Genomic DNA, 72,089 nt, shown 5'->3' on the forward strand with positions numbered 1-72,089 from the left:
GACAAGAAAGAAAAACAGTTTTGTCTTTCACAATGAGATTCACAGAAGAGACTAATTCTGAATTATACCAGCGGGTTAAGATAAAATAAACACTTAAACATTTGGTTCTGTAACTTACTTCTTTTATTCCCTTTTTCTATCCCATTATGATATAAAGTCCAGGTAGATGATAGCACTGTGAAAATAGAGCAATAAAATCCTCTAAATCTAGGAATACAGCTTTAACATCTGCTAACTCACTCATTACTTTGAGATGAATCTCATCAAGATGAATAAATGAGTATAAACAAGACCTGACTGAAAAAAAATTAAAAAAAATAAAAAAAATTGAAGGTTCCCTGAATGCACACTCTAACCAGGTTAGAGCCTAATTGGATCTTTAATTGTTTTGTTTCCTAGTGTGGTTTGAAAAATTCTGCATTTGCAAGGGCTAAGGCAAAAATTATAAATATTTAAAACTGTATTTGCCATAATAAATTGTTATTCAATCTGAAAAACCAGAAAAAAGAAAACAGAGAATGGAAAATGTAAAGACACTTCTCTGGATTATATGTTTTTATATTTTTCAAAATATCAGAATATTTTCTGAAAGAAAAAGAAAAAAAACATTTGTAAAAGACGATTGTAATTTTTCAGCAGAGAGAACAAAAGACTGCAGTTTCTCTGTTCAAACTAGAAACTTGTCCTCATATCACTTTATGAGGTTCACCATAAAAGTGTACTGACCCTTAGTTGTATTACCAAATGACCATCAGACCTTGTGATCTAGAGAATGGGAGAACAACAGTTCTGAAAGTGTTTATTCAAGGCAGTAAGTGAACTGCTGAATCAATTCAGGATGCAAACAATGAGAATAGGATGAATCACACTCGGGAGCACTGCTGCTAATTTTCTACTTATCTAGTAGGAAAAAGACCCTTAACTGCTTGAAGAGAACTGAAAAACGTAACTGAGTCACTAGCTATGTAACAGAAGAAAAGAGACATGATAAATGAAACAAAAGGCAATATTGTGGACTGTTGGCATTCTCAAGAGGCTAGAAAGGAGATAAAAGCTTTCTCCAGAAATGTAAGATATTCTTATATGGACTAATGGTCACCTCATAAGCTCATGGTTGTCTTTTTCACTGCAAAGAAGATCTATAGTAGGTTTTCTTCAGTTCTTGCTAGGGTTTTTTTTTTTTTTTTTTTTTTTTTTTTTTTGTAGATTCACTTAAAGGGCAATGAATACTGTTGTAAATCTGCCCTTCTGAAATAGGTCAGGAAAACTGCACATCTCATGGAGTAAATTTGCCTCATCACACAGGGAATTGTGAGAAACAAGCTCAAGATAAAAATTTCTAATCAGGCAAAGATCTCTGTGAAGACCAGTTTTTTCATTATTGCAATAATGGGTGCACACTCCTACTGACAAGGGAGAATTTGCACAACTAGTCAGTGAAATCCATTCTATTATATACCCTGGGTCCAACACAGTTAAAGCCTCTACTGGCACTCATTTGTTGAGCATCTCAGGTTCACAATATTCCAACACTGTTGCTACATTATAATTCCATACAATGTCTGTTACCAACCCATTGTCTTTAGGTATGTTCTGTACATTTTATTATGAGGACAATATTTTCAACATTTTGCATACTAGCTCTATCCTGTACTAGACCCTCCCCTACCCTACATAATTACCTTACCTAGTACCTGTGCCAATTCCACTTAGTTTGGAATGACCCAGTCTCAACTTACTCTGTTCAGCAGTTTTCTTTGTGGAAAACAACTTATTCTATGCTACATACAGAAATATCAGAAATTTCCACTGCAAAAACACAATCAACCTCTCACAGAATGGACATTGTAGGGGAGCATCTTCTGATAATATCAACTGTAAGGATTTATCTTTGTATAACCTTTGGTGGATGTATCTGCATTTGGCCTATTAGACTATTAGAATGACCTACTGAGGATAGTGTATAACTATTGTTCTGAAGAAAAAGCCATGGAAAATTATCATATATCTTACAATGTGAAAATTGTATTTCTGAACAGTAGAAAGGAGCTGGCAAAAGTACATAGGTTGCTGTGAAAGTAGTGCCTTCTGTAGAAACAGATACAAGGAGCATAATAACACAATTTGATGGAGTAAAATCTCAGCTATAAAACGCTCTTTTTCAACATAGTAACCACCTAATGGTTTTTGCATTAATGCATTTAATGCATTTTTGCCAGCCATGAACAAGAACATTCATGCTGATCTCATAAAAATCTGCATGGCCATCCAGAACATACTTTGTTTTTCATAATGCAGTTACCACTGCTGAAACACAGAGCCCACCACCTCACTGTGCTCGCTTCTACTGTTTGATCTCCATAAATGTTCAGCAAGTCAGAATGTCAGTGAGTGCAATTTTTTCCACATGGAGGAATTCAGTGACACATGATTGCTTCATATGCACTTCCATGTCAGGCACCGCTCTGTCAGATTGCTCTTCTGCTGCCATCTTTCACATTGCAGCAAAATATAATGGGATACTGGAAGGAAGGTTAAGCCACTACTGCTGTATCACCAACATCTACCACTCACATCGTGGCCCATCATAATAAATAAGAGCCATTACATTCCAAGCAGCCTTGTATTTTGTATGAGTGATTAGTGCTATTCCAAGGCATGCAGTGTATTTGACTCAGATACTTATCTGAAGTGCACAGTTCTGTCCTATCTGTCAGTCTCATACAAATATTTCAGACACTTTACGGTATGTCAGATGACACCACATGTTAAACAAATGAATTCAACCTCATTATACTTTTTTTTTTTTTTTTTTTTTTTTTTTCTGTTTATTGCATTTATCAATCCAAACTTAATTTAACCTTGATTGAAAAAAGTTTTCAGTGTAAGCTTTTTAATTTATTATTTTTTTAAAATAATCAATATTTTGCTTTGGAAATACTGCATATATTAATAGCACAGATAATGCAGTAATGTTTATAATATCCTTGCTCAGACTGATTAATACATTTAGCGTGTTTACAAAGAGCTGACACAAAGAAGGGAAGATAATAAATGTCTGATGAAAATGCTCCAGCACAACAATCAGTATGATTATTTCAACTTCATTAGATTATTGTTTTTCTTTGCATACTTAGTACACCAATAGCCAAATAATTTAAGTGTAGATTTTTTTCTGATTAATAAGGGAAATGTTTCTAACAGCTTTAATGATAATCTTTGCTTGCCATTTATGAGAGGAAGAAAGAGAGAAAGGGCATATAAAAAAAAGTTGTCTTTTTTTTTTTTTTTTTTTTTTTTTTTTTTTTTTTTTTTTTTCCCCTTGTTGGAAACTTATTATGTGATGAAACATACAAACTTTGAAAGAGGGAAGTGAAAACAGGTGAAACAAATAAGAAGATCACATTCTGTGCAGATTGTATAGGAAATTAATTTCCAAGCTATTTTGTCATTAAAAGTGCATCTCTAGACAAAGACAGATCTTCTGGATGGAGATTTATAAATTCTGCTGTGGTAAAAAAGTCTTCAGAAAATAGCATACATATTTGACCTGTACAGAATGTTCTTTTTTATTAGCTAAACAATCTTAAGGCCCCCAAGGTTTGCTTTGCAGCTGTAGGTACTTCTGTACTTTTATTTGTGTTCATGGTCTCATTAAAGTTAAGGCATAATTTAGCTTCAGAAAAGCCACTGAAATGGGTAATGTTGTATTCTAAATTGTTATGATTGCAGTATAATATAAACTCTCAGAAAACAACAGAGATTATAGCTTTCATTTTCTAATCAAAGACATTTAACACATCTGGTGCTGATTATTATATCAGCAAATATAATTATATTTTCTTAAAGTTAAGTGAAAAACAGCAGCAGAATTATAATACCACTGTCATAAAAACATACTTTCCCATTTTGCTAGTGAAAGTCACCTTGTACTGGATAAGAAAAAGGATAAACTACGAACTGATACTCGAATTTGTTTCTACTAAAAAAAGACTTATTATGTAAAATCTTCTTCTGGGAACTGCATATTATAGTTGTTATGCTTAATATGTTTCTCCAGAACTGAAAGGCTTTACTGTTTGGAGAAACATTTTCTCAATTCTCTCAACTCACCAAGGCCCAAATATGAAGGAAAGCTTGTAATTAAAATAAATAATAAATAAAATTAAATGAGATATGAAAGAATTGCAAGCACAAGAAACATAGGCCACTGAAAAAGACAAAGGTAATTCAGAAGAACTTCACTGTAACCCTCCAATTTTGGCTGTGGAGGTTGAGTACAGTGCTACAAATTAAACATATTTGAAATTGGAAAGTAGAACACATTAATAAAATTTAATATAATATATAGAGAGAACTATCAAAGAACCATGCTGTGGGAGCTGTGAAAATCTGACAACTAGATTTAACTTCAACAGTTTGAAAATATTGTCAAATGTCCAGGCTAGAGAGTAATTCAGGGAAGCAATTGAATGTTGAGAACCAGTGACAGCATCTGCAGCATGACTCTCATGCAAGCGGGATGCTCAGTTCTAACATACTTAGAAATGGTTAGTTTGGCAGGCATTCTCATCCTGTTCCAGTCTAATGACAAGGCACATATGCTGTTCTGCAGAGACTTGCTCATTTGTCTGGGACAAATTTTCCGCAACAGCAGTGCATCCGTTTTAGTATAAGACTGATAGGTTTCAGTTCAGACAGAACTAATAAATATAGTTTTGCTGGATTTGGGGAGACTTTGCTGTCCTTGGAATATCTATGCAGCACCAATGATCATTTAGTTTCAGAAATCTGTCACTTAAGATCAAAAATACCTTGATGGCAAAGTTTTCTGTGACACTGAAATGGTGTTAAAGGAACATGGAAATCAATTCTTTCAGTAGGAAATGAAGCATTCTTATCCATAGTTGATCACTTAATTATAGGTTAGAGGAAATTATTTTATTAAAAGGACTAAGACTCTGTAGTTATGAAAATTTGTGGTTTTGGTAGCCATTTCACTTGTTTGAAAGGAGAGTATAAAACCATGTATTCTGAGTTACTGTACTTACTGCGTGAAGCAAATGTATCCTCATGGGATGCAATAATGAAAAACTGTGAAAGAACAGAGACAGAAGAAAATTTCAACTTTGCAAGGATGAGAGATCCCAATCTGTATGTTCAACATAAGGGTCTATGTAGCCTGAAAAGCTGACTGAGGAAATAATGTGGCACAGCTGCATGAACACCTCAGATATCTTACATGAAATGTCCTACCCAGGGATTTTTACCCTGTTTTTTCTTTTTTTTGGATAGAACAAAATCTGGACTGCTGATTTTTATTTATTCATTTATTTTAATTCATAGTAGTTCTGTGGCCATAGACCTAACCTTTTTTGTAATGAGATCTGTTTGAGACAAAAAGAGTACAACAGAGCAGAACATCTTTTCAGTAGGCATAATATATACTTTTGTATATATTTAGACAAAGAGTAAATACTGGAACAGCTTGCAGTAGCTGTAATAGTTCAGTAATTCAACTCAAATCTTCCTTCATAGGTAGCCTTTTCCTGTGGTCTGGGCCTAATTTGTTGCTAATTTAACCATGAATAACATATATTTTTGCCTGTAGTATCTGAAGATTCAATTCTGGCCTTCCTGATGGAACCCGCATTGTTCCTGACTTCTGATTTTACTGCAAATGATAATGTATTTGGTGCTTATTCAGAGATGTTAGTTGTATAGACATGGGACCTTATTCTTCTAAAAAAAAAAAAAACTTCTTCAAATCTGCAAAATTTAGTATTTCTGCTGACTGAAAAATAAAAAAAAAAAAAATGAAAAAGAAATGAGGGGAAAGAGAAGGGAAGGGAAGGGAAGGGAAGGGAAGGGAAGGGAAGGGAAGGGAAGGGAAGGGAAGGGAAGGGAAGGGAAGGGAAGGGAAGGGAAGGGAAGGGAAGGGAAGGGAAGGGAAGGGAAGGGAAGGGAAGGGAAGGGAAGGGAAGGGAAGGGAAGGGAAGGGAAGGGAAGGGAAGGGAAGGGAGGAAGGGAGGAAGGGAGGAAGGGAGGAAGGGAGGAAGGAAGGTTAAATGCGTTGTCTAAATATGTGATAGCACATAAAGCCAATAACTCAGAAACCCAAAATTATGGATTTACATAATTTTGACCTGCCAATAGCAAAGTCTGTGTATAGTCACATGCACTGGTGATCAGAAGATCACCAATAAGCATGCCATAACATTGTCTCAGTGTGCCAGAGAAATTAAATTATGTAATGAAGTCATCTCCCAGAGCCTTTTCTGGATATTCATTCAATTACTTATCAGAATCTCAAGAGTAAATTCTGACTGATAATAATGAATATATGTTTCTACAGAAAAACAATCTGCACGTATTTGAGTGTAGATATATTTGTTGTTCTGCAAGAATTATCTATTTTAAAAATATTTATTGTGAGAGTTTGCATCAAATGTCAACAAAGTTGATAAGAAGCAGCTCTGGTATAATTTGTGCTACATATTCATTAGTTATTTGCTAGTCAGAGAACATTTTCAGTTATTAAACAGCAAAGAATTATAGAAGTTTGTGATACTGATGATGATGTAATTTGTTAGTGCCTTGACTCTCATGTTTATTCAATAAAGTCTTGTAATTTCTTCATGCACTAAAGACTGTTGCTCAGGTCTCCTCAGACACCTAACCATGTCACTAATGTAAAGAAAATGAGTTCCTCAAGCCCTTCATCTTCTTACAACTGCATAAAATATTTCTTCAGCTTTTTGGGTGAGAGAGTACCCCTTCACATTCTTTATCATGATTACAGTTTCATTGGATTTTTAACATAATATAAAAATACATTTTATATTGATGCATCAGTAAGAAGTCCTGACATAGCTTTTAACTTTTTTTCCCTATTTGCATAAGGACTTGAAATAAAAAAGGATGATGTCCTTATTTTCCTTTCTCCCCATCCTTCTCATCAACATAAGAACACCTCACCAAAGGAGCCAGAATAAGAAAGAGTATAGTAAAGCTTTTAGTTTTTGATGTTTTAAAGCAAGTTAAGTGAGTTTTCCCTTGCTACCTCATTATCATTACAACTGCTTTCTGACTCTGTCTGTCAGATACTTATGCTGTGCACAAGTTGTCCTACTCTGTATCTAGTCCTTATCTTCTAACATAGATTTAAGTTTAATTTTATCAGATGTTTGGGATTTCAAATCTCTCTTTGATCTCTAAAACAACCTTTTCTGAAGAGGTGATAAAAATAATGAATTGCAAATAAGCTTTGATAGTTCTGAGATTTTGTTGCAAGTATTAGGAAGGATAACGAAGTATTCCACACAAAGCAGAAGCTTTTTTGAAAATCGCTGTAAAGCTTCTTATTAAGAACAATGTTCCCAGAGTTGTCCTAATTGCCTGGGAAACTTACATTCAAGTGCTCGTGGAAGAAGTGTGAAGAGAGTTACTTCTAACATAACTATGTTTCTGTTTGAATGTATATGAATGTATATGAATGTATATGAATGTATATGAATGTATATGTCGCTGAAGTCATGGAAAGTCCTACTAGCCATGTCCTCCAAGGCTTTCTCACCCTGCCAAGACCAGCCCTTGAACTGTCAGCTCTGTCAATCTCTGTGCCTTCTCATTAACCACGCCTCAGATGGAGCTCAAAGGAACTTTGTGATGAGCTGTTTTCACCTAAGGAGTTCGTATGTGTTTGCTTTCACAATAGGAGATCGTATTGTTCACTAGCAAAGCCTTAGCTGTTGAATGACTCTGTTCAGCTCAGATATGCAAACAATTTCTCACTGAAAGCTTTATTTTTTCTTGCAGAAACATAATATAAAGTGATAAAGTGTTTTACAGACAGACCTACAGGAAAGATGTGAAATTCAAACTCACGGAGAAGCACTGACCCCTCAGAGATGTGTCTCCTCTACAGTGTTAGTAACAAATGTCAACCTACGGTCATCATCATCTATTTTTGCTGATTGCAGGGAACAGTGGTCATGATCACAATAGTGAATTATATTTATTTTGTTTCATGGCTTTCCTGTGTATGCTCTGTTTCTTAAAGAAGATCTTGGTAGGGCTGTTTTAGACAGAGGTACACATTTCTTCTCCCATGGCAGCAAACATACATGCAAAGAGAATGGAACATAACAAGTATGCTGTAGAGGTATAAAGGAGATGTGTTGTTTTTACTAAGGGACTAGAGGGATTTTATGGTTCTTGGTGCCTTCAAAAAACAATTAAGAAAACAAATTATTCCTGGAAGCAGATATTCTGTCATTATTCTGTTACTGACAGAGTGAAATCAATGAGCTCATTATAAAACATGTATATTTATTTCCATTCTATGTGACATAGTCATTTTGGACATTCATTGTTTAAAATGTGAAATGTTCCATTTATATTTCAGTCAGTTCTGTCTCTCTTTTTCTCTCTCTCTCTCTCTCTTTTTTTTTTTTTTTTTTTTTTTCCATATTTTCAAAGGTCTCTTACTCTTTTAGAATGTGGGTGGGATTTTTTTTTGTTTGTTTTTGTTTTTTTGTTTGTTTGTTTGTTTGCTTTTCTCTCTCTCTCTCTCTTTTTTTTTTTTTTCTTTACTTTTTTTCTCCTGAAAAGCCCTAGAAATATCCACCTCAAAGCTTTGACTTACTAAAGATCCTTCCAAAGCTAGCAATGCAGAAAAGAAAATATGACCTCCATGAAAAATTATTGGGAAATCACCTGGACATTTTCTCCATTCTGCTTTGAAATAGCAGGAGCTACTGCACCTGGTCAGAACCATATGATAGGTTCTAAAAACTTCTTGACACATCCTTCACAAAGAAATCTCCAGTGCACAAAGAACTTATAAAAGAGACATCCAATTTTTCACCATTTCTTTTTTCCTGCCTTTCCTATTTTGATATTATATCACTTGTTTTCTTCTAATGTAGCCTCTCTAATTCAAACTATCAGACTATAATTCTGATTATTATAAGCTCTTACTTGGGACATTATAGACCATCCACGCTGCCACAGGCTTTCTATTTTCTCAGTTAGGACATGTGGCTCTTGGTGATTGTGGTGTTTTTTTTAGACTCTTGGTCTCCAGGAGATTGAGACCATAAGTAATGCATCACACATATCTCATTACATCTCCAAAGAGCCAATGTGCATTTTTGTCTTCAAACAAAGCTGTTTATAATTACCAAACTGTAAAAGTGCCAGAAACTCTCTCTACCTCCTATGCAACTGAGACTGTCTTTGATTTGTCAGAAATGACTTATCTGCAAGAGCAGTCTCTACCTGGAGATTTTACCCATTCAGCTGGTGGTGATTATCTTTATTGGAAACAATAATATTTGGAACACCAATCCCTATTTTCACACATTTCAACTCTCTTGTTTAGTCCTTTAAAGCAAATAGTGAGAAACTTGAGAGGCCAAGTCAAGACAAACAGATAATGACTGAATATTAGTATCTGTCAATGTACACATGTGAGGTGGAAAATCAGAAAACAGCACTACCATAGACAAGTGCGACTTTTAGAATAAGGGACACTTTCACAATCTTCTGTCACCATTTTAGTAACTTACCTGATTCATTACCAGCTTGGAAATGAGGAGAAAATATAGATGATGGTGTTTTCTTATCTAATAACCAGTAAATGTGTTAGGTATGAGTTACATTGCTTTGCAGAGGCTGAAGAGGTTATGTTTCTGTTATATATTATGTTGCTTTTGAAAGTTTGAATAGATATTTTATTATATAAATATATAGAGATTTAGACAAACAGATTTGTCTCTTGATGATTTGCAGAATGAAGGGAATCTCTTATATTTCTAATTGCCAATACTTTGTGTATTCAAAGCTATTTCTTATGTACTAATCCGAATGCAAATTTATGTTGGGGTTCACTACCCTGAGAGGTGAGACAGTTACTGCTCAAAAAAGGGACAGCAGTTTTAACTGCAGATCTGAATGAACTGCTTGGTTCATAACATACAAGCTCATCGTTCATTTAGGAAAGATCAAAACCACATCTGAATTTTTGTGTGTGCATTTGTCACATTACAAATAGATGTAGCGTTTAAGTTTGTCAGTTGAGTTTTCAATATGATAGTGCAAATAGGCAGTACACATAAAAATTTCTTATAGTTTATAGTAACGTATCATACTTTTGTTGAAGTTAAAAATTTGTATTGTAAAAATAAGTTGTCACTGAGGTGATGTTGAGATCCATCAAGTCCTCAAAGATAAATTTAACCTGAGGATGCATTTGACTGTACAGGGAAAAAGAACAGATATCCTAAAATAAGCAAGACTTGTTACATTACATTTTCCATGAATATATCACCAGTAATGAAGGCTTGTCTTCCCTGTTCTCACATAATGGGAAAGGTTCACATCAACAGTGAATACCTAAATAATTTTGTGTGTGTATATATATATATATGTACTTATTTATATATATAAATGTCAAAATAATAATTTACACTGTAGCAACTTTTACTGTTAATAAAACTCTCTCTGACTCATTACTGCAGTAGAAAGAAGTTTGGGACATTATTTCAGCTAGTAGGTTTTGTCTGGGATAGAGTTTTTCAATAACTTGTATGACTTTATGTTTTCCAAAGTTTTATATACTGCTGAGTAGTACTTACACAGAAATCTTTTCTGCTTCTCATGCTGTCCTGCCAATGACCAAAAGCTGAGAGAGGGTGCAGCCAGAACTGCTGATCCAGACATAAGGGATATCCATATGGTGTCATGCACAGCGATTAAAGTTGGTGGAAAGAAGGAACATAAGGGGGATATTCAGAGTTACTTTGTTTGTCTTCCCAATATATAATAATCATAATCCTCACCTTCCTGAAAATGACTGAGCATCTATCTGTTGATGGAAAGTGGTGAAGAAATCCTTTATTTTGCTCCACTAGTCTGTGCATTTTTCTCTTTCATGATTACACATACTTAAACTACGCTTTAGTTTTATCTCAAAGTATTGTTTTAGTTTTATCCTTCTAACCCTCTCCCCATTCTCACTGAGGGATCAAGTAAGCAACTGAGTGGTGTTTAGCTGCCTACTATCTCACAAGAAAAACCTAATTTAAACATCTGATTTTAGAATAACATCTCTGAGTTTAGCTGAGATAGGGACATATAGCAAGACTTACTATGTAAGGATATTAATCCTAGTCAGTTATTCTGATTTTACACAAGTGGCATGGTGCCTTTTCTCTGTGGTCATGCACCATGCCAATAGGAGTAGCTAATCTTCAACTTCTGGCCATGAGCATAGTCCAAGGAATTGGGAGTCAAAGTTAAAGAAGATGTTATCCTGTAGCAGTTTAATAGTTTCAAGGAAGTTACAAAACAGTAGAAAGTAAATCCCCATATGAATAAATATATTTCCTTAGGTCACTTTTCTGGACTTATTATCTCAGAAATCTTTCACTTAATTTATATATATATGTGTGTGTGTGTGTGTATGTATATGTATATATACGTATACACACACATATGTATATGCATATATATGTATATGCATATACACACACACACATATGTATATATATACACATACTATTTTGGGGTTCAATTATATAGACAGTTCCTTTGTTTTAACCTAGTCAGGATGAGAAGAAAATAACCTATGTTTTGTTTTTGCAGCCTGATAATACAAATTTTAGTGAAAGAATACAGAAGAACTAAAAAAAATTGAAATTTCCAGAAAACAAAAACATTTTTATCAGTTGTCTTAGGATTTTTTTGTTTGTTTGTTTGTTTTAGTTTTCAGTGTTCTTTGTAGTGATATTCAAGTGAAGAAAGGCAGAACTGATTCTTTTAATTGACAGAAAGTGCCAGTTCTGAAGAACTCAGGTCCCCATTACTCTCTCCTCTAATAGAGACCAGGAAACTACAGAACATGAAAATATTTTCTGAGCTTGTTGCAGCATATCTGTACTAATGGTCAGCATAATGGATGATGATTTAAACCTTTACAGCTTGTGCAGATTCTGATTTACTCAATGTTTGAAGAAGTGACCTTAAATCCAAATGGAACTGATCTGTTTTACCAGTAGAAATAAAAAGGAAAAATCAGTACATAATACTTTATCATTATACAAGCCACAGATCTGTATTACTCAAGAGCAACTGTGGCCTGTGTAAATTACTGAAGTTTTGAAAGTTTTAAAGATATTCTGTGTATTTGTGTATTGGCAGACATAGCAACAACTCTTGTCATGCTCTGCTAGTGTTGTTGATGCCTCTCAGCAAAAGCTTATTTATAGAAGAGATCCGTTTATATCTCCCCAGTAGTACTCAGTATAGCAATCTACTGGATCATCTATTCCTTTTAGATGATAATGAACTTGTGGTTGTGCTGAACCCGTAATGAGATAACTGATGAAACAGAGGAAGTTACTTACTTGGAAAACAAACAAACAAACAAACAAACAAAGACTGACAGCAGGATAAAGATGAAAGCTTATATACAATAAGACACAGTTAGAGAGTCAGAAACTGTAGCTGAACAACTATTTTACAATACTTTGTGTCAGTACCATGAAAAATAAAATGTAATAGTAGAAATATCTGTAGCCATTCCAAAGACAAAGACGCACTGGTGGAGGCATTACTAGAAATGGGAATGAAGAAAAAACAAACAAACAAACAAAAAACAGTTATTTTTTAATTCTGTATTGACGAAAATTACTGATGTTACAATCAAAGCAATGGGGAACAGAGGCAAAGTGCGAAATTACAGTTTTATAGTAAAATATCACTCAAGTATGAAAAGGTTGTTAAAATATACAGATACTATGATTGTTTCAATGAAAAGAATATATATCAGAATAATTAAACTAGTGCTAATGCTACATTAAAATTAGTTACAGTAAATAAAAGCTAGTATTGCATCTGTTAACTCTGAGTTTAGTAATATGAGAAAAATAATCTGCAATGAGTTACTGGATTTAGTTGTTAATGATCACATTTTCAACAATGTCTTAATATTAGGTCAACAACAGCTTTATGATTATTTATATCATTGTTGAAGCCAGAATACTCTCTGGCCATATAGTCATTTCAATCTCTTTTTCAGTGAGAAAACTTGTAAAGACTGTGCTTTTCTTTTTTCTTGCTTGAGGGAAAATGAGAAAGAAAATCACAAATCTTAGAGATGACCTCCTGACAAGAGAATAAATTTGAAATATTTTGCTTTGTAATACATACTGGAATTCATGCTGAAACCTCAACAGTACTGTATATTGAAAATGTCTTTCTCTGGCAAGCTTTTGTAATAAACAAATAGTAGCAGAGTAGACATGCTACAATTTTAGAGACAAATGATGAAAACACTTTAGCATTTAGAAAATATAATATCTTAGATACCACATCAATAATGTGAAGGAATACTACACTGGATTAATGGGGAAGAGAAAATAGAAACATGATAAAATGAGTATTTTCTACCTGAGAGATAATTTATCTTTGGGAATATTTAGAAAAAAAAAAAAACTCAGCCGAAGGTTGCGTTTATTCTCATCCTGGTTCTGTCTCATTAAACGAAGAAAATAGTGCCGTCTTTCCATACAATTTATGACAAAATATTTTTTAAAAGCAATGACTGTCACTTTCAGTGTTTCTTCTAATTAGAGCATAAATTAGAGGACAGTTTGTACCAGAATATCCCAACAGCCGCAGGAATTAGTACCTCCAGTGACCTAAAGCTGCAGAAGGCAACCATTTTACAGTGCACTAATATCTTGCTAGCATACATAAAATTCCAAAATTATTTATCTGCCAAAAGTATTGTTTAAATTTTTGAAATATTTTTTGCATTTCTTAAAACAGGTCAAGTGGAGAGGTTGATTTACACACTTTTGTCCCTGCAATTCTACCTAACATTATAGAGCAAATAAAGAAAAACAATATCTTGTAAGACTGAAATTTAAACAAATGGATGTGGATGATTTTTGTTGGAACAGAGGTGAACAGTTTGATTCATATGAGATAGCAGGCCAGTGAAGATGATCTGCTATCATTTGACTATATTATGAATCAGAATTTTTTCTTTTCTTTTCAAACAGGTGTAGTAGAAGTTATCCTTGCATCTTCTTAGGGATTTCATAATCCTAAGGTTTGTCTAGCTAGAAATATAACAAAATAGCCTACTAGTATTTTTCTCACTACTGAAGATGAATTGCTAATTACTAAATATTACACTATCATCTTCTTTAATTGCCATATTGATTTTTTAAAGGTACTTAATAAGAAATATAAATATATAGGTGATCTGAATAAGTGTTCTCAGTCCCAAGTCAGCGTTTAGTAACAAGTTTAACTGCCAGAAAATAATTGAGACAATACAACAGTATATTCAAAATGTATTATGTATTGTACTTGAAAATGTTTTTATTTTTAGCTCTGCAAATGTATTAGCTGTTTTTGACTTTACTTTTAAAGATACACACGGGATTAGAATATATGTGAGAAGTAGGAAAACATCTGTGTTCTTCCTCAGAATTTTACTTGCTTATTATTTATGGAGCTGCGTATTTTGGCCTAAGAATCTCAGATCTCAGTATGATTTCAAATACGAAATTCAGAGGAAAAATATTTTTCAGTACTTAATCTAATTTAATAATTGAAAAACATATTCTGAAAGTACAGTTACTTTTCAGATGTGTTGATGGGTAAACATTTCAACTTAGGCTGGAATGTGATCCTTTCAAAGTCCTTTTACAAGGAGAGATAATATCTAAAGTCCTAACTTGTGATAGGATAGCACTAAGATAAATTATGGACAAAATTTATAACCATATATATCACCATCCTGAATAACTGATAGATTACAGCTTCTCTTGTATATTTATATGATCTAAAAATCTTTCTGTCACAGCCTTTTCAACAGGTACTCAGTGAAATGTGAAACAGCAAAAAGAATGTATGAGATGACCATACTCTGTCAGTATTTCTTAATTAAGGTGATTCAACACTAAACTGCTCTTCAATGTATTTCTGTTATAAGAACTTTAATGATGATGTATTTCAATCTGTATTTAATTTCTTTGTAAAAAAATATCAAAACAACAAAACAAAACCAAAAAATTATTAACTATCATATTGGAATAATGTGAATTTAACTACTTTAAAAATGGTACAGACCTTAATAGATTCAAGAACTTGAAGAACAAGAATACAGACTTGGAATACTTTTTAAAAAAATGTTAACACACAATTTGTGGCTTTAGAAACATTTTTTTGTTTTGTTTGTTTGTTTGTTTTAATGTAGACTGTCATATAATTTTGTAAGACAATTTTTTGCAAGACTAACAATTTGTGCATCCTTTATGTGATATATATGTATTTTAAAATACAGATTTAAAGAACAACTTAAGCTTCTGATCCTGGGGTATATATAAAAGCACAGATAAGTATGAAATAGCGAAAAAGTTTCCAGTAACCCCTTACAGAAAGATAAGTTGTCTAACCACATATTGTGGAATATTTATTAACATAACCTGTGTGCAGAAAAGTTAAAGAGAATGTTTTCATATCCCTTGGTTATATTAACACCAGTGGGGATATAGTCTTTTGTCAAGGATTTTTGATGCTCACTGAATCACATAAAAAACAGCAGACTGAATTTTTATTTATTTATTTATTTATTTATTTGGTAGAATAAAGCAGAAATTATTATTTCTTCAAAGTTTTCAAGTAAATACTTGTTTTTTGTTTTGTTTGTTTGTTTGTTTGTTTTTGACATTGCAATATTCAACTGGGAGCTATAGTTTAGTCTGTATGTCTTCAGGTTCAGTTCTTTCTCACAGGCCTGGTTTTACGTAAGTATATTTTCTCTGTTATACCCTAACATTTCTCTCTGTGATAAAGAGGTAATAACTTCAAAAGCTGCAGTGTGTCATGAAAAATAATGATTCAGTGAAGAGAAAAGATGTCAATATGGTCTATGTGGTTTCCATAAAGTAAGTAAACAAGTGCTAGAGAATGACTTGTCATTCAAAATACTTTACCTTATGTTCCCATCAGCTTTTTTACTTACTTTATTTTTTGTGATACCTCTGTTGGGTGTTTTCTGGTTTGAATCCATTCCAAACAGTTTGTGAGTACAGATTTCTTGAAGAGAAAATCTCCTATATTTATTTTCTGTCCTAAAGGTTGAGCAATGCCCAGACATTTTGGTGACAGTGAAAGGAAAACAGAGTATTAGAACGACCTGAAATGAAAATAAAATTATGTGGACTATGCAAGTATCTCATACATTACGAACTAAAATTACCTTTTAAAAATTCAAAGCATCAGGCAAAGTGAACACTCAAAAAAAAACTTTGCAATTATTTTTCCCACTGTGCTGAATTGTGAGACAAATGTGGGTCCTATTTAAGCACAACTGAAATGATTTAGAAACTGAACCAATAGCATCCAATTATGTTTATTTTCTAAAAGATGAATTTTAGAATTACTGGCTTCAAAAGCTTTCTAAATTTATATTCACTCATAAGCTATAGAAATGTCAATATAAAAAGCAGTATGTGTACATTCTCTCCAATATTTTGTTGAAGGTTTTAAGGTAGAAATTCAGTATTACTAGCAACATCTGTTTTGGTCATTATCTAGTTATATCTAGTTTGATATAAGTACCTTTGAATTCATTTATGGCTTTTGCTGAAAGTGAATTAATTACCTTGGTAACATTAAATTTATTTTGACATTCTGTAGAAAATGTGTTTAAAATTAATACTCCTTGAATAATTCACTAAGTAAAGTCTTATGTGATCTAGCATATCAAATGTTATAATTAGTCAGTATTTTTGCTCTTTCTTTATGATGTCTGCAAACTAGAACCGAATCAAATTATTTGCGAGAGTAAAGTTAATTTCTGTATGAGACTTCCCAAGGACACATAGGTAGTAAAATTGTCAACCTGATCTAGTGCCTGGCAATTCTCTCCATGGCAGGGGGGTTATAATTGGATTATCTTTAAGGTCCCTTCCAACATAAGCCATTCAATGATTTGATAATTATATTTGGCTTTGACATTCTACTTCCAGTAGAAAAACAAAACAAAATGGGACTAATAATATTTTAAATAAAAGGTCTGAGCACCATTTTGGTGTTAGGTGGCAACAGCAAATATCACAGTGCTTGATATCTTCACTGACATAGTAAATGAGGCTTTATTCCCAATTTTAGGTTTGAACAATCATCCATAGGAGAAGAAAAATCTAAAAAAGCAACATGTAAGTCAGAATAAAATAGTGCATACAGAGATTGTAAGAAATGTTCAGCATAGTTTGTAATCCGAGATTTATTTACATAAACAGAATTCGACAGTAAGCAGTAATGAAAATCATCCACTTCAGAGTTTTAAGGAAGAAAAGAACATGTTTTTTGGAAATGGTGTTGATGCAAAACTGAATAAGCCAGATTTTTATATTCTTCTTGCATAGTTTGGCTGCTTATTATCAATAACTAGTCCTGTTATTCATCAACTTCAGTGAAATTTTTAAATATAATTGAAATATAATTGAAATTAAGGCTAACAAATCAAGTAAAATAGGAGAGAGAGAGTGAGTCCCAAAACCGAGAGGCCTACTGTAACTCTAGGCGAAACGGCTGGAATGCTCCCACACGCTCCCCCCCTGGCTGGCAGGATTCAAGAGAGAAAGTCCAGCCCCTTCCTTTCTTCTTTTTCTTTCAGTATGTTTTACAGAGAAGCATAAGCAAGACAAGTCCTTCCAATAGCACCATTTTCAGAAAAAAATTATGTGGCTCTATATGACCTGAACTCATCTCTTTATTTCTTTATGGTTTACTGTGATTACTTCATTACTCAGCAGAATAATGACGGCATACAAATACACAGTTTCTTCCACATGGTCTTACTGCCAAATTTGGTTATAGCAATTAAGGGTGGTTTTATTTATTTGTTTGTTTGTTTTGAAAAGAGTAAGAGTGAATGTAAAAATTCCTTAGGAGAAAAAGAAATCAAGTTTTCCAGCCACTTGACTGTACCTAGCATTCTCATGTACCTATAGCAGTTCAAACATTGCTCACTTACATACCTTTTACCCTTCTGTGCTCTGAAAGGGGAAGGAATGGTGGGATAAGATTCTTTATCCTTGTCATTGGTCTAGGTGTTTCAGTCATTTGATTCCTGAGTTGAAGCAGTCTGAAATGACTGTGGTATAATAAATCATAAAGACGACTCCTGGAATAACTCCAAGCCCAGATGTTATTCTGCTCTTGTCTGATGGAATGATTTTGGTTTGGATAAAATGGGAATATTCCATTCCTTAAAGGACAAATGTGAACAGTGAATTCAGCCTAATGACTACAGTGAAGAGCAGAGCTGTTCTAAAATGCATATATATAGTGCAGAATTTTATGTTTAAGGACTTAAAATGTACTTTTTTTTATTACGCATATCTAGTGTAACATGAGTAAGAAGCAAAAGCATACAGTTGGGTTGTGGCTTTTTGGTTTTTTGCTGTTGTGGTTGTTTTAAGACAAAAGGGATTTGATGACAGAACATTTGGGCAGATATTCAAATCTTGTCACAAGCTGTCTTGGCTGCACAGTGGTAACAGGCTTACAGATGCAAAAGGATGGTCTTAAGTTGCCAGTTGGTAGAAGGTTACCTCCCTTTTTTTTTTTTTCATAGCACCATTTTCTTTCACAGTGTTCAGCAATGACAATGTGATACTGTCACCCCACCTGAGAGAGATGGCAATTTTCCAGACACTGAAGTTATTAACAAAGAAATACATCCACAACTAATGATGGGAAGTTATATCTGTTACTAGTTACTTTCATTAAGAACTCTCAAAGACATCTGTTCTCACAATGGCTCTGCCAGCATCATCATTTGTTGATTCAAGAAATTGGTGATACTACATGGATCCTGGTGTGATATGGTAGAAATCACCTGTTCTGTGTATTACTGCCGAAATGATTGATTGCTCAGGCAAGACTGGTTCTGATGAATAGTATTGAGCTTGATATTAGGTTAAAACAGAGTCCAAGAAGGATAAAATTCATAAAAATTAAGAAGTTTTTCAAGGAGTCTTCAGGGGCTACTTTGAATGATGGTGAGGTGAACAAGTAAAAGAACTGATATTCACAAAAGAAATTCTAGGCTCTATGGAAAGCACACAGTTTTATTTCTTTTCCTCTAAACCTATGGTAACAATTTCTGTTTCTCTGTATTCCTGTGTGTATCTATTTAAAAAAACAGATGACATCAACAACAAAAACAGTAAAGCAAGGAAATTCAGAGAATGAGAGATACTCACTTATGACTTATTAGTCAGATCATTTAGTAAATATCTTAAGAATGTTAGTATACTGCAGAAAAGAATCAGAACAACTATCCAAATGGAACAGATATATGCTAATAAATTATTTTGAAAAGACTTGATAAGCATATTTATGCAAAGTCAGCCAAACAAAATATTTATCCAGCAAAGATAACAGGTAAAATCTCCATTAGTTGCATTTCAGTTTTGTATATGGTTCCTTCATTATCTAAATGTTCTTGTATTTTTTAATTATTATTATTTTTCATACATTCTTATTATCTAGTTTATTTGGCATTTAATACAAATGAAGTGAGGTCAAAATAAAAATAGAATATCTGCACATGTGTACTTCACAAGTCACTTTACCATTTAATTGAATCAGAAAATAAAAGGGAAGGTACTCCAGGAGAGAGAGAGAGAACAAGAATCCCTTAAGTAAGTTTAATTCCATAAAGATTACTGGCAGTATATGTCCACTGGCAGAAGGCAACAGGTGTCCAGTTTTCTTGTTCAGTGTAAAAGAGTGAATATAGAAGAATTCAAATAAAGGTTGTCTTTCATTGGAGTTTATATTCACTGGGAGATCCAGTAATCTAGTTCAAAATTACTGGAGTGATGCAAGTTATTTAAGAAGTAGTAAACTACTATTCACAGTACTCACTGTCATTCATCCAACTGAATATGCAAAAATGTTCTTGGATAACTGTACTTCCTCTTGTCTGGGGTTCCTTTCCACTGGCTGCAAAGCTGCAGTTCTGTGAATATAATGGATCTTACTGGAGACAGACACATTAAATCTTATAAAAATTTCTTATATCTTATATAATCTGACATAACTTTGAAAATAGTCCACTAATATTATGAAGATCTTTGAAAATAACAAAATAATTGCTGAACATTTGCTGCTTCCTTCTTTGGATTAACTGATACAAATATTCAATGTTGTTATCAGTGTTCACTTCACTTTACACAAAGTTAAAAAACTGATAATCAGAAAACATCACAAAATATGTATTTTAATCACTAGACCACATTGTTTTCATTTCATGGTGCTTGTAATTATGCTGTGGTAGCAAGAGTCCTGCCTGAAGTCCATAAGGCTTGAATGGTGCAAATTGCATATTTTGTTAGTGAAATAATTTCTTGAAAAGGCTTTCATAATTAGGTCTCGTCTGGCTAACGATGACCACTGTGCCTGAGAAGATTCTAATCAATGAAGCAGCTGACCCTTGCAATTACTCTGTGAGATAAGGAAGAACCATGACAAGAATTCATAGATAAATATCCTTACTTTTCTCGAAACACCATGATTCAAATTATTTCAAAATTAACAGATCCTATTTTGAAATCAGAAAAAAGTAAATTTCTGCACCACTAACTTATTCACAAAGCATCTGATATCCTAAACTGGATTAATGTTTTACACCTGAATTTCTCCAAACATTTTAAAGCGGAAATCTTATGAAGCATTGTTTTCCAGGAAAGTACTTCTCATAACAGACTCAAAAATATGTTGAGGACTACTCTTTGAAGTTTAAAGATTTGTAAAATCTACAGAATCATTTTTCAAATAAAGTATGTCCTGATCTTAGCTGATATTAGGTGATTACTGGACATCTTCTTTCTTGTGCATTATTTTTGTCATCAATTTCCAGAGTGAATTTCAAAGTGAATTTGAATGCTGAATGCATTTGGCTGGAGAATGAACCTATGATACTTTTTCAAGCCTTCAATTTCTTTAAATAAAAGATGACATTCAGTAGATATGAGGACACCAAGACTTCCAGTGACTTATCTTCCTGAATAAATTAAATATCATGTATTTAATGACTTTCTTGCTATGGTCTTCTTCTTGATGATTTTTATTAAGAAATGAGAAAACAGTTGAAGAACACAATCCAGTAAAAGCCTAAATCTGTACAACCTAAACACATGTACAGATAACTTGTATAACTTGACACTTGTCCACTCACAGCTCAAAGGTGACTTTAAAACAAACACAAAGAAGAATATTTAGTAACAGGACGGAAGAAACGGCTGACAATTCCTCAGAAATTTATGAAGCCCTGTTTTTAATTATCCATCACACCCATAGGTTGTGATCTCCTGATATGACATTTTCAGTATCTTGACTTAGAAAGTGCATTTTTTTTTTTTTTTATTTGTGTGTGTGTGTTATGTTTACACCATACCAATCAGTCTTTGTCTATTTCTGCTGTCTGTCTACAGAGGCCAGACAAATGCTTTTTGACTCTTAGCCTAACTTAATCTGCAGATGAATTTTACTATCATCAGAAAATAGGCAAACACTTGGTCCGGTCCTACTTACAAGGCTATCCTGATCCCTGATTCTGTCAGACTCATTTAAATCACCTGAGAGCTGGTTGAATTTTTTCATTAATTCAGCAGCTTGGGAACTGATTGCCTGTGTCATGTGACAAAAACCAACAGCTTGTTGATTTTTATTTTTTTTTTTTGAGCAACCATGTCATATTTTCAATTTTAGCAGCTTAGTTCTAAACTTCTGTGCATTTGAAAATTGTCAGCCTTCTTTACACCCTTGCAAAAGAAAACGTAATGACGAAGAGACATTGAAAACAGGTGCCATAAATGAATATTTAAACAAGCCAACACATTTATTCATTCAATATATAGAAGAATTTTCATCAATACAAATGCTCTTGAAAAGAAAGTCTAATTGCTTTACTAGTCTATTCATGAGAGGCTGTTATTTTCATACATTTTTGTTCATTTTGAATTATTTTTTTGTTCAATTTGGTATGTGACTGCAAGAGTTGATATTCACTGTGCATCTTGTCTTTAGAGATCCCCTACTGACAAATGCACAGGAGAAACTCTTTTGAAACCCAGTGTTGGGAACACACCATTACCCTTATTAAACAGTACCCTTTTGAAATGCTGGACTTTGCCAGCTACCTGCATGATATCCAGCATCTAGTCCCTCAACACAAAATAACAGCTTTCCCTCCCTGCTATGATGCAGCTGGCAAACTGATTTAGATAGAGTCAGCAAGCTTCAGCAGTGTTTTCATGGAGAACCCTTACAGAACATTAATCATTAGGCAATAAGTACAAGACAGTGACTCATGAGAAATTAATGAAGTTCAGTCTGTTTGCTAATGATCAAGTCAAGTGCAATGAAGATAGCTGGCGATAAAACAGATGAGTCACAAATACCTTTGAAATAATATTCAGATATAGGCTACAAACTGGACAACAGTGCAGAAAAGATCCTTGGCTTTTCTGTAGCCTACCAAATGAGCCTTAACACACATAAAAACCCCACCCACCCTACCGCTTCTTCCAAGATAAAGAGCTTTAGATTTAAAGACTACCAACCATAAGTGTCACTGAATGCCTCTCAGCCCAACTGTCAATTGGCAAGTAGTGCTGAAAGAACAATGACAATGTTAACACAAATGTAGCCTATCAGAAACTCGCTATCAGTATATGTGGTAGATATTTTAAAATAGAATAACCTCGTAAAAACAAATGAAGGTTTCAGTAGCTTCAGTCATGTCTGGTTCCAGACCTCAAGCTAAGTGCTGAAGTGCAGTTTATGGCAAGAACTTATTCTTGTGAGAAGCTAAGTGACACCAGTTTTTTGTATGCGTGTTTTTTTTCCAATTGTTTTTCATATTCTAAGCTTCAAATTTTGCTAACTCTCATGTTCATATGGAACCTGACTTGAGAAATTATTTGGTATGCGTGGAAAGTCAAATCTTCAACACTGAGCCTAAGTTCCATCAGAAATATAATTGTTATAATGTGAAAATGCAAGTTACTTGAGCTTCATTTAAGTTAAAGAATGAGTTAAATGATTAAAATTAAGTCATATGCCAGTATTTGGGGTTATGGATTGTGTGCCAGTAGCAGCTACTTAGAAAACATCAGACATGTAAAGTAATCCTTTCTCTGGCTATATAACCCCAGTTTTTGACAGTCAGTGATTATGGGGACTTTCTGAGCCAGAGATTACATACAGGCCAGAAAGTGTAATAGCTGTGAATGGGCCTGTTTTCCATGCAGTTTTCTAATCCTTTTTAATCTCATTTATACTTTCAGCTCCCACAGTCTGGTGATGCAGTGAGTGCTATCTTTAGTGTATTATAAAAAGCTCTTCATTTATGTCTGTTGTCTGTTAATTTCAGTGGCTTCTCACAACAACTGGTACAAGAAGGCAGAGTAAATATTCATTCTCTGTGTGGTGGTTATTTACTCTATGACCTATAAGCAGTGCATTATTTTGAGGACCCAACTTGTTTTCTTTTTTAAGCTAAAAGTGTCACTTTAGTATATATGTTAATAAAAGTTGTTTCATGTAGCTTAATACCCTCTCTTTCTTTGGTTAATTTCTTCTTTTCTTATGAGCAGGAGGGATAGTGTTGTTTTCGCTCCATTGGACTACACCACACCATTTTCTCACTACACCTCCTCAAAAGAAGAGGAAAAAAGGTCAAGCATTAAGATAAAGTCAGAAACATCATTCACCAGTTTACTCTTCACCCCTGCCTCTCCTTTATGTTCGTTCTCTGCCACTGCTCCAAATACTGCAGAGACAACTTTTCAGGCACTGTTCCCCACAGATCCCCAGGGGTTGTAGCTCTGACCCTGGATGCACCATGGTATCCATGGTTTGTGCCTTTTTTCTCTGCTGTCCTACAGACTTCTCCATGGCTGCATGTGGAGATCTGCTCTGCATGCTGCCTGTGGGCTGAAGTATGACATTCTGCTCCTCCATGCACCTCTCCTGGGCTGCTAAATAGCTTTTAAAATCTTCTCAGTATAGTCAAATGTTATCTATTTGCTATGAATATTATTTCAGTGTATATCCAGTTCAGGCACAGTAACATTATTTTAGATAGAAGTCCACTTGAGGGGACTTTATTACACAGAGGGAGAGTTAATAATACATTGTGAATGCAGGAATTTGTCCGATAATTTTGTAGTTCTTGAAAAGTCTGTAATAACTCACTTTCAGTAAAATGTAGTGCAACAAACTAACATTTCTTTTGAAAAAAAAAAAAAAAAAAAAAAGAAAAAAAAAAAGAAAGAAAAAAAGAGAGAGAAAAAAGAAAAAAAAAAGAAAAAAAAAAAAGAGGAGTAGGAAGAGGAAGAACAGCTGAGGTGGCACTAATAGACTGTCCATGAAAGGACCATAATTAAAGCTGAAATCCTTATCTTACTGAAACATGCCATTTGTGTATAAACTCTGGAAAATCACAGTCTTATTAGTTGGAATTGCAACTGAATATGTTTTGAAATATGTTTGTTGCTTTAAGAGTAATGTGCTGTTTTAGTCTGGAATGAATACACTGAAGAGATTCAGTAAGCTTCTCTGAATGTGTCAGTTCATCCAATTAGCTTTGCTATGCAACTCAGTCATGTATGAGCAGACCCATATTTCCATTTCTGTGTTTTAATCTGTAGATGGTTTAAAACAGAATTCAGAAATCAACAGTTCAAACTTTTCTAACATTGAGTTTAAAAAGGTTAACACAGTGTTAATTCAAGGTACTTTGATGTACCAATGTGTTTAAGTCTCCTTATTTTCTTTCCGCTTGATTCCATTAAAAATATTTACGTTCCTGCTGAGAAAATAACTTCATGTTCTGTAATCAAGTTGTTACACTGAAAAGTCAGGTACTTTCTCTGAAATATAAAGTAATGAAAAGAAAAATAATTATTTTGATATGAAGGTAAATCACTAATTCTTTTAACACAGTTAAGTATTTTTTGTAGCCCCATTCCTAATATTGTTCTATAAAATAAGTCAGTGTAAGAAAATCAAATAAACCAAGAAAACAATCCATTGCCCTTCCAAAGTGGTGGAAACTTCCCCAAAATCTTATTATGAATATACTGAAGACCATGGGTGGCTGCATAGCTCACCAACTGAAAGGATGGCAAAAACCTCAGATGAGCATAAAAGATTTACACACGAAAGACTTGTTTGGAATCCTGTGGAAGGAAAGAGCAGTGCTTTTACAACAAACAGATGGTACTGATTTGGGAGAGACAGATCTGCAGAATGTTTTGGAAGAGTTAGGGCTGTAGGAACTGCTCTTGTGGAAAGAAACACAGTAAATTGTCTCTTCCCTGCTTATTGCATTCAATAGAATGAGAGATTAACTGGTAGGTGAGGCTTAGTTGCAGGTGGGATATCTTTCCTTAGACAACCTGTAATACTTCTGTAGCCTGCTTGGTATCTTACATTGTTGTAGTATAAAATGATGTCAAAAATCCCCTGCCACAATATTGATTTCCTAGATTAGGCCACTGTAAGGAAATAAAATAGTAGGATGTGCTTTGACAAATTTACTAGTAAAGAGTGTTCTGCAGCAGAAAGGCCTATGAGTTTAAGCAGGTAAATAGGTGCAGTTTTAGGCCTGTTGATAAGTTCTCTTCCTTGCAAATGCAAATATCAACTAACTTTGAATGAAGCCAGATGTCTCTGGAAATAAAGGTAATTCAAAGCTGTTACCTTATTGAAATAATGACTGAAATAATGATAACTTTTTTTTTTTTTTTTTTTTTTTTTTTTTTTTAAATTAAGTACTGTTACTGCAATATTGACAATAGCATCTCTCCCCATAAAATTTAATCATATGTACTCTGCACTTCTATGGTCAATTTTGTGTACTTCACTAGGATATCATTTCCTACATGAGCACTTTGGCTGGCAGAGAAAAGTGGAAGAACAGAGTCAAGATGTGCTTTCTCTCATCCATTTCAATGGTGTAACTTATCCTTCCAAATGGTATTACATTACAGTTAAATTACCGTTGGGGTTGCTCACCTGGGACAGAAATATCTAAAATATGTAAATATGGTTTATTATGACTGAATAACTTCTGTCATGTAGTATTTAATATGGAACTGTAAAAACTTGGAATGATATCAGTGACCCCATGGCTGTTGTAGATGATGAAAGTGTTATTCCTTTGATGACAATGGAAGAGATAAAGTGACCTTTTTAGCTTCTCTTTCCCTTGCTTATTTTTTCTGTTATTTTATATTTTTTGGTTCCCAATTTTGCCCCCACCCCCCCAACAAGATTATTGAGTAAACAATGTGTTTATAATAAACACACATCTTCTGTGGATTTTCATTACTGTGATCAGTTTAAGACATGACAATATCAGATGCTAGACAAAAAAATCACTGGCCAAGTGTTCTCCTTTCCTTCTTCTTTTTATTTTTAATTTTATTTTTTCCTGTTGTTTGCTTCTTGAATAAAAGCAATGAAAACATTACTGAGACTGTCTTTTAGTTGGTAAAATTGATTTAAAACCAAAATGTGCAATGCCTTGCTTCCTGACAAGGAAAGATTCATTCTGTACAATTAGGATTTACTACTACTTAGATTACTTCTGCAGCATTAAGTTAAATTATATGTTCATGTTAATTCTAATAGGGAAAAAATAAATAAATAAATAAATAAATAAATAAATAAATAAAATCACATTAATTGCCAACTGTTCTTCATGTTTTGTGGCATTTTTTTTCCAGTCTGGCTTTGAATTAAAAAAGACAGTCATTTTTAAATCTGTCCATGCAATACACACTGAGAGATCATGTTTTTAGCTTTGGCATTTCCCTTTAAGTGGAAGGGAAAGTATAGTTCAGTGCAGTTGATGCTACTTATTTTTTAAATCTTCTGGGCAATATGAAGGCTTTTGTAGAATAACTGACAGGCACAATAAATCTCTGCATATGTTTGTTTTTGCAAGGCTTTGTAACATGTCAGCAGTCATCTTGATAACTTAGTTCACAGTTGTCCAAATTTTTGGCTTCCCTGGGCCAAGAAGGAACAAGAATTATCATGGGCCAAATATAAAATATGTAATAAAGAATATAAGTAACAAAACTTATTTTTGTTATTTTTTATTAAAGCATAACAGTTAGTGAGCAACAAAAACATAAAACTAGTGGGATGTTTGACCTTGTTTTTGAGAAATTAATGTATCAGTCTGGATTGATGCCAGTGGTTGCCATTCCTAGTGAGTTATCAAGGTGTTTGTCAGAGATTTTTGATGAAATATTACTTTCCCTGTTCCTTGACAATAATTGCTCATAAATGTATGTACTGCTAAGAAAATGATGACATAAATAAGGTGTGACTGTGAAGCAGGGGATATTTTTCTCTGGAAAGATAGGGCTTATTAAAGTCTGGTAAAGAGACATGACCAATTTTTTCTTTGAGTTCAATGTCTGATTGCAACTCTATATATTCCACGTGCAAGTGATATATTAATGCAGACTGAAAATAGAGTTCTAAATATACAAAGTTGTTTTTGTTTTGTTTTGTTTTGTTTTGTTTTTTAATCTTGTGAGCTATTCTCTATTTTCTTTATCAAAATGGAATGCATGACTGCATATTTTTCACTGCTCTCAGGACTGTGTTTAGCCAGTATATCAAAGTGCATGAAATTATTTGTTGCATCTTGAGTTTGCCATAATTTAAGTACAGGTTATGGGATGACTTTCTGGAGAGGAGCTCTGAGGAGAAGGACCTGGGTGTTATGGTAGACAACTGGTTGCCCACGAGGCAGCAGTGTGCCCTTGTAGCCAAGATGGCCAATGGTGTCTTGGGGTACATTGAAATGAGCGTGGCCAAGCATTCCAAGGTAAGCGATCCTCCCCCTCTACTCTGCCCCAGTGAGGCCACATTTAGACTACTGTGCACAGTTCTGGACTCCCCAGTACAAAAAAGACAGGGAGGAGTCCAGTCCTAGGAGTCCAGTAGATAGCCACAAAGATGATAATGGACCTGCAGAACCTCTCATATGAGGAAAGGCTAAGGAACCTGGATCTGTTCAGACTGGGGAAAAGAAGAAGGGGTTGGGGGGATCTATTAATATCCAAATGGAGGTGGGAGGCAGATGGATGAGGCCAGGCTCTTCTCAGTGGTGCATAGTGGTAGGACAAGGAACAGTGGTCTACAGTTCAAATATAGGAAGTTCAATGAAAACATGTGGAAGAACTTCTTTACAGTAAGGGTGCTGAAGCACTGGAACAGGTTGTTCAGTGAGGTTGTGGAGTTTCCTTCTGTGGAGATAGTCAAGACCTCTCTGGATGTCTATGTGTGTGACCTATTGTAGGGAACCTGTTTCATCAGATTGGATGGACTTTATGATCTTTATGATTTAGGACTAGAGGGAATGGTTTCAAGCTGCAGCAGGAGAGATTCAGACTGGACATTACTAAAAGGAAATATTTCTTCTCAGAAAGGGTGGTGAGGCACTGCAATGGACTGCCCAGGGAGGTGGTGGAGTCACCGACCCTCGGGGTGTTCAAGGAACGATTGGATATTGGGAGCTATTGGTAATAGGTGAACGGTTGGACTGGATGATCTTTTAGGTCTTTTCCAACCTTGGTGATTCTATGATTCTATGATTCTATCTCTTGAGGTCCCTTACATCTCCTGTGACTTTTATGATTCTATGAAAGTCATTTTGCAGCTCGCCTATTTTTTGGGTTTTTGTTTTTTTTTTTTATTTTTTTTTCCTCAGTGTTTACCTCTTCCAAGACATAAAGAGGAAAATTCAAAAACATTAAACATGAAGAAAATATCTTTTTCACAAAGCAGACATTTCAAACATGCCATTCTATCTTGTACTCTATACCCTTAGATTGCTATAATGGGTTTATATTTTTTCTTGAACTACATTGTTAGAGCACATTTTCTCTGTTGTTGGATGTGCTCTGGCTGGTAACATTGCCATTTGTTGCTATGGAAATTGATGTCAGAGGTTGTAGGGCTAGTGAATGCTGGGTAAATAACTTAAGGGAATATGACATAGTTAGACATCCATTATCATTCATTTATAGCAGATTAATCTTCTCTCTTCCTTTTCTGTTGCTATTATGTAGTGTTTAGCAGCTGTGGTACTTTTTATGTAATGTGGCTTTACTACAAACCTTTGCCCCCATGTTGTCCACATGTTTCTTACTCAGATGTAACGCAGGTGGACGTTAAAAGAACTGCATAAGCTTCGGGTCAACTTATTTCTTCTTAAAAATCTGTAAGAAAATTATGGTAGCTACTCTGCTCCATAAGAATAGATATGTACTGCCTGTTATTTACATCATGTAAATTAAGTTAAGCCATGGCAGTGATTATATTAATAGAGGCATTTAATTTAAATTTTTAATTGTCCTTCAGTTCTACATACAATTGAACAAAAGATTTGGGGTTAGTGACAATGGTGTATGTTACCAGGAAATAACCCCAGAGTTTCAAGTTCAATGAATAAAATCACAGTATTTGAAGTTATAGTCTGTTTATAAGAAAACTCTGATATGTAGAAAAAAAAATAAATAAATCAAAACAAAACAACAGCAAAAAAGAGAAGTTTTAATAATATTTGCACATCTATTACTGAGAGAAGAATTAAGCGTTCTTTTTTTTACCTGGTGGAAGATAAGCTACCCTTAAATATATAAAAGATCTGAGAAGTGTCTTTAATGAATAAGGTGCTCTTCTTTTTGCTTCTTTCCCTGTTTGTGCTTCCATCTTCAAGGCTGTTTTCTCTGTGGGGAAAATTGCTGGAGTGACACTAAAATAAGATCTTTTGATTTGCTTCACAGATGAGGATGTGACTGCTATTAATCTTCTGACTTCAAAGCAAGAAACAACTACACCTGCTGTCAACCCTGCAAGTACAAGTATAGAATTAACAGTAGTACAACATTTTCTGGACTTATAAAAATATAGAGAAAATACTTGCACTGAGAAAAGAAAACACTGATAAATACTTATGTACATTGGAAAGCATTTATACATTGTCAGTGCATACTCATGAAATAGAACCTGAAGTCCTATAATTTTGCTGCATAAATATGTCCGTTATTTGAACTGGAATAGATTTCTTTATATTTTTTCTTATTACTTTGCATTATAATTCACAATCAGTCTTTCTTTAACGTACACATCACTTTAGATTAGCCTCCTAATATAATTATTAATTACAAGTCCTTTTAAATAGAAAATAAATAGAAATACTGGTTCAGACCTAAGGTCCATCCAGTTCAACAACCTGCCTTAAACATCAAGATTTGAAAGTATTAAGGATGCAATGGGAGCTAAATTATACCTTTCATCATATTCCAACAATAAAAGAGATGGGCTTAGGCTTTCAACACTATTTATTATTGTATTATTATATTATTATTAGATTTAGTATGTATAATATACAAAATACAACATACAATTTATAATATGGAAGAGATATAAAATCCACCAATCTAGAAGAGGCATAGAGAAGGAGGTCAAGGACAAAAAGTAGGACTAATTTAAATATATCAGTAACAAAAGGAAGAATTGGGAAAATATGGGTCCACTGCTGGATGTATGCCCTAGTAATGCCAGACACTGAGAAGGCAGATTTACTGAAAGCCTTTGTTGCTTCAGTCTTTGTTTCTAAGACTGGCACTTATGAATCCCAGACCCTGAAGGTAAGAGGGTTTGAAGAAAGGAGTACTTCTCAGTCAAGGAGGACCAAGGAGGACCTCAATGTAGTCAGAATTCATCTAGGCAAACCTGACACATGCAGATCCATGGGGCTCAACAGGATGCACCTGTAAGTACTGAGGAAACTGGCAGAAGTGGTTGCCACACACTCTCTGTCAATAATTCTGTGTCAATAATTCCAAAAAGGACATACTTTCTCTTTTCAGAAAGTAGTTTATTCAAATAGAGTCCTTTTTGTTCTATGAATCTTATCACTTTAGTGTGGGTTATTGAAATGATCATATTCAGGCATTAAGTAATTTTTGATTGCTTCTAAAACAAGCAATACAGGAATAAAATAACTCTTCATGCTGCAACTTTACAACTTGTTGTATAAGAACATGTGTACACTTTCTTGAAGTTATTTGCCCATTATATGAAATTATATGTCCATTATTGTTGTAGTGTTGGTGTATATTTTTAGGCACATAAAAAAAATAAACCCTAGAATAAATAATGGTAGCTGTTCTCCCTTAGAATGAAAATGATCAAGGGGCTAGGAAAACTGACTTGAGAGGAAGCACTGAAATAGCTAAATATGAATGAGGGATTCACTAGGGGATGACTAATGTAGAATATCAGGACCAGAAATATCCGAGTAATGTAAAAGCTATGTGTAGAAAGAAATTATATACTGTGATTTTTTTCTCCCTCAGAGTCATAACTAAAAAGAATGAGATAAAATTGAGAAAACATAGAAAACTTCCAGTGAGTTGTGTTAAATGGCAAATATTCTCTCAAGAAAAATGATGGAAATTCTTTGTATACAGTTTCTGTGGTGTAACCTGGTAGAGAGCTAAGCATCATGCAGTGATTTGCTCACTCCACTCCACAGTAGGGTGAAGACAAGAAATGGAAAAAAGGTAATACTTGTGGATTATGACAAAGAGGGTTTAAAAGAACAAGAAAGGGAGGATAAATAATAATAATGATATAAAAATAAAGTAAGCGATTGTGAACAGTTTATGGGCTGGTTTGGCCCAGTTCCGTGACGAGTTGGGCAGAGGGATTTCGCAAAATCTGCGCCTCCAAAAAAGGGAAACAGGGGACCCCAAAATAATTAAAAACAGTGGCAATGATCTGAGGAGAAACAAACTAATTTTACTAAATATGGTATCAGAATGCAAGATAACACACTATAATATGATATAATTAGAATTGAAGCAAATAAATCAAATGGAGAAGAGTGCGAAGAGGAACCCAAGAGCCCGATCAGGTGACCTTGCCAGGAATTATATATCTCCTCTCTGATCACAAAGCCCCCAGGGGAATGTAGTTCTTCTTTTCCAGGCAGGTACTCGGAACTGCAGCATTAACACTTCAACTCCCGATGCACTACATGATGATATGATGTGGAATACCAGTAACCAAAATTCGTAAATCTATGACAGTGATGTACAACATAATCACCCACCACCCTCTGACCAGTACCTACTTAGTTCCTGTGCAGCAGTAGGTAGCCTTTTCCACCCAGTCTCCCCAGCTTTATTGCTTAGCATGATGCCATATGATATGGGATATCCCTTTGACCAGTTTGGATCAATTGTCAGAATTCTGTCTCAGCGCCTTGTGCAACACCAGAAATACCTCTAAACAGTTTTCTATACAACATGAAACAGATTTTCTAGTAATGTCTTCTATTGTTTTTGTTGCTGTTGACCCCAGTTATGGTTAAAAATATATGGGAGATACATTGGAGTGCTAACAAACAAATATTTAGAAACATAAAAACACTTAATGACTGCAAGGACTGTTATCTGTGTATCTGAAAGGTACATTTTACTCAGTAATTTTACTTAATTCATTTTAATTAACAAAGTCTCAATTAATAAATTGGTTAGAGTCTTATCTCAAAAAACACCTCAGGAAGCAAGCTTTGAACCAGGAAACAAAGAGGGGTTCTCACAACCATCTACTTCAGTAAGACACCAACTACTACTTCAGTTGTTTCCTGTTTTTCTCACTGCATTCCATGCTGTTCTTCCAAAGCCAAATATATATATATATATATGTGTGTGTGTGTGTGTAATATCTTTTAATTCATATTTTCACTTATATTTCCATCATTTCACAGACATTTCCATCAATGTCTGACAATCTGTTTAACCTTTTCTGTGTAGTTAGCATGGCAATGATTCCTTCACCATATTCCAGATCACATAACAAGGCAAGATCATCAGCCAGGTACTCCATTATTCCAACTCACTCTCATTTTTGGCCTGATCTTCCATTTCTGCTTATATCTCAAGTATTTGGTATCATGGGGTCAAGATAAGCAATTCCAAATTGGCCAGTTTATGAGATTATTTTGATAGTGTCAGTTGCCTTGGGCAACTCCTGCAGTGAGGCTTCTTACAGAACCACCGAGCTGCATGGCATTGAAGAGAACTGATAGATTATTTCTGATCCCTTTTGTTCTGACTATCAGTAACTACTTCTCTGTACAGAAGCAAAGGAGTAAAGACACACTGAAAAGAATGCACACTTATTAACTCATTAGAGAGTAGATCTTAAAAATAAAGTCAAAATTTAATTTTCTTTTATGCTCTACTGAAATCGATATCGTTGTGCTCAGTTTATTACAGAATACCATTTGAACTATAATGGCTTGGCTTTTCCATGAACATTTTAACCATAACACATCAAAACATAATGATGGTAGGTATTTTGTTTTGTTTTATTTTTTCCTTCTCTCATCTACTAGTACTATATCAATAACTTCTGTACTATATGTAAAAGGTCTTTGGTAGCATTTGTTTGTTATCTTAGGATCCAAACACTTTTACAGCTATACAGACTTGAAAATGTAATCTGCTTAAATAAGCTGCATGGAGCTTCTGTCATTTTCTTCTGTATTTACTCACTGCATTATCAACCTGTAGTAATATAGTAGCAGTGCAAAATTTGTTATTCTATAGACAACTTGACTACTATTTTAAAATTTTTTATGATGTATTCCATTAACAATTTCTTGTTACTGTTCAGCAGCAGTTTTTTACAGGGGATAAGTTCTTTAAATATTACTTAAATTTAACTACAGATTAATTCTATAATCTGTAGTTAATCTGTGAGCTTCATTGGGTCTTATGTGATCCTCATGACTTCCAGTACATGGACAGTCACAAAGACAGTCCGCTATTCTCTAAATTATGAACATGAGTCTTCTACTTCATAGCTGATCTTTGCAATAATTTCTCATTTCTTTTTGGAACAAGTGCCATTATGCCCCATAGTCACAGACTTCTTTGTTTATTTTTTAACAGTTTATTGAATATCTGGATAGCAGATATCCACTAGAACTCATTCCATATTTTGGTCAAAATTCCAAGTAATAAAGCAAATAATCCTATTTTACTGAAACAATTTAAAAGAGTCAGTAAATAAGACACTATGATTTTATCTCATAGAAATAAGTATGTTGAAATGCATTCTTCTTTTAGAACTTCAGTAACACGTTGCTTGAGGTGTACTTGAATGAAAATCATGGCTGGAATTGTAGGATAAAAAGCAACCATTCAATTCATTTTTTCTTTTCTTTTCTTTTTTTTTTTTTTTTTCATTCTGAAAAAGGTAAATTCCCACTTTCAGAGGAAGAATATGTTTTTCTTGCCACATTAATTATGGGAAAACATAATGTAGTTTTTAATATCACTTCATAAAAAATGAAATGTCTTTAAACTTTACTTTCAAATAATTCAGAACATGCTTACTTCTATTCCAGAACATTTTCTGTCTTTTTTCTTATTACAAGAAATTGAGGTCTCATAACTGTCAGGAAATAAAAGCTGTAATTATGACAAATACTAATTTATAAAATGATTTGCCCGTTCTTATAAGGACAAGTAATTTTAAACCAAGATAATCATAGTGTTTTCTGCTTTCCTTCCCTTCAAGTAATGCTTGAGTCACCTTTTCTTTGTAAGCACCTAGAAAAACAATAAAAAAGTAACCTTACAAGATGTTAATTTTGTGTAAATTGTTTCAATGACTGTTCACTTCTTACTGGTGATGTAGACAGATTTCTGTTATGCTTCCCCTCCTTTCTTCTTTCTTTACCTACAAAGAAATATAGGCAGTATAAATATTCAGTTGGGAATAATCAGGATAGAAGTAGATTCAGAAACTCTTCACATTAGCAGCTTATCACATTATCATTTAATATTCATACTTCTTTTTATGCTACCTGTTCTTGAATGTCTTTCATAATAAAATCAACCACATTTTAGTAGTATGTAATTACTACAATGAATTGAAAATGCATTATTTTAACTTGACAAAAACATGTAGAGGTATTAGATCTGTGTAAAAGAACGTTACAAATAGACAAAAAATACTGAAGATCTTCTCTGTCTTGTCACAAGAATAACTCATGTAATAATTGTTATGCACATGATCAGGGATAAAATACACATAAACATCACAGGTCCCCCTTCAAGTAAAAGACTTCCATGCTGAAATTAGAGGCACAAAGCAGTCTTGTAGATAAAATGGTTCTAATTAAAGGTTATGTATTATAAAAGTAAAATATTAGCATTAGGCTATGATTAGTTTACTCTCAATATTTCTTATAAATCAGTTTGGTGTATCAATGTGCTAATTAGCACAAGAGTTACTTAAATACAACATACAGTGATTATATGTTATATTCTTCTTGCATAGAAAATGTCAAATAAATAAATATCTAAAGATAATTGCTGACAGAGAAATGCCTGAGAATGCCTCCTTTGCTTCAGTCTTTGCTGCTAAGACTGGCACTCATGAATCCCAGACCCTGAAGGTAAGAGGGTTTGAAGAAAGGAATACTTCTGAGTCAAAGAAGACCAAGGAGGACCTTAATAAGGTCAGAATTCATCTAGACAAATGACGCATGTAAATCTTTGGGGCTCAACTGGATGCACCTGCAAATACTGAGGAAACTGGCAGAAGTGGTTACCACGGCACTCTGTCATCTATGAAAGATTATGGGAAAGGTGGCTGAGAAAAGGAGGAAAGCAAGTGTCACTCCAGTCTTCAAAAAGGCCAAGAAGTAGGAGCCAGGAAACTACAGGCCAGCTTCAGCAGGTTGGATGGACTTTATGATCTCTTGAGGACTCTTCCAACCCCTGCAATTTTTATGATTCTGTGAAAGGCAGATAGACCTGGCACTGCTTAGCCTGGAGAAGAACAGACTGAGAAGTGATCTTATCGATGTTTGTAAATATGTACATGAAAGGTATCAAGTGGGTGAGGCCAGGCTCTCTTCATTGGTGTTTAGTAAGACTACAGGGGGCAATGGGGACACAGTAGACAACAGCAGGTTCCAAATGAACATGGGTACAAAAATATGTTACTTTGAGTGTGAAGTAGCAGAGGAACAAGCTGCCCAGAAGATTTGTGGATTCTTCTTGTCTGGACATAATAGAAAACCCACCTGGACACTTCACAATTTTGTAAAATCCCAGCATTTATTTATTTCATTTATTTGTTGTTTTAGCTTTGATATAGGATGTGCTTCTATTTATCTATTACAAAGTTTTATCTTTTTTTTTTTTTTTTTTTTTTTTTTTTTTTTTTTTTTTTATCTCTACATGTTCTGCTGTGGTTTTCAGCTCTTTATGGATGACTTGTCAGTTTCATGTATGAATAAGTAATAACTTGTCAACATATATACTTAGAGATGGAATTTTGTAAGTACTTATATTAATTATGATCTCCATATAGCCTTTAGGATAACCTTAGTGCAACTAACTACAAGTTTCAAAATATTTTAAATGAAATGAAGGCTTATGGAAGAATAACAGAGATTATAAAAGAATTTTAATTATATATCCATCCATTGCAAATAGATCCTCTAATGCGAGACTAAGACTTCTACATGCCAGTTGATATACAAAGAGCAAAAGTACTTTCTAGTTAGGATACCAATGCAACAAATAATGGGTAGACTAAATAGAAATTGATATCTTCTCAAAGACACTTTAGTAGATTAATTATGTCACTCTTCCTTTCTATCTTTGGGCACAGCTAGTCCCAGCAGGTACCATGACAGTTATACTGCTCATCTTCACATAAAGAGTGTAGCATACTTCAGGACATAACTTTATCCCTTTCTGTTTTGCCATGCCTGGTGAATCATATCCTTATTTAATGAATTTTGAAAATAAGACTATCAAAATTCTTTTTTTATTTTTTTTATTTTTTTTATTTTAACGACAGTGATAGTAATAACCATTTTTCAAACCCTAGCTCTGTGATTCTGAATTCCAGTAACATGAAGGATCAAATTTATGCTAAGAGTATATCTGTGAATGTATGGACTTGATTGTATCTGTCAGATACACACATTTCAAGCCACTCCTCTCACTAATTAATACTGTAGGCAAATAAATAATACATATTTATAAGCCATAGTGCAGACAATTTCCTAATACTATTTCCACTACAGAATGACAAAAAGTTTTCAAGCATGCATGAAAAATCCAAAATAAGCCCCCAAAAATGCAAATATACAGAAAGGAGTTTTATAGATGTTAAATTGATCAGTGAAGACAAGTTAGAATAGGCATTAAATGAAAATAGACATTAAAGGTGGAGGGAAGCAGTGGAATGCATTAGAAGATACATTTGGGTTTTAGAGAATCATTTTGTCCATGTAATAGTTCAGCAAGAAGGCTTACTGAAGCAAACACAGTGCATTATTAAGAAACATTTAGGTGGTATTAAGTAGATAAATATTCCAGACACAAAATGAATAATAGCTAGAGCACATGATCCTTGATAAACCTTAAAAACAATTCCTAAGATACATTTATAAAGCTGGACAAGACTAGTTGAAAAAAAATATATGAATAATTCCTAACATAATTTCTGCTTCCCTTCAGTCACACCTACAACACTGTAAAATGTGGTAATTTTTTGTTTGTTTGTTTGAAGTTTGTTGTAAGAGGAATTTAACTATTTATTGATATTTTTTTACAGATGATATTCCTCAATGTAAATTACTGGTGAAAACTCTATAACATAAGGAGTGAATGGAGTGTATAAACTGTCTTTGAAATTTTTTACTATGTTTAGCTTCGTAACTAATGTTACTCTGTCACAATTAGAAAGCTTGCATAACAAATGTCTGAATAGTGGAGTCTTTAATCTGTAGATACTTGCTTGGGGCAAGACCTTGCCTGCTTACCTGATCATGTGTTTAGCAACTGAGAACCTAATTTTTCTTTTTCTTTTTCTTTGTTGTTGTTGTTGTTGCTGTTTGTTGTTTGTTTATCTGTTTTCAAAACAAAACAAAACAAAACAAAACAAAAAAAAAAAACTTAAACAGATTCTAAAGTAACCAGTTTTTTTTTACTGGGCTAAAAAAGAAGATAACAAACTACTTTCCAACTCAAACATTTCAAGGAAAATCTAAATCTAAAAAGCAACCCTGAACATTTCTATGTAGTTTTAAAAAGGACCATTAATTCTTTAATGGAATAATTTTCTTCCTGCAGTATTTTCTTCCTGCAGAATTTTCTTCCTGCAGAATTTTAGAGTAAAACACATTTTAAATAAAGCAAATTATTATATTATAATTATAATTAGATATTTGAACTAATGCATCTTCTGTGTCTCTGTATACATATGTATGCATATATATATATGTACACATATAGAAAATCCTATATACATAATAGTTTTATGTCATGTATTTAAGACAATGCTGCTATTTCAGCAAATCAGGGGAGGACTCAGTGGCATTGAATTCCATCAAATAATTAATGGCAGTTGAAGTCAAATGTCTCCCTAAGTTGTCCCATCTGAATTTCTAAGTATTAGCTTGTTTGTGCAGTAGATTATTGATGCAGGAAACTGGAGCTGGAAGAGATTAGCAGTCTCACAGGATGAAGTTCTACTCCCTGTAAAACTGAGAACAAAAAGTGAACAAGCCTGAGAAGACTAATAGACAAAAACAGAACAATGCTGCTTTGTAGAAACTGTTTTTCAGAATAAAAAAACATGTTTATTTATTAATGTATTTATTTATTGAAAATTAAATATAAGGAAAAAAAAAAGTTTAAAAGAGCCTACTTCTGTGATGGATATGCAGACATATACTGGCTTATGAACCTATGAAAATTTATTGCATTTCTCAGTTTCATATATCATTAATTGTCAGTGGATACCACATAACAGGATTCTGAAAGGTAGATGTAAGACAGTATCTACTGTATTATTAAGACACAAGATGCAATAACAGAGAAAGAAGGGAAGAGTTCACCCACGTCTAAATTCATTTCCATACCTGGCATTTGATATCTCAATTGTAACAGTTTAAGTAACAAAAATAGCAATGATGTGTGTGCAGTTCTACCTGCCTCAAATTGTGTTTTAGTTTCAGCTGGGATAGAATAGTTTTCTGCACTGTCTGATATGAAGCAATGTTTTGGTTCTATGAGAAAAACAATGTTGATAACACACCAGTATTTCTAGTTTTTGCTAAGCAGTATTGCACAGAGCTAAGGCAATTTCAGTTTCTCAGCAAATGGCTGGGAGAAACAGTATTAGGACAGCTGGCTTAAACTGGACAAAGAGCTATTCCATACCACATGACATCTGGCAGAAGGAGTTCTGAAGGAGCGGGAGTTCATCTGGCTTTTCTACTCCTGGGAGCCTTGCTGAATGTTGCTTGGTGAATGGTAAGCAATTACTTGTGCATCACTTGTTACATACATGTATAGATACAGTCATAATTACTTTTCCTTCACTCTATCTTCATAAATAGCTTTATCTGGACTCAGGAATTCTCCTTTGTTTTTGTCCACTGGGAAGTGGAGGAGTGAGCAAATAACTGTGTGGTGCTTAGCCACCTGCTGAGTTAAACCACAACACATTGCAGTTCAAGACATAAAACAAACTTTAGTTAAGTATGATATAAGTTTGGTAGTGTAGTTGCCTGAACTGTAAGAATGCAAGCTGTTGAAATGAGTAAATAAATAAGTCATATTTGTGCATGTTCCCTATATTCCCAGGTTCTGAAAAGAAAGTCTTAAAAGATAGGCCTGTCCATGGTGAATACAAAACATAATATTCAAACTAAATAAAATTAAGTATGATGATAACTACATCTAACTTGAATGTATGAAAGACTGAATGATCAACAACACAATGAATAAAATGAAACATTTTTATGTTCTAGAAGTTTCCCCTCATCAAGTGCCCATTATAACATCTGCATCATTTTTAGCATGATCTGAGGTGAAGTAGGACCTTAAAATAGCTATCATCAAAATCAATTTCTACTGAAGAGATACATACTTACACCTAGCTTTTAAAGCACACATGGCTCTAAATTTAAAACATCTATACGTAACAAAAATATTATTTGTCATGAGCATAAAAAAAAGTGTTCTTTACTTACTATCTGATTGTAGATAAATAAATGTGTGTGAGCAAGGAAAATGTTCTACAAAATTCACAACCTTCCTATTTTCTGTCTGATAACTATTGAAGATTTTATTTAATTTTAAAGTCCTAGTGCAGTTTTATTTTTCATGGTAAGCTCATCTGGAGAATTATCCATATGTTTATAATAGAATTTTCCATAAAAGCACATGTAATAATAATTAATAATTATAATAATTAAATATTTATAATATAAATATAATAATAATTAAAATATAATAACAATATAATCCCACAGACCATGCCCTTTGTCATCTAATTCTGTTTTATTCTTCCTCTTTAAAAAAAAAAAAAAAAAAAAAAAAAAAAAAAAAAAAAGTTTAAATGCATTGACTCTATTAAAGAAATCTCAAGAAAATTTGTGTTCATACACATTTTCTGAAAGATGGACAAAGATGAGACTAATGAGACACTACTGAGATCCATTTATAAAATATTTTATTTAGCAGTGTCTGAGTGACAAGTATATATATTCACTCTTGTAGGAAAGATATAACATCTACTGTCATTTTCCAGGAAAGAAGACAAAAAGATGTGAAGGAGGGAACATGGGAATCATGTTTTGATAGGCTTAGTGACTCCAGAAAATATAGCTGAAATCTGTAGAGGAAGCACTATTGCATTTAGTAGTACTGAGCTCATCTATCAGAACTTTTAAGGCATTTGAATGAGATAAAATAATCGGGAATTTATCACTTCTTAAATACCTCTATTCTACAGGTGACAAGTTCATGAAATTCTAAGGCATTTGATTTTTTAGTACAACTGTTACACTCAAACTGCATGCATTATATTTTCTGGCATTAACTTGCATACAAGCTTAATCTATCCAAACCAAATGATATGTTTCTGACCAGCTCACAGAAGGAAGACTCCTTTTATTTTACTCTTCCTGTCCCCTCCTAACTCATTGAACTTGTTTTTATTGAACAGCTACCAAAATAAGGTAATGGTGGGAGTATATTCCTGCAAGTTTAGAGTAGTTAGTTTACATGTATTCAGACCAGAACTGAACTAAGTTTCTTATTGGAAGAGTTCTTCAGCTGTTTAAGAAATGAACAAAAGAAATCCATTACTATATTTACTTCCTTTGATTGCTGTTTTTAGATCTGTATTAGATTCTGGTGTTTGTGAAATCAACAGAACTTCTGACATAATTCTAATGCATGGGAACTGGGCTCACTGAACATAAACAGGTGAGAAAAACTGATTTTTAGAGAACTTTTATGAAAAACACATGGCGATGCTAGAACTTTAATTTCACTGACATAGTAGAATGTACTTTTACCCATCTCCTCTAACAAGAGTTTGAGACCTTTTCACACCCTCTGCAGCTTTGCAGACTGAACTTCTCTTAAAATTAAGCAGCTTCACTGAGACTATTTTATAATTATGTCTAGGAAACTCAATACTTAGAAAAATATTGCCTCTCATTTTCAAAAAGCAATAAACCTTCTGTGATTCTCCCAAGACACCAAGCACAGGCTTTGTTTAATATCTGGTTGTTAGTATTCATCAGGTTTTGAAGGTGACAGTTAGAATTCTTTGCACTAGACTACAGAACTCTCTCTGATCATGATTAGAGGAAATAATAAAATTTAAAATTCATACTGATAAAAAGAAAGAAAAAGTTCAAACAGAACTGGATAAAGCTGATTCAGTACAGATTTGTAGTTCATCTGTCTGTCTTTCAGGTATAAGCTACAGTGCCTTTACCAGTTAAATGACTATGTATTTATTTGGAAGTGTGCCTGTGAAACTGGTACATTTTATCTTGGCTGCTTTTCTTAGTATTTTTTATTTTATTTTATTTTATTTTTTTCCATTTACTTAGCAGTTTTACATTTACTTAGCAGTTTTACATCAGAACAATAATTCAATGTGGATAACATATGCTTCTACTGAAGAGAAATCCTAGAGAAATACTAAGAACATCTTTTCAAATGTGCTGTATCTAGGAATGAAACTCCTTTCAAAGAGGAATATGTGGTGACCTTTAGGAAGCATCACTAGTGGATCCAGAAAAACTTATCTTCCTTAGCAGATATCATCACAGGTTGGGACCAAAGCTTTTCCTTGAACATCCTTTCAGATCTGAATTATTTTATTTTGCTTTAAATGTTACTATGTTAAGCTACTAGATCCATATGTTGGATGACATTCAACTGACATACATAATTGTTTATGTGACTTTGAATGCCAGTAGCACAGGAGAGTCCCAGTGGCAAGCTTCTCTACACACTGTTTTTGCTACATTGCAGAATTAACTCTTTATTCAAGTCTCAGCTCTCACATAGTGAACTCTTAATACCACAAAGCTCTCTTTACCTTTTTTGTTTTATTTTTTTTAAAGAGGAGCAAACTACTCACTGAATTCCAGCTAGATGCTCTAATGCCTTATTGGCAATAAGCCTAAGAAAACAGCATACTTATCTGTAGGTCTTATTCTACTTGTTCAGTCCTTTTTAGTGTTATATATATGAGACAATATTCATGACATGGAATTATAATAAGCATAACAATTCCAACATAAGCAAAAATAGAGAAGATGTAATATGAAATTTAAATGATATTACAAAAAAGCACCAACACAAAAACCAGGCCTTGCCCTGGCTGCTGTGAATACCTATAGAGAGCTAATATCTCTAGAGCTTAATTTTTTTTGCTGTATTACATATGCTGCCTGTAAATAACAACAACAATATAGATTTTTTCATTAAGTAGCTTTTTTTTTTCTTTCTTAAGTTTAACCTTTTCCAAAAGAATGAAGTTCTTATTTGCAATATAGTATTTTGCATAAATTGTCAAAACTTAAGTGCAGAAGACTTTTTATTAGTGTGGAAGATTTCCTATAGGCTTTTATGGATTTCCAAACTCATTAAAACATCCTTTTTCAAAGCAGCAGTATGTCATTCCTTTGTGTTTACACTGGAGCATTTACTGAGATCTTATTTATTCTTATGCTTCAGCAGGAAGACTTTAAGCTTTTTATTAGCAGAAAACACTAGATATTCAACAGGAACAGGGAAAATTTGGCCAAACCTATAGATTTCTCTGGGATTGGATTATGTACATTTTTGAGGTTGTTGCATGCTAATTAGTAGTTCTATCATTGCTAAAGAGGATACTCTGGTTTTTGAATTTCTTGGAGAATGCAGGCCTGGGAAAAAGCAGAGCTAGGACCCTGTGCGACAGGAGAGCAAACTTCCAGCTGCTCCAGGAGCTGCTGAGTGGGATCCCTTAAAGGTACAGGTACAGAACAGAGCTGGCAACTCTTTAAGGACACCCTTCTTAGCATGCAACAGCTCTCCATCTACCAGCAGAAGAAGCTGAACAGGGAAAACAGGCAACCAAGGCGACCATCATGGCTGTGCAAAGATCTGACACTTAAACTAAGGGAAAAGAGGTTCAGGAAGTGGAAGCAGGGTTGTGTAGCCTGGGAGGAATACAGGGCTGTTGTCTATGTGTGTAGAGATAGGATTAGGAAAGCCAAGGAGCATATGGAGCTGAACTTGGTGAGGGATATGAAAGATAACAAGAAGGGATTCTACAGGTACGTAGGCAGGAGGAGGCAGGCCAAGGAGAGTGTTCCCTCTCTGCTGAAAGGTAATGGGGAGCTGGCTTCCTTAGACATAGAAAAAGCTGAGGTACTCAATAAATGCTTTGCCTCAGTCTTCACAGGTGGTCAGGCTTCCCATGTCTGCCAGACCATAAGCCTCTAGGTGAGGGGAGTGTTTTCTGTTCAACTGTAATGGTGGAACAAGTCTGAGTCCTCCTCCTTGAACATGTATAAGTCTATGGGGTTGGATGATATCCATCCTAGTGTTCTGAAAGAGATGGCTGATGTGGTTGCCAAGCCACTCTCCATCATATTTGGAAAATCAGGCTGTCTGGTGAAGTCCACAGTGACTAGGAAAAGGGAAACATTACTCCCATTTTTAAGAAAAGGAGAAAGGAAGACCCAGGGAACCACAGGCTGGTGAGTCTCACCTCTGTGCCTGGGATGAACATGAAGCAGATCCTCCTAGAAGCTACGTTAAGGCACAAACAAGGTAAAATGGTGATTTGAGACAGACAGCATGGCTTCACCAAGGGCAGATCTTACCTGACAGATCTGGTGGCCTTCTATGATAGAGTGATGGAGTAAGTGGATGGGGGAAGGGTGATCTACTTGGACTTCTGCAAAGCCTTTGACAAGGTCCCCTACCACATCCTTCTCTCTAAATTGGAGAGGAGTGTATTTGAAGGATGAACTGTTTGATGGATGATTGGCTTGCTGGATGCAGCTGTAGGGTTGTGATTAATGATTCTGTATCAGGGTGGAGGCTGGTCACAATATTTTTGTTTTATTATTGTGGGTTTGTGTGTGTGTGTGTTACTTGTGCATTTATTTATTTGTAAGCCCCCTCCCCCCAACAATTACTCAAAAAACTATTCAGTTTAGTTGGAGTTTTCATTAAACAGGAAAATTAATAATCCTCAGCCGCAAAATTAATGGAAACCAGACCTGACCATTTTGACTTAGAAGAATCAACAATATTTTTGAAGTTAATTTATGGTGTGCTTTTTGGTTGGTTATTTGGTTTTCGATATGATCTATTGACATTATGTATTCTTAAGCCAACTTGCTTACACTCTGTAGAATACCTGTCAAATCTTTACAAATGCTCGCCAGGTTACTTCAATAGTGTTTCAGTTGGCCCATTTATTTGCAGAAGAATCACATGAATTATACCACCAGCCAGCAACAGATTTAATTCCAAAATATTTTTAATTTGTAAAGACAGGTTTTGTAGAATTATAACTTGGAAGTTCCCTGGGGAAAATAAAAAATAAATAAATAAATAAATAAATAAAGTAAAAAAAAAAAAGTAAAAATTAGAGAAATACTATACAAATGAAAGAAGTTTTAAAACAGAAATTCACAGTATCACTCTAAAAGGTAGAATGTGATAAAATCCAAAACATTTTGAGACCAGAAGCAATTTTTGGGGGGTGTTTTAGTTGTTATTTGTTTTGTTTGTTTGTTTTGTTTGTTTGTTTTCTTCCTGTTAAGAGGAAACACAAAGGATGACAAAATAAACAAACCAGTTGTCCAAGTGGTGGTAATTTCTATTTGGGGAATTCTTTTTGGGGAATTCTATCTGGGGATTCTTTGGGGAATGAACATGAAAATGGACATTTTTTTGTTTTCTAATCACTATGCAGTGGCCACTTCTAGCTGAAAACAACTGATATATCTGTGCTTTTATGTTGTATGGATTTTATTATTAGTTGGCATTCTGGTCTGCAATGTAATATAAAGTAATTTGCTGAGTGTCTAATGGAGGAGATAAAATAATCTACTGTGGTAGACATGACACCAATATACAATTCTGACTTTCTTGTTTTTCTGTGTATTTTGAGGGTACTTATAGAATCTCTTTTGTATTGTTTCCCAATATAGCTCTTGCATGCTTATTCAGTATGATCTGCCCAGAGGGTAGAAGTCCCTCATTAGTCAAACCTTTATTCTATTATTTTGTTGATATAAATAGGTTTGGAGACCTCTAGACTAATTAGCCTACCAGTCTTTTAGGCTGCAATGCCTATCAGACATCTGGCATCTGAATGTATGAAGGATACACAATTTTATGTAAATGTTCAACTCTGACTATTTAGCCTATTTACTGTGTGCATTGTAATGTATGTGATATGCTTCCCAGTACTTTACTGTTTAGTGTCTTCTTGTCTATCTTGATGGCACCAGTCTTCTTTGCACTGATATAATACACAGCTATTATTTTCCTTTATTAATCTATATTTATATACTTATATATTTAATTTATCTGTACTTAACACATAGGTATACATTTCCTTTAATAAGATTCTAATTTGCTAATTGTAATACAAAATGTGTTAAAAGTGCTAGCTCTGTGACAAAATACTGTTAATGATTCTCTTATGTATTTGATCTTATTTAAATGTGCACTGGATGTGTATACACATGCATAAATAAATAAATAAATAAATAAATAAAGTAATTAAACATTTTTCTAGCATCAGAGGAAGAAGGTAGTGTTTTTCCATGAGTGAAATATTGTAATACTTTTAACCATCAGTTTCCATAAACAGTCTGTAAGCTATTGAAACAGTAAAAAAGAGAATAAATATTGCTCATTAGTCAGTTCCCTTGTACCAAAGAATTCATCATTTCAACTGAGCATTAATGTAATTACTTTTTTTTCTTACAAATCCAAGATATCAATCTTTTTTTGAAATTTGCATTAGTTCCTACAAATTTACTTCTTGTATATTTGTTAGCACTGACCATTATATCAGATGGGAATATCTTCTGGTATTTTAGAGAATTACAAAGATAAAATCATTCAAACTATGTATTTATTTATTTATTCAAATATACCTTTTTAAAATATGGAACTTTTAGAATGTTAAGAACAATTGACATTTTATTTATTTATTTATTTGCTTGCTTGTTTGTTTTCTAAGGATACACATCACCTACCATTACTTAATTTGACTTTTGTGATTCCTAGAGATACAAAACATCACTTACTTCTGATAAGTTCCAGATACTTTACAGTACTTCAGTGTCACAGAGCTTCTATCAGGCTGCTTTTGAAGTGCTGAGGATAATGAAAGCTGTTGTCCTCCTTTATGCACGATACTTGAGTGGATGTCTTCAAAATAATCTGTTGTCCTCATTGACATCTTCATTGAATCCTGTATTTCAAGCTAATCTCTGCGTGTTCTAGCAAGACATTGCAAAACTATATGTCTCTGACAATTTGTATGTATGAGTATGTTTATAGTAGTCCTGAAGCATATCTAATGCTTTCTTTGCTCTTATATGCTTTTCTCTTTAACAGTGACATTTGACCAAATAGCTTAGGCAAATCCTATTTGATAATCTGTAGATAAACTGTTGTTGACAGTTTTTCCATCTGTCTAAAAACAATACTTTATTCTGATTCCTGAACTGCCATTTGGTTTGTTAAAAAGCTAGAGTTGCTCAAATAAATAAATAAATAAATAATGTTTTAGATATTTTCTCATACCAGTCTATCTTGTCAATAGTTTTGTATCTGCATTTGTTCAATACCGAATAGTTAGCAATATTTGAAATATTTACAGAACTTTGTAACTTGGCTGGTACAGGATTCTCCTACCAATAATACAAAGTCTAGCTTATAACACTGTATACAAACATATCTACTCCACAGTTTAAGTTAATTATCCAAAGCTGAAAATCACATATATGCTCTACTTACTGGGCCCAATTTCTATACCCATGCCTTTGAGGTGTAACTAGAAAAATACAGAATTCTCATCCAACAAATCAGGAACTCAATTACTCAAGAGTAGTCAAAACTGCACTTCAAAAATGCTGTAAAACTTAATTCATTTCTCTAAAGGAAACTGTTGCAGAGGGATGGTGGAATATATGTACCCTTCTAGAATAACATCTGGAGATCATGATGTTTGCATGGGAAGTATCTAGAATACCTGAAAACATAGGGGGTGCTTGAGCAATAGACTCAAGTTCTTATTCTCCTCTAGACATTACCTTTCAATAGATTCACTGAAGTTTCCTCACGTTTTATTCATCTTCTATTAATACTCTTCTCTTCTGAGGAGTGAAGTAAACTAAAATTTTCTTTTGATGTATACTTGTCCATTCATTTCCCTTAATTCACCATCTGAAATAATAAAATCTTAAATTTACACTTAATCAAATACATCAAGCACTATTAACTGTGAGAGTGACTAGGATTTTCAAAGGAGTTACAAAGTATAAAGTGTCCTAATCCAATTGGTGTTTAATGGGTGTTAAGCATCAAAAAAAATCTCTCCTGAAACAGGATCTAAACAATCTTGTTTGAGTCTGTGTTTGAAGTCAATGAGTTGCTATTAGCATTTCACCATCTTCAGTTAAATTTCTGCTATGATCAGAAGTGATGATTCTCTCTAACTTTTGTTGTCAAGTAAATATTGTCATCAGCTGCAACACAGGAGCAATGCCAAAATAAGATTTTTCCAATATTTATGATCGCTCAAGAAACTGACATTTTTGATTACAGTTCTGCTCTTCTTTTGTCCATGACCAATGTGTTTCTAAACTTATATAAGTGCATTAAATGTAGTAAGTGGAAGTACACCACATTTTTATGGAGATGAACGTTAGAAATAGTCTGTGTTTATAATGCTACATACTTGGAGATGGAAACTGACATTGGATTTTTTTTTTTTTCCTTAAATTTAATATCATTTAATGACTTAAAGTGATACATGATCAATTGCTCCTTCAGGATTTCTTCCAGTTTGTTCCATCTATGTGCCACATCATATGTCAACTGTGACCAATTTCTACTTTTTTAAGTGTCCAGAAGAAAATGTATTTAATGAGTACAGATTGTATTAGTGAAAGCAAAATAAATTAAACTAAGATACTTAGATAAAACACAGTGAAAATAAAAACAGGATGTACAATATGAATTAGAATGAATTATACACTAACTTCATCAGAAAAATAACTCCTGTGTACAATGAACCAATGACATATTAATGGAAAGTGAATGTAATTATCCTTCATATTTAATTAAAAATAATAGCAATTAAAAGATCTCTATTAGTATTGACATAATTACTCAAGGGAATAAACTTTCCTCTATTTACTATTAGTGCTGTTGTGTATGATGTGATATTATCTTCAAAATAAATCTGTTATAATAATAAGATTTTATTTATTATACTTTATGAACCTTCTCAATGAGTGTAAAGTGCATTCATGCACCTTCCTCAGAGTTTAATTTAATAACCTCAAGTCTCCTTAGTTAGCTAAACATACAGGTAATTTAGAGAGAAAATTAGTTTGCAACATAAGATTTTTGTTTTGGTTGATAGGACTGTCATGTTGATTTCTTCAGTTCATTTCATTAACATTTATTTTGTCATATCATTAAAAAAAAATAATAAAAAAAAAAAGTAAAAAGCTATAAATCCAGACCAATTAGATAACATTTTTTTTACTAGTCTTTGTAAAAAATAACTTTTAATTCAGTACCTGTTCTATTATCTCTCTGTTTTATTTTGTAATTTACTTAGATCTTCTCAATTTTCATCCATAGCAGTAACATTTCTTCTTCAGCTCCTTGATATACTTTGTTATGTTTTCTGTAATTCTATTTAAAGAAAATCATAAAAGAAGGAAATGAAAAATATGAGAAAATTACTTCCTTCATCTTATATTCCTATCATGGCTGCTTTCTATTGTGATTTATGCTCTTCCCTGAGAAATTCCCCCCATTCTATTTTTCCTCTTCATTTTGTTGCTCATCAGTCAACAACATCCAAATAATCAAAACAGATATTTTTATCTTATTTTAAATAACATGGGATAGTAGAGGTAGTTCTAGTATAAGATTTTGACAGGGCTTCATATTATGAGAGTATTACTGTAGCCTTGACCTCTCAATAAACCCAAGATAGTATTATCTTCTGCAGATAAGGTCATTATCTTGTTTTGTAAACAAAATAGCTTCATCTCCTATTTCTTCTCAATAAAACAGTTCTGGATATTCTGCAGAAAACATCCTTAAATGAGTAACGGTGAGAACAGTCAGAAATGGAGGCTTTAGTAGATTAGGAATTAATTTTACTTCTGATAAGCTGCAACAGCTTCAGAAGTAAACTGTAGGTTATGCTTTCTTTGACAAGCAGAATACTCAGTAAGTAATATATATGGTGAAAATCCAAATTCACCATAACATAGGTTTTGCCACAAAATGTTTAAAGTCAACTTTTTGGCATGCATTTAATTTTTGAATGACACTTCACGGATCTCTGTGCTTGTATAGGAATTAAGAATTCTGAGCGGTACTTTACTCTCTTTACTACATTAAAGATTTATTGCATTATCAGTTAGCTATCAAATTATTCTCACATGGTCAAATTATATTGGTGTTAATTTGTGCCAGTTTGTATCTGCCTACATGATATAGACTCTCCTCTTGCCCTCCCATCAAATTGTTTGTATCAAGCTCTTTTTCTAACTGCATAATAATTCCTTGATTACCCTCCTTTGAAGTTAAGAACAAATTAAGTTAGTCTTTCACTACTGAGTGTTTCCATACCTACTTAGCATTCTCCTTGCATTTTTGAATGTTATTATTATTATTTTTAATCATGTTCGTACAGAACTCATGAGAAAGAAGGTTCATAGTACTGTTTCTTAGAATAAAACACAGTCAGGTAAATAGTATGGACTTTGAAATATGAAGGGGAGTCTCTATTCTTTGTTGGTGGGTGAGTAAGCTGTTACCTTTTCAACATAGTGTTTCAACATGTGTGGTTTTGTTTACTGTGTAAATGAATTTATTAGTTACATGAGTAATTTTGTGTCTGCCTTTGGAACTCATAAGAAAATACAATCTGGATGTAAATGGTTTATAGTTCATTTCTTTTTATGGTTGTAATATTAAAGACTGCATCATACTACTTAAAAAGCCAGAAAATGCAGTTAAATATTTGAAGAACAGTACTCTCACCTAGCAGCAATCACTGAGTGACAAGCATATATGCTTCTGAAGAATGATCTCTAGCTGAATTGAATCTCTCAGGCTTGAACTTTTCTTAAAAATATATACTCCTTTGTCTTAATCTTGTTGTTCTTTCACTTTTCTTTGAACATAAGTGCTGTGCAGAAGATACTGCATACAGTTATAGCCTTAGTTGAACGGATTGCTATGTATGGTAACATGATGTTACCTATTGACCATCATATATATATATATACATATATATATATATATGTATAAAAGTTACCTTCAAGGGAAGGGAGGGGAGGGGAAGGGAAGAAGTCTTCTGTCACTTTTGAATAACATATGAGCAACAGTATGGTCCCACATTATTGGACTTAGGGAAACCTTAGTACTGCACTATCAAGTACAATCTGGAAGCAACTCTTACAACAGAACTCTAACCAGTGTCTGATGATCCAATAGATGATAAAGCTCCTCCTGTCTTGTAATCTGAAGATGTAATGCAATGTGTACACAGACTGCCTTTCATCATTTAGCTTCATCTGCAACTCAAGAGCTTAATTTACAGAAGAGAAGTACACCTTATGTGCTCTGGATGAACTGAACACTGACATTATTTTCAGTGCTATCTGTACCTGAGAGGGAACACTTAAAGATAGATTGTGTCTACATGATGAAATTATGCTCCCAATTAAAAAATAAATAATCTAAAATAAATAATTATTAAAAAAGAAAATATTATATTCTCTGGAGAAAGAAGACATTCAGCTGGATGTCATACACTGGTTTGTTTGACCAGGATACATGTAGAAAAGCTGAGATGCTAAAGAATCACTTGTCTCATTATGTGGGGGTCATTCAATTTTCTACAAAAGCACAGAACATAATAAAATTTTGGTGCTTCCAATAAAGCTCAACATAATGCAGTGTAAGACAAGCATAGTCTCTGACCTTAATTTTCAAAAACAATTATTTTTTTTTTTAACCTCAATAATAAATCATAAGCAACTGAAGATCACTGATTTGGCAGAATTCAATTCCCTTATCTGTAGTCATATTCTCGTATCAATGACAATATTAGAAAATTGGAGGAAGTGTTGTTGTCTATTGTAAGATTAAAGTAAAGTGATTGAGGGTCAAATTATTTTCATATTTACATTAAATTTCAACTGCCACAGTACCAAGTAGATGTACCATAATCTCTTTTTCCAGAGAGCTAGAGTTGAAAAAAGATCTCTAAACAAAGTCCAAATAATTCAATTTAATTTGTTGGACCAAAACGTCTTTTGCACACATTTTGTTCTGAAGTTAATTACTATTGATGTTTCAGTCTGTCACTCATCAATCCTTTGTGTTTGAATGAAGTACTGATTTTTAACTGACCTCAAAAAATGACAGCATCTGCAGAGTAACAGTAAATTAATCAGGCATTGAAACCGCATATTTTCCTTCTTTCATGTTTTTTCAGGTTGAAATTTGTTCTATTTACAGACCTCATTCAGCAAAGAAAATAGGTATCTAAATTCCCTTCTGTAACAAAATGACTGCACTGTTATTTTGGTCCACATCCTGAGTAGTTTTTGACTGTGGAAGTCTAGGTGCAGTAATATGGTGAAGTAGTCTAAGCAAAAGAAGGAAGAAAAGCTCAGCAAACTTTGACATCAGCCTTCCTTTCATTCCTATCAAAATCCGATTGGAGACTACATCACAGTTCAGATCTCCAAAACTATCTGTACAAAATAAGAATGTGGTGTTACAGAAGCTTCTGCAAAAGCTTCTTCCAAACCAGTTTGATTTGGAAGAACATTCAGTATTGCTTGAAAACAGTAATAGAAATAACACAACAGTATCATTAACAACTTAGTTCTGATTCTGTCTTGTTATATAAGGTGATTAAGAGGGGCTCTATTAGTCTGGAAGAAAATTAATTTTGCATTAAAGACTTATGTTGGAGTCAGATTTATGTGAATTTATTGGTATTGTGCTTTTCAACTTATGATAAATAATTTTTTCCGGCAATGCTTCCTGATATTTGCCTTCATTATAGGATGTACTGTTATATTAAAACATCAGCTCCTGCTGAGAGAAATTTTCAGTGCCTTAGAATGATGTAAGCAATAGGTATTTTTAAAAGCTATTTTGAGTCAGTTATTTACTAAGTAAGAATATATTTAGGTGTCAATGGCAATTAATCACTGAAGTTTTTCTCTTTAATTAAAGCTCAGATTTAAAATACTAAATCAAGACAAGTTGTTCTGAAGAGGAACACTTTGTCCCTCACATTTCCTACCAGGCACAGATATTTTCAAGTATCTCCAAACAGCAGGAAGTCTTTTTTCTAATCTGTGACTTTTATGCTTTTCAACATCAAGGCACCAAATGTGAGCTATGGACAAAATTGATGTCATGATTCTACAATTACCAGGCTTTTACACATTTTAAGTTAGACCCAATTTTAAATACATATATATTTTTTAAATGTTTATTTCCCATTTTATGATAGGAAAAGTAAACAGAATATTTGTCAAGAAATGACTGCATAACTGTAAATTGGAAAAATTCTTTTAAGCATTTGTTATCTGCAGTTTACTTATTTGAACATTCATGAAATTCCTCTGTTTTCCCAATTGAACATAAAGGGGTTGGAAAGAGCCTTTTGTGATGCAAGTACATGTATAAAGATAATTTTATACTCCTGTTTTTAAAACAACTGATGACTGTCTTTATTCATGTATAAGAGCAACTTAGTCCATGGAGTTTTTTTGCTTTTTAATGTTTACTAGCATACGATTCTCTCTTATTACTGCTGCAGAAAGAACCAAGCCATTCAGCTATGTCTTATGTGGAAGGGAGGATGGCTGGAAGCAAAAAAACAAAACAAAACAACGAAAAACCCTAAAAATAAAAAAGAAAATAAATTGTAGCCATATTAAATTTGTTTTTGTTATTATTTTTATCATTGTGCTGACACTGTATTTAAAAGTTAACTATTGTTGACTTGTGGACAATCAATAAAACACATAATCTTGACCAATATTGAAGGAACACCCTTCAGTATTAAAGTTATCTAAATTTTATTCATCCTACCTTGCTGTCACTGGAAATAATTTTTCATAAGATGCATTAAAAATTAGTGGGTCTTACCCTAGCTCATAGGCTGTCATTTCTCCAGTTTTTCTAGTAATTCAAACACCTTCTTCATTCCTCTGTAGTAAACAATATCTTTCAACATCACACTAGTCCCACACAGACTGTTTATTTGTTTTACCATTTAGATTCTCATTTTTAAAACATATCTATTTATTAATGACTTTTTGGACTTCCAGGTTATAATAACCTCTTATCCATTCAAAGAATTTTTGAGGACAATGGCAGCATGTTCAGTAGCTTATTGGAACATATAAACCATCATGTATTTGTTTATCTTAGGTTGCAGCACCAAAAATGTCATTTTTTCCCTTATCCTCCACAGCAATGTGGTTCAATTTCATTAACAGAATGATACAACAATGTCTGAGCAGACATTACAAAAAAGAAAAAAGAAAAAAGAAAAAAAGAAGAAAAAAGAAAAGACAATATTATTTAACAGTCTCTCAATTACATTTTGAGTTTATAAATTACAATGTCGTTCACTGCATAGACTTGTACGACATTGTATAGCAGCACAATAGATTACCACTTGGGCACTCGTCCTCAACAGACTGATGTTCAGCAACTGAGATTAGGAAGTGAGGGCAAAAATACAAATAACTGGTTCTCTTTAATCAATATTTGTCCTCTCTTATTAATACTTGTAAGTAATCATAAAGTACTTTAAAATGAGGTTAATAAAAATGTTGAAATTGTGATTAAGGGAAGAATGAAGAAAGAAAAAATTATAATGGAAATCTAAAAATAAAAGAAAAAATTACTAAGAAATGCTTTCTTAGCATGTTACCACGTGGCTGAAGAGATGCCAAACATTTGCAAATAACAGAGAACCTGAACCTTAATCACTGACTTGCACTATCTTGAGGAATTTATAATCTTTCACTGAAGAGGGACAGAAAGTTCAATGGAGAAATGCAATTAATCGTCTGAAGTTTTTCATTTGGAAAGCTAGAAGTTTCAGAAATCAGTGAACTTATCCACAAGAGAGAACGAAACATCTTTCTGGCATGGGACAAAGACAATTTGCTGTTTTCCTCTGGCAGAAGAGGTTCCTCAATCACAAGAATAACAAATTTTTAAAATCTATTTTGATTTAAATAAAATATTAGATTAAAAAGTGTTTTTAAACCTTTTGAATTGCATTTCATCAGTTTGCTTTTAATATCAGGAAAAAAAAATCCAAAAGATATATATATATATATATATTCTTTTTAGTAGAAAATAGATATTTCTATTTCTGATTTTACTTTCTACCTAAAGGCAAGTGGAAATCAATAAAAATAAATAAATACATCAAAAATAAAGCTGACAGAAAACAATTGCAAGTAGTGAGGAAAAAAAGATGTAAGAAGATTAAGTAACCTGAGTAAGAAGGCACAAAAGTAAAAAGGAATTCATTCTTTTTCATTTTTATAAAAGATGTATTTGTCAAGAAATAATATTCAGTGAATTACGCTGAGAATAATTCTCCTTCATTGAACACCTTATCCATTATTCAATTGCCATATTTGGTTTGAGCTTGTGATCATTGCCCAACATTTTTTCCTGAGGCATATATTCTCAAAGTGTAAGAAATTACTGAAGGGAAGATCAAAAAGAGAAAAATTGCATGAAAGCTATGGAGCTGAAACTGGCCTTGTATTAGGAATAAACTCAATATTATAACCATTGTATAGCTGAGGAATGCAAAGGAAATAAAGACAGTTTGAAGAAAAAGAAAAAACATATATGCACTGTTTTAATCTAGTTGACTGTTCAAAGCTGAGATTAAGTAATTCTAAATGAAAGCATCATTTATGGATGTGCTCAATATACATCTAAATTGCAACATCAATATTTATTCTACAGGAAATAAACAAATATTTCATGTCATTCCTAAAAACAGTAAACTTTTCTAATTTCTAGAGTATTTAAGGTTGGTTACTATTGTTTCTGCAAAACAACAACAACAACAACAACAACAAAACAAAAACATCAGCTGTATAGAATTCTTCATAGTCTCACAAATATCTTGAGAAAATCTGCCAAAAATTGTGGAAAAAAAAGCAACACATTTTATAATATCCCTGAGAACATAAGAATTTCCATATATTTTGTTTATTTAGTAAAGGTAGTATCAACTGTACGTATTTTTTATCTTAATTAAAATTCATTTTGTTGACATAATGCAAAGTCATTGGTACAATCCAGACGTCAAACCATGAAGCCAGTTAAAACGGACTGTGTTTTCACAGTCGTGTCTAAAGTAATATTCCCTCTCGTACAAAAAACTAAAATGATTCTATAGTATAATCAACAAAGTGGGTTTTTTTTTGTTTGTTTGCTAGTTTTTTTTTTGTTTTTTTTTTTTTTTTTTTTTTTTATTACAGAGGAGGAAGTGGTATAGTTTTGATTAATTTAGGAAATATACTAGATCAAGGAGGTTCACCTTCCTTAGATATCTGGCAAAGATTTGATAATATGTAAGAATGAGAGTTACTTATAGGATATGTTAATACAGAATCACATTTTTCTTAAGCCTGAAATAAAAAATAAATAATAATAATAATGATTTAAAAAAATCAGAGGTCTGTGATCTTCCAAATAATGAGGATGTGGAATAGTCTGCCAAATAAAAACTTAGAACAAGCAACCTTAATTACTTTAGGGGAGAGACTGGAATGTTTACAGACAAGACTGTAGAAATAGAAATACATGCTTATATTGCAAGTCCTTATGAGTTGATATCTCCTTAAGTAATCAAAAACGTTGAAAATACTTTTGTTTTCACCACCTGTGTATAAAACTTATGCTTTAGGGCTTTTATTAGTCACTAACAGGCGCTAGAAAAAGATATTTTTGTCTCTTCATGCTTGGTTTACTTTAAAAGAATGTGCATTTTGCAACAGTCAGTACTGCCTAGATATTTGACAAAAGGATCAGCTTATGATCAGAGTGATATTGAATATTTCAGGCATCTGATATATTCTATAAAATAGGTTCAAAACACCATTTTAGGATTTGTGGTGCATTGTTTTGGAAATACTGTAACGAAAATAACAAAGATAACTGATTCTATAATGCTAGAGTTTATAAACAATGATCAATTGTACTAGTAGAGTCTTCTGGTTTTGCACTGACAAATCAGGTGCAATACTGAATGGCTACAGTGTTTTTGGATCTGAAGTTGTTACTTTTGCAGATAAACTGAATACTGAGATAACCTTATTTTAATATGCCAACAAGGAAAGAGCTGACAAAGTCAGACCAGCCTTTCTTGAAGTGGAAGTTCAGTTGCTACAAGTCAGAAAGATGGCCTCTTTGTGAAGAGCTGCTAGCAGTGTGCCATTGCCACAAAAGCTAATGGTATCCTAGGTTGACTTATGGGAAGTATTGCCAGTGGGTCAAAGAAGAGATTTCTTCTCAACACTGCTGAGGCCACAGGATATACAGTTCTGAGCTCCCCAGAACAAGAGGTATGGAACTACTGGTCAGAGCCCAGAAAATGGCCAAGAAAATGATTAAGGAGCCAGAGTTTCTTCTTATGAGGGAGGATTCGGAGAGCTTGAAGAAGAGAGGGCTCAAGGGATCAATGTATAGGAATACTTGCAGGGAGGATGCAAAGAAGATGGAACCCACTGAATGCCCAGTGATAGGACAAGAAACGTTGTGCACAACCTGAAAGACAGGAAGTCCCTACTGCACTTCATTCTCTCTGTTTAATTATTGCTTAGGATTCAGAGCTCTTAACGTGTTTGATCCCTAGCAAGGAAAGAGTGCAGGAAAAGTGGATCAGAGTCATTTGAGCTGAAATGAGTAATACTCTATTACACCTTCCTGTACCACTCAAAAACATCAAATAATTAATTCTAATCTTTAAGGCTTAAATTTAAACAGGAAATCATTATTTCAATAAAACATCAAATTGTTATTTTTAACATATCCTTTTTTTCTCATAGATGATTAAATTTTGAAAAAAGTCTTGCAGAAGTGCCATCTTTAATTCAGAGTAAAAAATATTCTCAATCATGATCACTTTGTGGTATAAATCTGACTAGTCCTTGCCTATTCCTACTAGACAGATAAGTGACCAAAACTTGCCAACGTTAAACCCTCATCTTCTTAGTTTAATACATGCTCATTCACTTCATTTTGAAGAAGAGTTGATTAAAACCAAGGCTTTCTATGCACAAAAAATATTTTATTAAAGTTTCGGGTTTCAGCACTGTCTACTTCTTAGAAGGATGACTTCACAAGATTTTTCAGCATTCAAAAAGTAGATGGGTTGATTTATACAGAAATGTGTTATTTGAATATAGAATAATAATAATTAAAAAAAAAAAAAGATTATCCTTTGATTGAATCTCAGTTTATTGTGGATTCATTTCTTCATCTGTTTCATGGGATAGTTACCTTTCAGAGATGTTATAAATATTTTAATTAAAGTCATTAAAAATACTTGAATCATAATTGGTGGAAATGGAATATCAATTTTCTTGGTGTTGTTTGTTTTCTTGTTTTAATGGATAATCCATAGATGCTTAGTAAATGAAAGAACAAAATACAAACAAAAAAACACCAAAAACAAACAAACAAACAAAAAACACTTCAAGTATCTTCCAAAAACAAACAGCTTTGAAAGACAAAGCAAGCTGTCAACTCTTTACAGTGATTTTAGGTAGGATTTACATTTTCATAGATGTCACAGGTTAACTTATAAAACAATGACAATAGAATATTGAAAAACTTGAATTTTCCATGCTAACAAGTTCTTTTCTGTTAACATAGTATTTTATGATGAGAGCATGAATTTAGAGTACTGTTTTCAGCTGTGAAAGCTGATTGTCTTTGTATTGTCCACTATGATGTTATGTTGTAGCTTTAGGAGAAAAAACATGCTGATAACACACTGATAGTTTGGTTGCTGAGCAGTGGTGTACAGTGGCAAAGACATTTAAATTTCTCAGCTTTTCATACTGTCCTGCCAACAAGGATGCTGGAATGGGTACAAGTTGCTGGGAGGGTACAGAACTAGGACAGATGACCAATACTGGACAAACAGATATTCCATACCATATGACATCATGGGAAAACACAGACAAACTTAAGGGGAGTTGTCCGAGGAAGAGCTGCTACTGCCTGGGGACTGTCTGGGCATTGCTTGGCAGGTAGTGAGCAATAGCTTTGTGCATTTTCATCATTTATCGTTACTGTTATTTCTCTCTGCCTTCTCTGTCCTAGTGAAGAATTTTTATCTCAACCTATGAATTCTGTTTTTCTTTTCCAATTTTCTCCCTCATTCCACTGAGAGGCAAGAGAGTAAGCAAAAGACTGAGTAGTGTTCAGCTGCTTCCTGGGTTAAATTACCACATTTAGGCTCTTTTGCTGAGTTGGTTTTTGTTGTTGTTCTTCGTGTTGTTTGTTTGTTTGTTTTTTTCCCTGTGATAGTGCTCAGTGCCTCCAGATATTAATCCAACATCATTAAAGTAACATCTAGTAACAGAAAGATTAGTTAGATTTAAAGTGACTGGTCTGTGGGGGTGGGTAGTAGCTTTGTGTTCAACTGTAGTTTAACAAAGGATTTATTGCACAAAATAATTAATCACAGTTTAGACACATTTCTTGCAGTTCTATTTTAAGAAGTAGAGGAGAACAAATTTTTATTCTACTGCCATTGATTCCTTCTATTTATTTGCTTATTTTGCCCACTTTATAAACTGCCTTAGTCCAAGTTCAGAACTGGCTGTTAAAGAGTGCAATTACAATAAATCCCTGAAGATCAGGATTAGAAAGCCACTTGTGTTTAAGACTCACTTGATTTCAGTGCAAGATTTCTTGTTCTTTCTACTTCTCCGTTAAAGCTGCTCTCTAAAGTTTATTTTCTACTGACATAATTGTTTATATTGCATCTATTCACATTTAAACAGATCCTACTGTGCAACTGCCAAAGTCAAGAAATAGAAAGACAGAACAGGACAGGAGCACTGTGATCTACAATAACTTGAAAGATAAATATTAGATGTAGCACCTCTTTCTAGTTTATAGAATCCACAGAAAACTGGATATGTTGCCGAGAAACATCTAGGTGTTGGCCAGAAGGCACTTGGTACAACACAGGGAACCCCTGATTCCTCGTGAAGTAATTTAAGTCTACTCAGGCGATTGGCCATAAAAGGTCTCTTACAGTGGTCACACCTGCTGGATCTGAGAATTGTCAAAAGATGTCTTTGTTTTTTTATCAGAAACTGAGAAATAACTTTTTCTAACAGGGGCCAATGACTACAGAATGAATATTCAGGTATAGACTGTATGTATGTTCAGAACAATCCTTGTGAAGATATATCTGACCTCAACAGGAGCTTGGATTTTACCTTCAAATGGAACCAGATAATGGAAAGAAGTAGAAAGTCATTCTGGTTGCAAACTGAGTTGTAAGAGAAATGGATTGAAAACTCTGTATTTAGAAAGCGTAATAGAAAAATACAAGGAATTGGTAAAAATTTATGCCCCCAAAAACCTGAAAGCAAATGGAAGAATCTGAAGTAGAAAATGAAAACTGCAACTGAAAACTAGCTATGTTTGGCTCCAGGACACAGTTTTGCCCATGTACTTTAGCAGAACTGCATTCAGGAGGAAAGTTTCTAATAGGTAGGTTAACAGATGATCTTCTCTGAACATGAGACATTTCTTTACAATATCTCAGACTATCTTAGAACACTGTTGGTAATGTTGGTAATATACATTACCATACAGGTCTCTCTAAAAGTAATGCCTCTTATTTATTTCCATGGAAACTACAACAGATACAAAGAACATAATAACACTGTTCCATAGAGCAAATTCCAAGATACTAAACACAATACTTCAACTCAGTCACCACCATTCACTATGCATTTTCATAAGCCATTAAAAAGAACCTGTATGTCTGCCCCAGTAGAGATGTGACACTATTGCTGCCTCCATTGCTGAAACACACCACCCGCTGCCCCACTGTTAACACACACTTTTTGGTCTCCATAAATGTTCAGCAAGAAATTCAAAGGGTGCAATTTTTCCTCTCCGGAGGAGTTCAATGTTGCACTTTTCCTTCATCTACAGTTCCATGTTGGATGCCATTTTGTCAGACTTCCCCACTGCTTTCATCTGTAGCAAATCAATGAAATCTAATGGAATATTGGCTGGAAGGCTCAGTCTCTACTGCCATATCATCAACATCTGCCTCTGACACCATAGGCCAACATAGCAAAATAGAAGGCAATACTTTTGGGACAGTTCTTATAAACAGACAAGTTAAAGGAAATATATAAATAAATAAACATCAAGTAAACAAAACCAACTGGGCAGCAACCTATATTAGTAAGAAAATCAGGGCAAGTCCAGGTAATTTTTGCCATAGCTAGATTAGTCACATCCCAAATCTGAGCTATTGACATTTTTACAGGTTAAATAGTAAATAAATATTTGACACATGATTTAGAATATTGTTAAGAAAATCTTAAATAATTAACTGAGCACTTAAGTGAAGTGATCATGACAATTCTTGTTTGCTTACCAGTCACCAGTGCTGGTGAACTCATTAGTAGCATCAGGATTGGAGGCTGCCTGGACTCCATGTAGTGACCATGGAACGGTGAAGTTCACATTTCCAAGGGATATGAGACAGAGAGAAAATAAAATCAGGACATTAAATTTTAGGAAAGACAAATTCCATTTCTTCAGGGAGTTAGTCAACAACTCCCTGGGACACTGACCTCAAGGACAATGCAGTCGAGCAGAGCTGGTAAATATTTAAGGAAGCTTCCCCTAGGAGACAAGAACTCTGTCTCCATGTGTAGGAACTCAGGAAAGGAAGAACTTTTTCTTTATTTATTTTTAATTATTTATTAAGTGGAACTGTTAAAAGTGTCCACTATGCAGCCTCACAGTGTATAAGTATTGCTTCACTACATTTATTCTAAACAGGGAATGGCACCTAGCAAAAACTATGTGGCATAAATATCACCTGCAGTGATAAAGAAACTAGAATCAACAAATAATCCAAGTTCTGTATCCTAACTGAGAGGCTTCCAAGCAAACAAGCAAGCTGAAAGTTAGCTGCAAGTTTGAGGTGTTTATACAACTGACGTTTTGATTAACTCTTATTTGAATGTGTACATCCAAGGAGAGGGTACAGAAGCTTGAGGAGAGCACAGCTACGCCTAAGATTCTTAGAGTAAGCAGCTTAGAATTTCAAAGAGAAAGTTTGGAGGAGCTAGGTTCTGATAATCCCCTCCCACAGTTCTCCTTCAGACAAGTGCACTGAGAATAAAACTTATAACTCAACCTTAACTCTTCTAAAGTTAGTTTTCTTTCCTCTATCCTGCAGCTCATTCTAGGCTTTCTTTAAAGGCAGTTTTAAGCCAAGAGAACATGCTCTTTATAAGAAAGAGGTAATTGCAACAATGAATTTAATAATATGTAGTACAAATCAATGGGCAAACATGAAGGATGTTTTTGGAACACTAGAGGTTTGATTGTTAACAGATACCATCAGTGAATCTATTTTTCTTTTTCTTAGTGTTGAATTCTGGGTAATAAAGTTTAACATCTTGTCATTTAACCTTCACATAAATCTTTTCTTTACAATTTTGCTGACATAGGTAAATCAAGTCTAACATAATATTTTTAATGTTTATCAGTATACAGTAATGCTACCTAATAGACACATTTAAATTATGGTTGGAAAATGAGGGTTTGGTCATCTCACTGAAATGAGAAAGGTTTTTGGATGGAAGACACAATGGTATTATTGCCATCAGGATGCAGAATATCTCTGTAAACACAGACAGATAAAGCTTTTACATTGACTCCCATATTTAAATGCTATATTAGAGTGTTTCTCAAGTGATTTCATGAGAAGAAAAATTAAATTGCAGAAAAGACTTATTAGTTAAAAAAATATATTATTCCAAGTCTTATGAAGAAATTTATTCAAGTGCATTTTTATTTGGCAAAACTGGCTTATTTCCAAGGGCCAGTTATCGCTGTGGGAAAGGCTATGATATAGCCATAATAATTTCTCTATGGGCATGACAAATGTATCTGTGATTGGACCAATTGAGATTTCATGGTCTGTTCTGTTCAATTTGTCAGTTCTGTTCAATTGTTTCCAGCAAAGTGACTCCACCATACTCCACTATATTATTTATGCTATTTGGAGGAAAAAAAATGAAAAAAAAAAATAAAATAATAATAATAATAGAGAGAGAGAGAGAGAGCGAAAGAAAAATTTCAAAATGAAATTGTTTGAAATTACATTGTATACTGACTCCAGACAATTGGTTCTTGTCCAGAATCATTTCCTATCTGTTGACAGATTCTTGCTGTAATATTCACAACTCATTTGTGGCTGGTCACAGCCCATTAGCCATCTGTTCCTCTATTAAGCAACTTTCTTTTCATAATGTAAGTATTTAATTTTAATAAACATTATCTGCTAAACATTTATCTTATAGATAATAAGGAACTGTTTCCAACATAGTCATTGGGCTGTATAAAAGTAATAACTTTTTTGAGGGAACCTCTTGGATGTGAAAGGAAAAGTCATTATCAGAATAGTTTAAAAAGTGAAAAGTATTGAAAATATAGATTATTGTAAATAAGACCTATTTCTTTAAAGTTATAAATGGGCAAAAATCTCTACATGCTGAAGTACCTGCCTGATTCAACTACACATGAACAGAAAGTGAGCTGTGAAGTTTAGCTTGGTTTTGTACATAACATCCTACAGCAGAATTAAGATGTACTAACAGCAATATTTATAAAACACTTCAAAGATAGAGAATAGAAGTCTGGTGTGCTTTTACAAATCCATTTACCTCCCTTATTTACTTAAGATTACTTGGTGAATGTAATGTAAAAGACTTCAGTCAACAGGAATGAAATGATAACCATGAAGTCTAAAAAGCATAACAAGCTCAAGAGGCAGAAAATAACTGAATTAAGATTACCAGAGTGACAATCAGTTTGAAAACATACCCATGCACATTATAATGATCTCTTTTAATTATCTAACCATAATTTACTTCTGATACATTTCTAAATAAGACAGAACTCCCACAGAAATTTGTGCATGTGCCTACTTCTGAGAAATACTTGTCAATTTTTTATCTGTTAAAAAACAAACAAACAAACAAACAAAGATTTAATTTCTTCAGTGGCACACTATATTTTTACATTTTCTCATATAAAACCATAAGAAAACTTGCATGGAGTATGAAAATTGGAGACATTATTTGTAGTCTGCAATTTCAGTACCAAAAGTTAACCAGCTCCAATTAGATTGTAGAGAGCTCTGTCCTGTTTCACTGTCACCTTTACACAGCCATTTTTTTTAAATTTCACGTTCTTTTGTATTTAAAGATATTTCACTGCAACTTCCACTGCAGTTGATTTGACAAATCTGGGCATTATTTTCACTCCAGAAAAATGTTTGTGTATTTATTTATAATTCTACAGGCAATGGTAAGGATATGGAGACCAAAAAAACCATCACACACTTTATTACATTACTTATAAAATAACAAAAACCAGGTAGATTATATCTGCTTCAGAAGGAAGCAATTTAACTTGACTAAGACAATGCATAAAATAACTACTGTAGTAACACTGAAAAATTAAGACTTAGAGTAAGAGGCCATGGTTTTGTACTATTGCCTCAAAGTCTGCTGAGGATTGGCAAGTCCAAGCAAGTCCTGGGCAAGGGTTGAGAAATCCTTTGTCTGAGTGACACAGATGGACAAGGCCAGGGGCAATGAGAGAGAGAGAAGCTGCAGATGAATGGCTGTGAAGTGGTCTTTTGTGTGGGCTTATGTCCAGGAAGATGGCCACCTCAGGGGGTACTGCACATGACTCTTACCCAAGCACCCAGGAATGTTTGATAGGCAGGAGAAAGGAGGGTAAAAGAGGGATCAGCAACTATGAAGTTAGGTTTTTTTTTTTTTTTTTTTTTGACATCAGATTCCTCACAACATGAACAAGAAGGTTTTCTGACATCAGATTCCTCACGACCTGACACCTGCATGCTGAAGAACAAGACAGGTATCTGGCTTCAGATCCCTTGCTGCTGCTCTGCTGCTGCCAACAGACTTTCCTGGGTCTGCTATGTGAGACTCTGCTGCTTTCTCCACCACCTGCTCTGTGCTGCACCGGCTTGCTGCTTGCAGCCAGCCACTCTTCTGCTTCTCCCTTCTGCTGCTGCTCTCCCCTGCCTTGGACCAACCGAACAACATGTTACAAGACACTGCTGCATCCAGGTGGTGACTATCCCCACTTTACACAATTCTTGTTTTCTTCCTACCTTACCTATTGCTTGCTTTACTTTCCTCATCACCCTAATTTTCGGTAGTCACTGCTCTCCCTTCCTCATCTTCTCGGTTGATTATTATTTCTAATTAACTGGTTGGATCAACATTTGAACCGTTGTTTCTTAATCTCATGCTGTATATAATATATCAAAGAACCTTGCCTCCCTCCTATAAACTGGAGCAAGACACTTGCAAAAAGGACTGTAAAAATTATGGCATTTACATTATCATGGGAATTCTATAAATAAATAAATAAATAAATACTTGTGAAACAGGGGAAAAAAAAAAAAAAACACAACAAAACAAAACAAACTTTCCATGAGAGCAAATTGCATAAGCTTAAATATAGCATAAAAAAGCAAGAATTTCTTAGTCTTGTGTGTTTAGGCATTTGGACACATCTAGAAAGAGAAAAAGAAAAGTTCTTGTACAGAAGTTTTCAGAACAAATGAATCTTGTTCTATTTCCCTTGCATCACTGACGTGGTCCTGTAAATTTTCAATTCTTGAAGTCATTGTGGAAGAAACTGAATGAAGTATAAAGATCTCAAATACTAAGTTCTAACATATTTAATGCAAATAAAAGCATGGAAAAGAAGAGAGACTTCTACAAATATGTAGCTAATGTAGCTTAGTGCTTCTTAAAAATTAAGTGATATGGATGTTCAGCCTTATGACACTGAGGAACCTAGCCTTCATTTGTTTTTGAATCATGGAATAACTAGATTGACCCAGCTCAATTTTCCATTACTGACAATTGTAGGACCTTCAAAAAGTCTCAGCACAGAAATCAAATGGATTTGGAAGAAGCTCTGCTGAAATACCCTTTGATGGTTTAGAGTCTTGATCTTCTTAAATTTAATCTGGGGTACAATTGAACTTTCAGAGCAAAATCCCACTAGGGTCATGCTGAATTTTCATTTTTCTTTTTTAAATTCTTAAATAGTTCATGCAGTAAGTCGCACAGTGTTGTAGCCTGATACTGAAGGTTCGATGGCACCTAAAAAGTGTTAGCAACAATACTAGAAGATGGTAATGCATGGGGAAAAGTACCATACCTGTCTAACTATCAAAAACCATTCTCACATTCCATTGTTTCTGAACTTGAGGAGTGAGCTCCATCATGTTGTGCTTTTCAGTTTATTAGCTGAAATTATTACCTGAACTGGAGGTTCAGGCTGGACATGGAGGTTCAGGCTGGACATTAGGAAGTATTACTTCTCGGAAAGGGTAGTCAGGCATTGGAATGCACTGCCCAGGGAGGTGGTAGAGTCACCGACCATGGGAGTGTTCAAGAAACGTTTGGATGTTGCGTTGAGGAATATGATTTAGCTGGGAAGTATTGGTAATGGTTGGACTAGATGATCTTATAGGTCTTTTCCAACCTTGAAAAATTCGGTGATTCTGTGATAACAGTCCTCTTTCTGCACATATGTAGGTTTATGAACATTAAAAATTCTTTTCCCTACTGCTCTGGTAACCTTCAGCCTTCTGTTTTGATGACTTCTAATTTGACACCAGTTTCTCACTAAAGGAGAATCACTATTATTACTAAAGCTTTAAAGCTCTTATGCTAATTCTGATTTCATCTTTATTTGTCTTCAATACTATATTTATTTAAAGGATAAATAAAGAAATTTACAACCTCTGGTGTAGTTAGCAAAGATCATGAAAATGCACTGAGAAGGAACATGATAAAAATGGAGATAAATATTGTAAACAATTTCCAGCAGAAGAATGATGTTGGGTGAACTTCTCAGCACCCTCCCAGCTCTCTTTTTTTTTATCACTTCTGACTTCATTACACCAATCCTATGAGAAAAATAACAAAAAGAAAATAAGAGAGCACTAACACATAAGGATTCTGACTTGATTGCTGTCATTTTCTATATATGTATCTGTTCTTCTGTTTTCCTAGGGCAGTGAATGTTGTCTTGGAAAACTGTGCTTTGGAAGTGGGCTGCACAAGTAGTTTGCACATTGCAAATGTATTGAATTACTCTGTATATAGGTGATAGTAAAGCCCATTTCCTAGCTACCTATTTGGTTGAGAATGAAGAGGTTCTATCAGACAGACCAAAAAATACACCATGGTACATGTTAGAAAGTGTATTTGTTCCAAGCTTAATATATTCAAGTCAAAGTAGAACATTAAAGATAAAAGTCTACTTTTTTAATTAAAATAATAATAATAATAATTGAAAAATGTATACAGTAGTAGGCATTAGCAGCAACTGTTAGCATTTCAGATCACAATGAAAACTGAGTGCATGCACTTACCAATCTTAGGGCAGGGTTCTCAGCATTCATAGTATAAAGAGTATCACAGAATCACAGAATTATAGGGGTTGGAAGGGACCTCTAGAGATCATCGAGTCCAACCCCCCTGCCAAAGCAGGCTCCCTACACCACGTTGCACAGGTAGGCGTCCAGGTGGGTCTTGAATATCTCCAGAGGAGACTCCACCACTTCCCTAATTCATTAAAATACTTGCCATCTTTCTTTCAGAGTTGCCCATTCACTTTTGTGAGTATTACCAACAAGTATTCTAATCTTGGAAAAAAATAAAAAATAAAAAAAAATACAAAGAATATTTTCAAATGTAAATTGGCTTTTCTCCATTGAGAACTTGGTGGTTTTAGTTTAAAAATTAGATAAGGCTCAAAGAGAACTTCTATCACAAGTTCTAATGAAGAATTAGTCTTCCATCTGAATGTTGCTCATACTCCAAATTTGGCCATTCTTCTAAGCTCTACAGGCAGTATCAGTCTTGTGATACAAACAGACAACTTTATTTGCTTTACATAGTCATCAAAGTTAGGTAGTTAAAATTTAAAGATAATTTTCTTTCATTTATAGACTGCTTATAAATTAGAGTGGGTTTTCTGCAGTTGTTGAATGTTGCTTAATGTACCTTCCCTGTGAGTTGCTATAGTAACACAGTGCAATAATTGAATTTTAAATGCAATATCTCACTCTTGTTGAAAGATTATGTGTGCTAAAGGTGAGAATGCACAAGTCCTTTTACTAAATCATTCAAGGTATACTGAATGGTTATTGGCAAAATTTTGATTTTTATTTTTTCCAACTAAAAAAACAAAAACATGCTTGATAAATTCTGTTCAACTTTTATTCTCTCTTCCTTTCAAGTACAAATGAACAAAAATATTCCTTGATTCCGACATTTAAAATTTAAATTTAAGCTCCAATTGCAGTCCACATTTGACTTCCTGAGAATGATTTTTGTTTTCCCTGGCAGTGCTGCCACTACAATGCACTCCAACTCTCTTTCTCAGCCAAACCAGTAATCTTTCTCAGACAAGAGCCTGGAGTGGCAGCACTTCCATGCAGATTTGTAGTCTCTCACTTGGACACAAGATCATGAAATAAATAGCTTTGCTGTACACTGCTTGACTTTAGCATAGCTGATTAGAGGATCAGTTGTGTCTTGGCTAGAGTGGGGATGAACTGGAAAGTACGTGTTTTTCAGTCTTGAATTCTAAAGGCTGAACTACATATTACAATCAGAATCACAACTTGGTAGCAGGGATAGTGGCATACTGCACCATCATTTATTTCACATATATTATGTACTGTTGTCTGTACCTCTAGGCAAATTTCTTTCATATTAAGAAATTCTGGGGAGGTTTAGGTTAGATATTTGGAGGAAGTTTTTCACACAGAGGGTGGTGACGCACTGGAACAGGTTGCCCAAGGAGGTTGTGGATGCCCCATCCCTGGAGGCATTCAAAGCCAGGCTGGTTGTGGCTCTGGGCAGCCTGGTCTGGTGCTTGGTGACCCTGCACACAGCAGGGGGTTGAAACGGGATGATCACTGTGGTCCTTTTCAACACAGGCCATTTTATGATTCTATGATATTTCCATATTCTTCAGTATATAGCAATACCCAAAAAACTAAACCATGCTAAAGGAAAGGATGTCCTTCTGTTTTCTGGTGTTTGCCAAGAACTGTTGCTCTTGTCACACTGTTCTATATTTGTACATCAGTTTCACTGTTGTCATAGTCCAATACTTCCTACTGATAGTAACACTTCAGAATGCTTAACTTTTTTCTGTTGCATGTTCAGTTTTGCATGTGATATCTTCAGATTTATAGGGTGAATTGATTTAGTTATGTCAGTAATTCATGTCATTAAATCTGTCTTGCTTTAGGTGAAGTTCTTGTTGAAAATATTCCTGCAAAATTAATAGAATTAACATTAAAACAAACAATGAATAAATATATAAATAAGCTTGTAATAAAAACTCTGACTTTGTAGATTATATGCTCAAAGGGTTAATTAAGATCAATAAATATTTCAGTGTATAATCCAGGGATTAGAGACACATTAAACAAAAAAGAGGGGTTTACATATTAAATTTCTCCAGATATGCACCTAGAAGACATGAATGGAAGACTCTGAAAGTTTTCCTGTTTCTTTCCAAGTTCAGATTTTAGTAACAAATTTATTTATTTTTTATAATTCATATTATTATCTGACAAAAGGTTTTGGTGGGGGGGGGGGGGGAGGGGCAGAGTTTAGCAAATTCATCTTTTCTGAGTGAATCAATTTGCTAGGGAGTAGTTTACTTGAAATGTGTGCTGTAAGAAGTTGTAAGATTTATTGAACCTCCTCCATTAGTAGCTGTGCTAACTAAGCAGTTTTATTCCAATCTCTTAATAAAACCTGGGTAAAAAGGGGAAGAGGTTTCTTGACTTTGACTCCCTTGAATCCTGTACTGTCTTCTTTTCTCTGAACAGCTCACTTCATTGACTTAATTCCACAGTATTTTATCCTGTAGTTTGAAATGGAGAGTGTTTGCAAAGTGTTTTGCTTTGATTCAAGTCACAGTGACTATGTTTATGACCTATCTTTACAGAACATACTGTTTGTCAAGATCATTCTAAAAATAACATCAGAGGCAATTTCCAAAGTATCAGTTACTGTATTCTTTCGAGGAATTATGCTGTGCTATACTGGTGAACAAATTCTCATAATAATTTTAGGAATTTAGTCTATCTCAATCAAACAATTTCAACATTTCCTTAGCTGGAGCCAGCATTGTCTCCAGTGTTGCCAGCTCCCTATCATATCTTCTTATCCCTATCATAGAATCACAAGGTTGGAAAGGAACTACAAGATCATCTAGTCCAACTATCCTCCTATTACCATTACTACCACAAGCTACTGAACTCTCATAGCTCCTCATCCAGATGCCACTTGAACACTGCCAGGGACAGCAAATCCACCACCTCCCTGGGCAGGCCATTCCAGTGTCTGTTCCTTATGTCTAATCTGAATCTCCTCTGCTGCAACTTGTGGCTGTTTCCTCAGGTCCTGTTTGTTGCCTGGGAGAAGACGCCAAACCCCACCTCATCACAGCCTCTCTTCAGGAAGTTGTAGAGTGCAATGAGGTCTTTCCTGAGCCTCCTCTTCTCCAGACTGAACAGTCCCAGCGCCCTCAGCCACTCCTCATAAGACTTGTGCTCCAGACCTCTCACTAAAGCCATTGCTTCAGCTACTATGCTTGAATACACTTTTCCAAAACAATAGAGTTTTATCTGGACTTTGTTCTATTATGCCGACTTTCTTTCTAGTCTTCTATATTAATGTAGAGTACTAACTCACTGCCTTTACCTTTTAACTAGATTCCCAGAGCTGAGAGCAATATTATTCAGTAGCTCCATTGTATCACAATTGTTTCTTAACTAGGAAAGGTGAGAAAAGCTTCAGCATTTCTAGTTCATTGGACAGACTTCCTATATCCTCCCAGAAAAAATTATAATTCTTGTTCCTATTCTTTGAAGAGGAATGATAATAGTGTGATTTGTCATGAAAAGTTATCTGTAATTCATAAAGAACATTTTGCCTCATACACTTGACTCATAATTTCCCAAACATAATGCTCTTAGTTACATTACTTAAATTTTACAATATGTGCCATTATTCTGTCAAACAGTGTTAATGTAGAAAGAGCAAGAGTGTTTTAAGACTCTTTTACTTCTGCAAAAAAAACTCTTCTACTTTGTGTAGGTGACTTTAAAATGTGTAATATATACTGGAAGTGTTTTCTAAAATGTTGTACAAGTTTCAAGTTTAAAACTGGAACTCACAGATTATGAAATTAATGAGAAATATTAACACTATTGTACTGGTAACTAATTTCGCTGAAGACAACTGTACAAAGGTTTGGTTCAAGCAGTAGACATGAATATTATTTTGGTAATCAAGCAAATGTTTCATATCGTATTGAAATTACCAAACGGCTTAAACTGAGTTTCATTGCTTATCATGAGAAGACCCAAAATGTTGTTAAACTTCTTAGAAAAAAAACAAACAGCCTCATGTTTTGGTATCGTAATGCTTTTTGTGCTGTTTGTCAGAGGCAGTATCTATATACACACAACATTGTTTCAATCAAAGCAGCAAACCCCCTTTTGCTGATAATGTACATTTCTTCTAGAAGGAATTGCTCTTCTTCTCTCCTTATCATCTGAGCACAGATAGAATCAAGTAAACATAGCATCATTAGGGAGAATTTAAGGACCTCAAAAATTATTACAGAAAAACTAAGGTAAACTTATGAAATTGTCTGCAACATATTTGGAAATTGTTGCAGGTTTATTATTACATAGTTAGATTTGTGCATTATTCTTCAATTAAAAAATTATTGAATGCCTATGAAATATAATGCATATTCAAGGATACTAGATGCCCATGTGGTATGCAGTTATTCTTGTCTCTGAAGCAGAATAATAAACAAAAATACATTTTTTAAAGTTTTGTTCTTGAATTTAGTGTTTCTGTA

This window comes from Excalfactoria chinensis, chromosome 2 (assembly GCF_039878825.1).
Source record: "Excalfactoria chinensis isolate bCotChi1 chromosome 2, bCotChi1.hap2, whole genome shotgun sequence".
NCBI lineage: Eukaryota > Metazoa > Chordata > Aves > Galliformes > Phasianidae > Excalfactoria > Excalfactoria chinensis.